General features: G+C 36.0%; 2 protein-coding genes across 2 annotated transcripts; both read right to left on the bottom strand.

The window, feature by feature from the left end:
* Positions 1-3,058: 3,058 nt before the first annotated feature.
* Positions 3,059-38,916, bottom strand: SLC30A9 (solute carrier family 30 member 9). Its single transcript, XM_014871077.2, has 18 exons — positions 38,745-38,916; positions 36,822-36,998; positions 34,268-34,330; positions 31,416-31,515; positions 30,524-30,616; positions 30,218-30,300; positions 29,105-29,163; positions 28,354-28,421; positions 25,802-25,904; positions 23,918-23,973; positions 22,460-22,595; positions 21,993-22,032; positions 21,526-21,597; positions 20,982-21,089; positions 19,906-20,071; positions 14,434-14,563; positions 11,587-11,700; positions 3,059-10,087 (listed from the first exon to the last, which is right to left on the bottom strand). The coding sequence occupies exons 1-18, from the start codon at positions 38,839-38,841 to the stop codon at positions 10,043-10,045; spliced, it is 1,710 nt and encodes a 569-aa protein (XP_014726563.2). The 5' UTR covers positions 38,842-38,916; the 3' UTR covers positions 3,059-10,042.
* A 9,607-nt stretch (positions 38,917-48,523) lies between these two features.
* Positions 48,524-58,211, bottom strand: TMEM33 (transmembrane protein 33). Its single transcript, XM_014871075.2, has 8 exons — positions 57,834-58,211; positions 57,678-57,742; positions 56,290-56,384; positions 55,669-55,856; positions 54,659-54,726; positions 53,738-53,871; positions 51,757-51,840; positions 48,524-50,386 (listed from the first exon to the last, which is right to left on the bottom strand). Exons 2-8 carry the CDS (start codon positions 57,732-57,734, stop codon positions 50,257-50,259), a joined length of 756 nt encoding a protein of 251 aa, XP_014726561.2. The 5' UTR covers positions 57,735-57,742; positions 57,834-58,211; the 3' UTR covers positions 48,524-50,256.
* Between the last annotated feature and the right edge of the window lie 5,516 nt (positions 58,212-63,727).

Here is a 63,727-nt window from a genome sequence, read left to right as displayed (position 1 = left end):
AAACAGGGTAAAGGAGCAGTACAGGCAAGAACCCAGCAGGGAAGAAGAGTTCCTAAATAGGGAACCACAGGCAGCAACTGGGTTTATGATGAAGCTCAAAAAGAGAGATTAGGTCTAACAGCAGGGTGTGTGGAAGGGGATAAGCATGAGAGGTAGTGCCTGGGGCTGGGCAGGCAGAGAAGAGGTACAGGAGAGATACCTGGTGTGGGGAAGAAGCAGGCCTGGGAAGTAACTGCAGTGGAACAAGCAGCACAGATGGGGAGTATAATTCAATAATGTCACATTTTATCATTCTTCCACTAAACAACCATTAAACAGACTGGTAAGGCGATGGCTAAACTGTGCTCCTGCTGTGCAGCAGTGCTGGTGCCCTCAGAAACATGGCCCCTGCTGGCACTGACATCTCTCCTGAGGCACAAGATGTCCCTGAAGAGAACTTTAAAAGGTCCAAGTCAGACACTGAACCTCATGCGTATGAAAGTATTTAGTTTCTACCTCATTAGCTTTGAACAAGCTCATGTGCAAGCTCATATTGTTTAAGTGTTTGCAATCTTACTTTAATAAGATTACTCATGGTGCAAAATCTTGTCCTCAAGAGTTCAGCTAGGCAAAGTGTCTCTGCTGAGGCACTAACTGAAGCCAGTGGACTGCCACTAGCTCAGGCAGCACGGACAACAACACAACGTGTACTGACTTGCAAAGTGAGTTTCTGTTTGGAAACATGCACATTATCACAAAAAGAACTCCGTGTCTCAAAAAGAACTCATGTTCCCTACCTGACTCTTACTTATGCTCATCAGTAATTACAAATGGTACTCCACTGCTTCAGCACAAGGTAAGTGTGAAAACAGCTCCAGGCAAGCCTCACATAAATCTTAGTTATTGACAGAGCAAACACACACCACTGATGTGAACTGACCACTCCTTAAGGCCTATTTAAATCAGAGGCTCTGTCTTGGTTATTTCCTAGCAAGTTCATACATAAACAGCTCTCCAGGGATAAACCTTCCCTGCTGCACCAGCGAGCCCCTTGGAACACTTGGCAGATCTCAGTATATGATCTTGCCCTATGAACATAAAAACCCTCCTCCACAGACCCTTCAACACCTGAAGTATAAAAGCAGCTTCTACTGCAAATGGATCACATGAAGGAAAAAAAAAAAAAAAGCCACACCAGCAGATTAATAAGCTAAGTTAAGAGAGAAAAATCTGACATGAACTTATACAGCAATGTTGGGAAAAAGCTAGAAAACCCTTTTGTCCTTAAAAACGCTTTAAACTTTCCCACTCATCTGACAGATATAATTGCCTCAACTTAGGTTGTCTTTGTAGGAAAATGGAAAGAAACAGATTTGCTAATGACTCAAAGTAGTTTCCCATTAGAAAAGCTGATATTAAATTTAGTTCCTATTTAGGAACAGGGTCAGTAGTACAGCAGAAAAAGTCTAATTAAACCTTTCAAAAATGCCTGGTAGCAATGTGATTGAAAAGTTGAAATTCTTCTTCCAAAATTATGTGAGAACCTCAAAAAGCCAAAACCTGAAGTACTTATTAAAATGATGGCAAGAGATATTTTTTTATTTGCTAAAGAATAATCCAAAGAAGCAGAGTAGCCGGTTCCAACAGAGCCTCTGACAGACTGCCAAGGAAACACCAGGGGTATCTCTCCCTTCCACAGTATCAGGAAGGCTGTTCCAGGTTGACACATTTCCATGAAAAAAGTTGACCTTACCAATGACCACATTCATTAACCCACCAAAGGTTAACCAGAGTACCACTGCACATCCCCCTCAATGATCCAGAAATGTCCAATTATCTACTCAGCAGATGGAGCACCTGGAACACAGATTTTGGAATTAGTCTCCACCTAAAATCCTTGTTTTGAACCACCTGCAAACAGGTTCTAGAGTGAAGGCCACAGCCTTCTTGCATCAAGGTTTCCAAGTTGTCCAAATTCATTCATTAGGATATTCTTCCACAGTATTTAATTTTAATTTTTGCTGAGATGCTGAGAAAGTTGCCTTTCATGAGAAACTTCAGTGAGGTACAAATCCACAGCCAAAGACACCTATGTACAATTACAACACGCAGACACAGAGGTTCATGTATGAATGCATTTTTATGTGCATCAAATTCAAGATTAATTTTCTTTCTGAGTGCCTTAGTGCCTTTATGAATGCCCCACATTTAAACCTAGACCTAATGCTTTGTGTATCCAGAATAGCCTGATTTAATGATAAACTGCTGTTCAATCAGTATTTGGGGTAAAAAAAATACTTCTGTAAAACACTGAATATCAGTTTACACTAGAGTAGTGAATAACATTTAAGTCACCTCAAGTGTCAGAGAACCTAGAGAAGATCTCACTAAGCCCCAATTCAGCATCAGAATTGAAGTCTAAATTTAAAAAAAAATTAAAGTCACAAAGAGCTTGGGTAAATCAATACATGTAATTTACTGGGAGCTGAGCTGGTATAACTTCTGTGAAAGCAGAAGTTATGTCCCTTTTCCTATGGTTTTCAAAAAAAGTTTAATTCAAATGCTAAGAAAGTAAAAGATCATGAAAAGTAAACCTAAGTCCCTCATAAACTATTTGCAAAGGCAGACAAAACTCATTCTTGAACGGGACTTTTAAGTTCACCTTCCACCAGCTGACTGCAAGGTCCCACTTCAACCCATTACCACCATTTAACACAATTATTTTGGAAATGCCACAGACAGCAAATAAATAATGGATTTTGAAGATTCCAGGTTACATTACGTGAAAAGACAGAGCTCTCTCCCTCTTTCGAAATGGCTGAGATCACTTGCTTGGTTATTCCAACAGCCCAAAGACAGCCCAAGATTTGAACTTGATCTCAAATAAACAAGGTGAGGCCCTCAAGTCTGTCACTTCTCTGCTCAGGTGAATCTTGCGCCATTTGATTGATTAGAGAAAAAAATAAACTAACACAACAAAACTACAGGAAACCAATAAACTTCCCTTGAGAAAGGGAGTCTCTTAACTATGAAATTAAACATTTTTAGCAATAAGGACATACAGCGCATAGCCAAAATCTTTCCTGCAATATGTTGCTTGACCATTTTATTTCTGGTATTCAATACCACACAGACAAAAACTCCAGTTTAAGTTTCTCCACTTCATCAGCCAGATTTCTAACATTTTTTAGTCTTCTTTCCAACCACATAAAATTTTTTAGCCCAATTAGAAGCAGTTCCTCCCATAACTGGATAAATAAGCAATTTTATTAGTATTAGTGATAAAAAGTAGCACTTAAGTGTACCAGACAGTACATTAAATCCTTTCTAAGCTGACTAATTTCAGGCTTTTTCTTAAGAGGCTTGGACAGCTTTGCTGGGATTGTGAAACTGTGGTTACTATGCAAGCTTAACACCTAAATCCAACTTCTTCAAGGAATTCTTCATACCATTGACTATACGCAGACATGGAATGCATCTCTAATACTATCTATCATCCTTATAACTGGATCAGGACAGGTAGTCTGAACTGGAGAGAGTGCCAGTGGAGCCTCTGAGCCAGGCAGAAAGAGCTTTCTCAGTTCTGGGGAAGGAACAGCCTTATTTGAAGGCAGGGGGTGAATAGGATAAAAGGCAGAGTTGCCACTGAGATTCAGAGAACAAATACAGAGCTTGGCCAGCCTGGGCAGGTTGCTCCCTCACCAAGCATATGCTATGGAAGAGTGTGTGCCAGCATCACAAAGACAGATTGAAAAACTAGTACAGATAGATGGATAGAACCTTTGTTTTGCATCCATAAAACAGTTATATGCAATTTGAATTCAGAAACATAACAAATCATCAGCTGCCTAAAGCCACTGTTATTGCTAACTTTTCCAATACGTATAAAATTGCTTAAATTAACAGAACACAACCCTTACTGGCTATGTAACATTTTACTGAATAATTACAACTTCCAGACATGATACAGAATGTACTGAATTCAAGTATAATTACAAAACAAAGAACATATGTAGGTAAGTATTCCAATGTCTATACCTCACAAATGAAAATTATTTCCCCGTACTAATATGGAGTAACCAAGACACAGAATGGAAAAGCCAATACACCAAAATGCAAGGCGTGGGGTGGGGAGGGGGCTGGTGAATCTAATGAAAAGGCTGCAGGGAAAAATGGATTTTGTCTTTTGAGATTGACCTTTGTAAATTCTACCACGAGTGAAAAATCCTCACTGTTGACTTTCAAATTCAATACCATCTTGGCAATAGCCCCAATGCTTTCCGAATGCTTCTGGCATTTTTCAAACACTTCTCACACAGCTCTTTTAGAATATTTAATTTGAGGAAAAACTTACAAAATCCCTTTTATATTACATCGTTTATACAGTTTTTTTTTTTCTTCTGACTTGAGATTTGAAGCAGCTGATCACAACCTCTAAAGTTTTAAACATAGTCTAAATTTAGATTACAAAACCCAAATTTATGCTAGATTATGGACCTGTATTCCACTATTTTAACAGGCACCTCCTCCCCAAAACAGAACTATGAATACTGGCTATACAAAAATTTGACTGGGCTTGCTGTTAGTGTAACACTTATAAAAAGTAACCACGACCTTTTCTTTTAATTGAAGACTTTGATTTACACATGAAAAAATGTCCACAAGCGCTCTATGTAATATAGAATATTTTACGCCTATCTATTACAATAGGCTATAGTGTCTGTGGTATTTAAAAAACATACATCCTTTTCACATTACATTTTGAATGTTTTATCTCCCTCTCTGAATGTGGTTTAATTAAAAATCTTGCTTATCCACAGACATCTCAACAAATTGAAAAATACAGACTAATGTATTCATCAATGACTACATTCCACTGCAAGATTTCTGTAGACCTCAGAACAGAGCACTTCTTTTTCCACAGCACATTCAGTATGGTGCTTCAGTCATCTTCTGTATTAGAGAGTCAATTATTTTCTCTTTAATTCACTCTAGCTTCCACTTCCACAAATAATGCTACTCACCCTCCACTTACCAAGCACATACCTCACCAACACTGAGATTACAACATCACCCTTAGCAATTTTCAGTGGACAAATAGGTTTGTACCTGCAAGGCTGAACACCATATCAAGACATAGTTAAATAGAGACTCTCATTTTCAGTTAAGAAAAAAAAAAAAGTTTTTGTTGAGGGCATTACCCTACTATCAGAATATTGGTAAAAGAAAGAAATCATCATCGCACCTAGTTTTGTGCATTCTAATAAAATGTAATTTCTTACTGTTCTTTACTTCTACAATCATTTCTTATTTTGGGACAAGTTTCTTTGATTAATTTCATCCTTTCCTTTTTCCAAACTATTTCAGTGTCTTAGTTGTTTTCCTTCCTTTAGTTTCATTTCTTTTGATTCAGCAAAGCCTGACTGACTGCAGTTTCTATAGACCATACATTCACTTAGAGCTTCTGTTTTATTTTCCTCAAAGGACATACATTTCAAAAATTGAACTACTGTGCTTTAGAGCCTGGATTCCTATTTCTTTTTTTTATGTAATATAGTCTACTTTGATCTTAATGATTCGTATCTCACCAACAAGAAAGGAAAAATTACTTAAGCTACAAAAACAAAATCTTTTTGGTACATCTCAACTTCTCATTTACATTATGCAGGTAAACTGCAAGAGAGATGTTAGTGGTACTCTCTATTCAGAGCCAACAATAAGAATAGAAGCAGCACAATACTTCAGCTAGAAGGAAAAAAGCACAGTCATTTTATATTCACTTCTGTATTTAGGTATGCGCAGAAAGGAAGATTTTGTACATATTCTTCAATTGTTCTACCATACCAAAATGCCTCAAGAACACATGACCAAAAAAAGAAATACTTTGTTTTCAAATCTTAAACAATAGGGTGCTCTGGTTTCTTCTATAAGGAAGACATCTAAGTCAAGTTTAGGAAAAAAAGACTACTTCACTGACAATTTTCAAAAATTGCCACATTTTGAATAAAAACTCTTTGCATGAAGACTGTATTTAACATACTCATCACTATTTAGAGGTATTTCTATATTTATTTTGTTACAGATAAAAAAAAAAAAAAAACAAACAGCAAAGAGGACACAGGACTGCAATCAATGTATAACCTAGACAAAGCATACCTAAAAACATTCCTTTAAAAACTCTCCTTTATCAAAGAGGGGGCAGTAGAAATCTCTTAAAAACTGAGTCTCCAGATACACCTGAAAAAGCTGCAGCTGACAGAATCAGAAAACTTGGTTTTGGCTAACATGGTTTGTAGCTTTCAAAGCAGTAATCACTATTCTCAACTATTAATGAACAAGAAGTACAGCACAAAATTCACAGACCAAGAGTAGAATTTAGCCCTGCCTTTAAAAACATAAGATGTTCATAATGGCTTCTTCCTCTAAAACTAAGAATCTCTTTAAAAAAGCAATAAATTCTCTGTGGTAATTCAAGGAAGGAAAAAAAATAGAGTCTAAAAAGCCTTCAGTTCAAGGATGAGTCACAAGGAATAAAGGATGCAAACTTGTCCTTAAAAAATGTGTTCCTCCCATTACTTCTGGACCAGAACACAAACAACCAAACAGTCCCTGTAATACAGTAATCCACTGGGGTATTTACTACTACCACTACATCCTTAAACAGTGCTTTAAAAGTGGAGGGGAAAAGGGACACCACATCAAAGCTGAATTCCAGGGTATAATGGAGACAATTTAGACTTGAAGTTCATTGCTGGGGGAAAGATAATCACTTCAAAATTTTATCTTTTACAGAAAAAAAATTTCTACAGAAACTCGGACTTAAAATACATTAAGATCATTCAGTATATTGAAACATTAAGACAAGTTTTTCAAACATTGCAAGTTTTACAGAATTATGAGTCACTGCACAGCATGTAAGAAATCTTTCACAAAGCAGAGAGGGCAGCCATACTTTGAACGCAATTTGAAAAAAATAGAACGTGCAAAGCCAGTTGACAGAAATAAATTATTTTAAAACACCACACCTTAATTGAAAAAAATCCTAGAATATAATTTTATTGTTAGGCAAATCCTCACTTCTTTTCCTTAAAATCAGTAAAAAAAAAAATCAATTTTGTAATTGCATCTGTGATAAAGAAAAATTCACTCCTCCACACATGTACAGTTCTTTAAACTGAGGACTCTATCATGCAAAGGTAAATGTATTGGTTAATTATTTTCCCCAAAAACAATAAAACAAAAGTAAACTAAGTAGTGGACCCACATTACCTCAAGATTTTGACTATGAAGATAGTTAAACAAAATAAGCAGTAAAAATGTCATATCTGTGAAAATCAATTTGCAAATTATAACATACAAATTAAAATGTAACAGCTTGGAATTACTATTCCTTTCCAACCTGGCAGGCTCAAAGAGTCAGTAATCCCATCCAAATGCATGACATGTAAACTTACAAGGTACTGCCAAAACCAGTCTTGCCTGCCTTTTTGTAGTACATCACTATCCAAGTCACTTTAAAAAATGGGACTGAGTCCTCAGACTGGTCAACAGTAATGTACCCAAAAACATTCAAATCCTGGCATCTTAAATTTAACATATTGTGATGATGTAATCAGTAAAGTAACTGGGAGACAGGGAACTCAATTCTATCTTGGAATATAAACAAAAGGTGTGAATGGGTATTTTTCTGGCTCAAATAAGGAAAACTAATAAGATCAGAAGTCAGATGAATTACATCTCCAATGAATAAAAGACCATTTTTATAGGCTTTTGGAGCAAGATGTCCTATAAGAATATAAACTCATATCTCCTCTTGAAAACTATATAGGAACACTGCTATTGAGATAACATTTACTAATCCTACAGGGAAAGTTTTGCCCTGCAAAGTGCACACTGACACTATTCATTCATCAATAACTCCAGTAAACCAATTGGATCACATTGGCTTGTCTTCACTAACCTCTGCAGGAGGAACATTTCCCTAGTTTTACTTCTCTTCAGGTTTTTGATTTCTGAAATAACTGGTTTATTAATGTGTTTATTCAAATTCAAAATCCATATAAATATTCTAGGGAGAAGAAAACATTTTATGCATTACCAGATTCCAGTACTCTTCATGAATAAGACTAATACCAGGAGAGTGCATACTGAGATGAGATGAATTTTACATGGAAGGGCAAGGAGAAAGGTAAATTATTTATCATGTGCTAAAATATGCCTTATTTATTTGATATGGGAGACTTCCAAATTACCTCTAAACTATATTTGAAATCAACAGGCTTAAATATACTAACTATTTTTACAACAGGAGAAAACCAGATAAAGTAAGCCTTTTTTAGAATAAGCCATATAATAAGGTAATATGCTATAAAGAAGCCACCAGTGAACAGGGATTATGGAAAAAGGTACTGAGGAGAGCCTTTCACCCACAATTGCTGTATGTGAAGCCCCATCTGTAACTTAACTCTGGAATGTTTTATACTTAAAATGACCAGCATGCAAAGTGCTTTGCAGTTGTCAAAAAGGCATGTTATTTTAAATCCTCATTGCTCACTGGTAAGTGACACCTAATATAAAAAAAATTCTAAAATGCTTTTAGTAAAATCTAGACATATTGGTCTCCACAATGATTTGCTACAATGCTTTTAATATAATCTTAAATTGATTTTTGAAAACTTACGTTTCATATCAACATTTCTTCTTTCAGCAATTCACAGCAACTGAGTTTCTAGGATGGTCTTATTACCACCTGTCAGCCACAAGCAAATCTTATTTTACATTAAAGTGCATAAAGAATTTTCCTCAGTGCTATTTAAATATGGTTATTTCACTTATATTTCAACCTGCATGTTCAGTACTCATGGCCTTATTAATGAAGGCTGGGTCTCAAAGGATCTGGTACAACTTGAGTACCTACTGCAGAAAGCCTTGAGACAATTGTACACAGTTGTAGAATTTCACATTTCAAAGTTATAAACTAATCTAACATATCTCTGGATTGTTGAGGACCACTGATAGAATTACTCTACTTTTCCAAACAAGCAAGGTCAAGTTATAAAAAAATTCAGAGTAAGTGGTTTTGAATTCAGGTAATATCTAAAGGCAAATAAATTAAAAATAAAATGTGTTCATTTGTTTAATTATAAATAGATCCTTTTTACTATTATATATTCCAGCTACATCTCTCGCATCTTCTAGCAAAGACCATATCTGGCAATAGTCTACCAAAATATAAAAAGCCAAAAATGCCAGGTAACTTTTAATAAGCACTACCATAAATATCTCCCAGATTACATCTGAAGATACTTACAAATAAGAAAACAAGTGTCAAAGTAGGGAAAAAAGCAAATGAAATTTAAAGAGAGGAAGTGCACCGAAAGTTGTATGCAGTAATTTTTCACAGTAATTTAATGTACTCTGGCTAAACCCATACAGCTGGCTCCTCTAAGGTGAAAAGCCTTGTTTTCCTGAAGTGCAGTTGTAATTGCAATGGTGGTAAAAAGCAGGTTTCCAGGTCATGGTACTTGAGAAAAGGCCAACGCCCATTTGAAACAATTATCTCATAGAAAAGAAAAACTGTGAAACAATCACACAGTTGAAATATTACAATTTAAGGTTGGCAGGTTCCACTGGAACAAACTCTTCCTATCTAATCTTAATATCTCCCAAGAACCTTTAATGATATCTTGAAAGAAACTAAAGAAGTGCAAACAGACTGCAAAGGGACACAAACTGAAAAACTATGTGTGTTGTATAGTTTCAGGCAGCTGTATTTGCCTAACTAAACCTCAAGTTTTAAGTTCTGAATCGAAGTAAATATACTTGGACAGACTCTCCTGTGGAATTTAACTCAAGTAGCTTTTTGAAGCCGATTTTGCCATGGAAATTTTTGTCTGCGAGTCTAGCGCTCTTCCAGAAACAGAAGCAGTGCTAACAGTCCAGGAAGCCTAGAGCAAAGGAAGCGAGGTTCGGTGCTGAGTCACTGCAATCTCTGAAGCTTTCCAGCCCTTTATGGGACTTCTTTCCACAAGGGTAGCAACCTGAACATTTCTCCTGTTCAAGTCTACAGGATCTCCAAATCCACATGACGAACATCAGGATTTCGTTGCTGAAACAAAATTTAAAAACAATGTATTGAAAATATTCAAATATATTTTTGCACATGGTTATAATTAATGTGCTTCAGCTATGTTGTCAACTGGATAACAAAATCCCCTTTTTGGGTAACATAGGGACTATTTTAAAATAAAGAAGAGTTTCAATAAACATTGTCCATATTATAAGGCATTTTTGGAAGGCTAAGTCATCTTTTTATTTGAAAAATTCTTTTCAATATCATGGATAAATTAGTTCTTATGCTTTATAAAGTATGAAAGAGTTCTCCATACTTTGTACTCTTTTAACAAGGGAGTAGATTTTTATATAAAACTGTTCAGATACACGTATATATACATATTTCACTTTCTTAAAGTTCTAACAGATACTTTCCTGAATAACAGGTAAGATTGCCAAAATAATTTGTTCTACGCCACCAAAGCTATTTATAAAGATTCAGAACACTGTTTCTATTAAGAAATATGCATTTTCTGGTATTACAGAAATGTGTTATCACCATTACATGAATTATACAATCCATGAGAAAGTCATGATTTCAAAGACATCCAGCATGTGAACCTGACTAGTATATTTAGTAAAGCATATTCAATTCCAACACAATCACTATATATATATGCCTATATCAAAAAGCAGTATCCATGTGTATAAAAAATTTAGGCATGATCCTGCTCCTCAAAAACCATGCATGAAGAACTGATTCAGACAGTGTAATTAAAATTAAAAAATCCGTTTTGATTCTTAAACAGGACAACCCTAGGCATAGAAACTTAAACTAGAATATTTATGAAATATAACAAGCAAGGAAACACATGCTCTTGAGCAGTGCCTCATGGACAGAAGAGACAGTCATGGCAGGACTGCATTTATCTGGGGGTCAGTGTAGTCAGAGTTCTGACTTCATGCCAGGAAGGTAAGACTGAGCCTCAAAATACTTGCAAAATTAAAAATGGGAGCGACCCTTTCTTGCATCAGCCAGAGGATATTTAAATCGCACAATGAAAAAAAAAAAAGGTAAGACAGCTGAGAGGCTTTTGTGAAGTAGAATAAACACTGTACAGCTTCAACAAGAGTGAAAGATATTGAGTAGCACTCCCATCACCTAGAATTATTTGATGCAATTCTAAGAACCAGTTTAAAAATAAAAAAAAGAAAATTTACTTTTATACAGCCAAAACAGAATTCCATAGCCTATAAATAGTCTGACATTCTGAGACTAGATGAAAAAGACACTTTCAGGTCTATTAAATGAAAATTTGTTCTATGTTGGTATAAAATGGCACAAAAGGTGTAATAAATGGATCAATGGCCAAGTAAGGATTTGGTGGTGGTCAAAAGTTACATAATAATACCATAGTAAGAAAATCTGCATTTGTAATATCAACTCCTTTCCCTCTCTCATATTTACAAATGAAATCCCAGAAATTAGATGCAGTGATATTGTTTAAAATATATCACAGAATAAGCATTCACTAATAAACAGTTAAAATTTACCTTCAGGTCCTTCTCAAGTCTGTCTACTTCAGCTCCCAGCATGTCAACGATATTCTCACCATGCTTAAGCATAAAGGCTTCTAATTCTTCAAGGGTTTTCACTTGCTGAATTTCCTAGGAAGAAATTAAATTTAAGAGATTGAGATGAGGAAAAGAAAATAAAGGAATAACACTCCAGAGGGTCTTGACATATTTCAAGAGGGAGGAAAAAAACCTAAACAAAACACTTCAGCTTTTGCCATTTACTCTCAAAACATCATCTGTTCTTGTCTCTCAAAGACACAGAAGAGTTGCATCTATTTGATGAAAACAGCTGGCTCTCTCATTACATCTGCATTTGATACAAAACCTTCTTCTGTCTTAAATTGATTTCCTCCTTAACTTTCCAAATAAGTTTAGAGAATTTCATTCATTTTTTAGAAGTTTCTGAGGTATTCCTCACAGCAAGGCAGAGCAGGGTACCCCTGTGTATACTTTCTCCATTTTCTACATGCTTGCTATTCCATTACACTGCCTACTCTGGGCATCACATAACCAACTCATCTGAAAGTCCACAAGGATTACAACAAATGCTGCTGTAAATATGACTCTTCCATAATATCAGAAATTTGAAGACAGTTGACTCAGACTAAGAGACCAACAGCATATGAAACTGAAAGAATGAGATTAAGGAAGACAAGATGTTAAATTCCACCCTCCAAAAATCCACAGACATCAGCAGCACCAAAGCAGGAACTACAGTATTGCCATACAATCATACAATGGTTTGGGTCAGAAAGGGCCTCAAAGATCATCTAGCTGTTTCCCCACTGCCATGGGCAGGGACACTTTCTGCCACACCAGATTACTCAAGGCCCTATCCAACCTGGCCTTGAACACCTCAAGGGATGGGGCATCCACAACTTCTCCAGGCAACCTGTTCCACTGTCTCACCACCCTTACCAATATGGTAAAGAATTTTTTTCTTATATCTACTTTATGTCTATCACCTTTCAGTTTAAAGCCATGAGCTTTCCTTAGAGGTCTCACACCAAGCTGTCTGGAAGTCATTTGTCCTGTAGTTTTTCTCAGCTGCAGTATGTTTAGGATAAATAGGCTACTACAAACAAACTATGAAACACTAATTCTTCTCGTGCATACAAGTACATGACAGCAACTTCTTTCCCCTTCTCAGTACTCTAAAACTGAAGAGGAATAATGTAATTGAGCAAGTTTAAAATATATCTCAAGCACAATAACCCATTACTACAATCACAGCAAGTCTAACAAGAAAAAACTAAGGTAATCTAAATGACAGCATTTCAACAAATATTTCACCACTGTAAAAAGAATAAAGTTGACAGCAGTGCTGTTTGAATGAGCTGTTTATTTGAAAAAGTATAGGTCAAAAGGCAAGCACACTGTCTGCCTTTGACTGTAGATGGCTGAAGCCTACTGAAAGGAGCTATCCTTCAAGGACGGTTTTATAGTTGATATGAGGTTACTACATGAAACAACGACCTATGTAAGAAACAGTTGCCAACCCAGAATCAAACAGAAGATCTTTCCCAACAATACTCAAAGTATTGGAAGAACTGGTGAAGGTAGTATGCAATTGCCAAAGGGAATAGCAGGTAAAGAATACAAGTTAACAAAGCTTTTAAAAGAAGACTAGTATACTAAAAACTGCAACAGCAAAGCAATATAAAACCAGGCAAACTTGCAGTGTCTCAGTGGTACAAAGCCGATAGCACTCTTCCTCTCAAAAATGCATGAAACTGAAATCCAGTAGATGAACAGATCAGATATTGCACTATACATACACATACATAATTCTTATTTTGACATTAACATGTTTTTAAAACTGGGATACTGACTAACAATTTTTTAAATTGCAATATAAAATTTAAAAGTAAGCATAACTTCTAAGTCATGTTTAATGGACAGACAAAATGCAGACATCTGTACTTCATTTTGAAAGGGCAGAAAATAAAGAAATTTTATACAAAAACAAATGTACCTAAGCAAGGTACCAGAGAAAACAAAAACTCTGTCTTGTCAAAACATTTTGCTCAATTAAAACTCTTAATTTAGATAAATAATTATTTTCTTTCTATTTCATAGTTCTTCCATACAGAATACAACAGAGAACAGTTCTACATTTCTATATTGAATAGCAGGCTTAAGAAAAGCCACTCTGAACTATACTGAAATCAGAGACATTTACTAAAGGATGGTTAATTTTCAAACATCATTAGAATGCTAAATCATGTGATGCAAGCAATCCATATTCACACCGAGTCTGAACAACTGGACCTGTAAACACAACACCCAGGGCAAATGGCTCTGCCAAAACAGATGCCTATTTGCAGGTGACAGCTTCTAGTTTTAACTGCAGATCTTGTAATTCAATAAATGTATTGGATTAAATTATGTTCTCATCCATTTTTTTAAATCTGTATTTTTTAACAAAACAATCACCGAATTATAGAATATTTGGAGTTGGAAGGGACACACAAGGGTTATTGACTCCAATATTTATATGAATGGGCCATGCAGGGAGCAAACCCACAACCTCGGCATTATTAACACGTGGCTCTGACCACCCGAGCCAATCTCAAGGATAATGAGTTAAAAAAAAAAAACAACCTTCCTCCTTCTCAGGCCAAAAGCAAGTCTTTTTCAGCTGCACATAATACAGTTATGGCTAAGTACATTTAAAACCCTACCACAAAGTAAGGCTGCAATCCTTCAAATGAAGAAGTGAAATGTATCTCATCTATTTGCAAGTCTTGGGTTTAGAGATACTTGAGATTGAAAAGTAAATATCAAATATTGGGGGTTACAAAAGCAATTTTTTACACATACTTGTAGCAGCTGTTCAATGTCTTGTTTTTCCAGGTAAGACCGAGTCACAACACGTCCATCAAAGTCTACTTCTGCCTTGAATCTCACTTTGCTCATTCCCATGTCTGTGGCTTTAACATCATGAATGGCTCTGAAACACACACATTTTTAAAGAAAATGTAAAACAACATAGAACAAACCACTAGCTAGTTTGACTTCTCATGTTAACAATACTGTCACCACAAAACGATCCTGTAATTTTAAAAGGTCAGTCTTTGACAAAATATCCTCATTTTGTCCACCCACACTTCCATTGAATACTAATTTAAGTTCAACTGGTTACATCATTTCCACAGGTGCCTGCAACACCAACACATCTATAAATCACTGCAATAAAAGACAGTTAATTAGATGCATCAAAGATTTAGAACTAGACTAACAGTATATTAGAAAAAAAAATCCACAATTAAAAATGTGAGAACTTCCCCATTTTGTGTTAAAAATTTAAGTCCAACTTATTTTCCTCTGCAGAGAAGTTTTTGTGGATATATATGACACAAGGACACACTGCAATTATAAAAGTGTCCCTTCCTAAAGTTGGTAAAGGCATGATCTTTTGGAAAATTTTCAAGAATACATTTGACATAAGATAAAGTTATGGATATTGTGTTTAGAACTCATTTTTGATCCTTCAGAACTATTAATCACAGCTTATCAAGATACACATATTCAGCATTTACAAACAGATGTATTTATTAAAGGCTCCTAATAAATACTAGAACATGAAAGCTCTAATGTTTATATTTTGGTCCTCTGAAAAATTCTGGATTTCTGTAGCAGAGTTTTGTTCCAGCTTATTGGATAAATTCTAATATATGAATATAGGTAGTAAACAACAAGCTCTTAATTTTTCTGGGATAAGAAGCAAACTCAAGACCAACAAATACTGTGATGAATTTCAAAAGTGAAATAAACACAAAACAAAATACTTCATTTTTTTGGTAATTATATTAACAAAAACTCAGTTTATGTTCAAAGCCAAGAAAATTTAAAATTGCCACTGCAGAGTAAGTTTCCACATTTTTTTCATCAAGGTCAGAAAAAATAAGTTGAGTCTAAAACATGGGACACAAATCACAAAAGGTTCACATTTTTTAAATTCTTGCTTCTGACATTTTCAAAGTAAAACAAGTATAAAAGATTTCAAAAACTTTTATTAACAGAAAAATGCATTCATGACTATTTGGTAAATTCTTAGACAACATTTAGATTCAGGAATGCAACTCATTTGCTGGAAAGTACCAAACTTTACTTGCATTTATTTTGCTAAATTGTGCAATTTCACAGAATCTGTAAATTTAGCATGCCCTTTGTCTTAAGCAAATTTACTCTTCCCAGCTAGAAATGCTTCTTTGCATCAGAGTGTTTATAAATCATAAAAAACTTCACAGACAGTGCAGGAAGAAAGCAGAAGGCATGTATATTGGAAGGAGTCTGTTAGAATGAACAGCCAAAGAAGAACAGGAGACAGGAACTTTAAGATGAAACAATCACAGGAAATTTTTACAGAATATTTCTTGTAATACTCAGGGTGGAAGAGAGGTAAGCATATTAAAAAAGAAATAGAACACAAACTAAATATAGAGACACCAAAAAATACGTCTTAGTAAATATATAAGCAGATTAAAAGAACTATCAGCTTAGTGGTAGCCATAAAGACTTTCCAGCTCCATTCCAATTCACACAACTATTCTGTGGGAAGTTATCAAATCAAAACAATATTAACTGGAGTAAGCTAGATAGCATCAAAATACCTCATCCCAAAGAGGATATTTAAGATAACAGATGTGGTTAATAAAGAGAATTTGGAGCCATGTGATTCAAAAATATTGAAGACATATCAAGTGCCTATCAGAACTAAACAAGAAGATAACAAGTGATATTTGAGATTCTCATTATGCAGTAGCCTGATAAAATTCAGTTGAATTATGCATATTCTATAAATGTGAAGGATAACAGTCTACCTTAGTGCATATAATCTGCCAGGAAAGATAAGACACTGAGTCAGGAGGAGAAAAATCACTAATCATTCAAAAATACAAATGTGTATGCTAAAGCTTAAAATACAAAGTTTGCTTATGGAAGCTTCTGGATGGTTAAGTAGACACAATCAATTCTAATTAGGGAAAAGAGCAAGTTTCAAATTAATGAAAAATTTGTTAGAAAACATCAAGTTACTGGTTTTGAGCAATTGGTTGTTGCAATATTTTTGTTTTGCATTCAAACCAGAATGACAGATTTTCCAGCACAACAGAATCACAACTACACAACAGCTGTTACAATGAAGTAAAATTAAAGATGAAACTGTCACTAAGAATAGCTTATGCCTAGGAATCTGTGATTAAATTCCATAAGAACAGAATCAGGACAGAGTCTGTACCACATCATATATTTTATTTCACAGTTATGAAAGGCTAATCTCCCACAGTTCAGTTAAGCTCAACACAAGAATGATCTATGCACCAAAAGCGTCAATGACAGTTATGAACTGAGTGTTTGTATAGCAAAAATAAAATCAAATCATTTTCCAGCTGAGAACAACTCTGAAAGCCTATTCAGGATCATGAGTTAAATATGAAATATAAATTACTAAGAAAAATTAAAAGAAAGGGGAAATAAAGATCCATGAGCCTAAAAGAGAAATTATAAAGTCCAACAAGCTGAAAGGAGAAGCAGAAGAAAACATCATAGAATGTGATACGAACCAACTTTTAAGCATATCAAAGTCAAAGGATAACATGGAAACAAGTCTGCTTCTAGACAGAAATGGAAAATTGTTACTGATGAAACAGAATAGGAAAAAATATGCAGCAATTGTCTTCTCGAGCTAAAAAAGTAAGATTTTATTAGTACAACAAAGCAATTCCCTACTAATAGCAAAGAAGCATATTTAAATGGAAAAAAATGCTTCTAATCCAACAGGTTCCATAACTTATATTCAAGAGTTAGAAGAACTATGAATTACTGTGAAGGCAAATTAATTTTTCAGCTTGCAATACTGATGAGAAATAAAATAAAAACAAACCAGATTAACAACACTGTGCCAAAATTTAAGAAGAGTAAACAAGTCCATCTATTTAAGGAAGGACAACTTCAACTGACAATTGAAGGAAAAGTAGTTAGAAAGGTGGGAAGAAGAATTACATATTAAGATTTTAGGGACTGTAAGTCTTGTCAAACAATCTTGTTATTAAAAAATATTAATGTATCAAGATTTAGTTGAAAAAAATATCATCACCACCATCACAGAGACTTACTTTTGTAGGACAGCAGTTAGCATTGTCTGATAATCAAATACGTCATAATTAGTAGTGAATCACGATGTTCAGGCAAGCTACTGCTGGAATAGCAACTTAAGTGGTGGTGCTACAAGGGGCTGAGGGAATAGATATCAGAGCCCCTGGATCCTTTTGTCAATTTGGATCTAAACCACTTTCTGATGAATACTAAATGATTCCCTAATATATCTCCTCCTGATCTAGCAAAACACATCTGAAAATAATCATTGCAGACCATGCCTGAAAGAACAAGGGAGGAATATTCTGGGAGCAGCAACTGCAAAAAGCATTGCATTGAGAACTGAAAACCCTCAAAGGTTGAAATAAAAAAGGTAAATATTAGCTGCAGCTTTAGAAGCAGGCCAGTAATCAGGAGCTTTTTTTTTTTTACATTTAACATCAGAAGAACATGTAAGAGTACAACACACTACTACACATCTCCATTTAAGAAAATGTGAGAGTTTGAATGTTCAAGAAGATGCTGACATTCCTAGAAGTCCAAAGTCCAAAGCTTATGTTGATGAAAACATACAGGTAGCCCTTTGAAGAAATACTTAATGCTAAAAGGCTTCCTCATTTCAGCTGCTATAATTTTGTTTCCTTATTTCAGCCTTTGTTTTGTTTGTTTTCAGCTTTTTTCCCAAATTATACTTAGTGACAAGGAAGGGTAATATAAGCTTACATTGTGGAGAACTGAGATTAAGACCAGCTGTCTTATTAGAAGATGTACATTAACCAAGACAGAGATAGTAGGCTTGTTATAAGAACTTGGTCAAAGACAAACTGGGCACTGAAAGAAATCAAACTGGTAATGCAATGGATCTAAGAAAGAGATAACTGAAGACAAAGTGCATAGAGAGGGTATGATAAGCACCTAAACATTTTTCAGCTTCTAACCTCAAAAAAAGAAAAACATGCAGTTTCTCACAAGTCTTTATTTCTTTTATTATTCACGCTTTTTTAAAATTAAGGTACTTCTTGTTTTTTAAAAAAAAGTCTACAGCAATAAGAACATCAACTAAGTCTGCTCTGTTGAGAAGTTAGACCCACCTACAAAATGGAATACAATATCCAATAGTACTTGGCCTAGAAGAAATTTTATTATTTCAGCCTGAGGCAAGCAAAAGCTACCTGTGCACTTCAGGAAAAAGAACTACAGAAGTCATGTACAGAAGTCATGTGAACTCACCTACTCTAACACAGCACTGTTGACACATCCTTCACCATTCAGACTAATCCAGGGCCACCACAAATACTTAATTTACTGACATGTGAAAATTCTAACAGAATTCTATTCCAAATAGGATTCTTGTTTTGTTTCTGGAATGAAGGGCATGTTATCCAGACCTCTTGCTTGGAACTGTGATGATGTCAGCACTTAATTTCTTTCAAGTACTCTGGTATTAACTAATAGGCTTGGCGTTTTCCCCTTTCTCCCCCCACAGCTCAAAATTCAGTACAAATAAAAAAAACCACTACAATATTTCAGCTGATTTACACAAAATATATTCCTAAATAAAGATTTTAAAGAAAACAAAAAGTTTTCTTCTAAATCAAGGTTAACAGGATAAAGTTAAAATAGCTCATTGAAAAGCATTTAAGCAAGATTTTTAGAATTACAATGAGCTATAAGTTTACCACAAATTGCAGACTTGCTAAGGAAAAATTAGAAATGAGTTAATTTTATAAGCAGGCAACATGAAGAATCCATTACATCACAATGCTGCTGCAGCACATCCTTCCAACTGATACAGAATTCCATACACTGAATCTAACAGTAACAATTTAAACATTTAAGTGCCAATAAACTATTCAAGCAACATAACAGTATCATTTAGGTGCTTGTATTTCATGAATTTGAAAATAGTTTTAAGTTTGTGATGGCTTTCTCATTAGGCCATTACTAATTCCTGTAATTAATGTGACTGTTAGAATGCACCTGCAATGCTATTTTAGCTGTTGAACACCCAAGACGTACAAGTATTCTTTTACTGAAAGTTTTAGCACAGAAATAGAAGTTAGCAATAATAAAAATTTTAGACTCCCAATACAGAAGATTCCACACTAAAAAGAATCTTACCAGCTTTCTCTGATTAAATGTTATTTTCTTGCTCTTTGCTGTTTATAGGAGAGACTGAGCAGTGAAGATTCTTACCTTACTACAGGATCACTTTCCAGTAACTCGGTGAGCCGCTGCAGCTGTTCAGGTTCAATGGATCGTCCCAGCAGGGCTTCAGTGTTAGTGTAGATTAGAAATGCTGACACAGTTCCTAGCAAAGTTCCAACACCTAGAGACCCCACACTGTCATAATATGGGTTTCCTAAACAAAATATATCAAATTAGTTTCACAGAGTATTTCTGAAACATAGCAGAGAATTCCAATTTTACACTGAAAACAGTACATAGTTTTGAGTTTTCTACGTTTTGTTTTTATTGAGATTTTTTGGTTGGTGTGTTTTTTTAAAGTTGGTCATTTATTTGACTTTTTTTTCTTAATTCAGTGAAATTTTTTTCCTAGTGATGAACATGATGAAACTGGAACAAAACAATTTATCATAAAACAAAACTTTAAGTTCCTCCTGTCCCTTAAACACTTCTGTCTCCTGTAGGACTAATAAATGAGTAAACTCTTGTCTATATGTGTTTCTCTATTAGTAAATAAATTTATACATGAATTTATATACACTGAAACATACACAGAAGCACAAAATCGAGTGTTCTTTTATCAGTAACTCAAAAATTTGCAAGTATTAACCATTTCTGGAATACAGTACTCTATAAGTTTCACTTATGTTCAGAACTATAGAAATAGTACTGTATTTTTAAGCTGATGAAGGAAACTAGAAATGAAATTTAAAAATTCCTTCTATATAAAAAATAAAACTTGCAATTAAATCATTAGAAGCCACAAGAAACAAATTCCAATATTTATTCTCTTAAAAAAATCAATACTTAAAAAGGGATGAATAAGTAATGTCTCCTCTTTAGAAAACTTAACTATGCAGCAAAGATGTACTTTGAACCACTTGGCATACAGATCATCTTACCTTTAGTAAAAATTAACTTAGTTTATATGACAAAATAGCTCAGAAATCTGCTTACAGAGTACAAGTATCAGAAATGAAGAGCAGAGACATATGTAAGTCAACCAATATAAACTAAATGCTCTGTATTCATATCATGCACAGGAAAAAAATCCACATTCTGCCTGCCTCTGTGCAGAATTTTACCTGTTAGAGAGGTCAGACCCATACAGGTAGCAGCTACAGCCACGCTCAGAACTGCTGCAGCATCCTCCAGCAACACCACATTGGTACTAGGATCACGACTCTGCACAACTACACACACAACAACAAAAAAAAAATCACGTGTCTCTGAAAGCTTAGCTTTACTATGTTATGCACATGACTTAAACTATACTAACAACAGCAATTTAAAAGAACAATTTATGCAATTATATAAGTGTAAACTGAATTTTTGCATATGTTCACACTTTCAAAGGCAGTTATACACAGAACAAGTCAAATTATGGAAGCTTCTCAAAAACGTTAGAAACACTAAAAGGGGCATTTATCCTGAAAAATACATGCACTTAGCCAAGTATTTAAGTGGCGCTCTTAAATCAAGTTTTCACCTAATTTGTAAAATGTTATTTGTTAGTGGAATAGAAAACAATAAAGGGAAAAGAGAAAATCGTTACTATCATTATGCAAACACTAGTGAACAGATTGTGTTTTAAATAGCCATATACCTTACTGCTATAGTGATACATACCATATTGATAAAATGAAAGACCCTTGGCTCGAGCACTCCTCCGGATTTCATTAATAGCAACAAGCAGGGTGGCTGAAACAACAAAGTTGTTGCTGAAATTTGCTAGAGGCAAAAGGACTTGTTTTCATTTTGAAAAGAGGGAACTTTTCCTTATAATATCATAGCAACAGATCATCAAGAAAGCTCTGATTATTGGTACAAATACAAATCAGAACAGTTGTACTCATTACTAGTTTAATACCAAAAAGGCATTCCATGTCTACTTTCCAAATTATGTGTTCTTTAACTTCTTTTTATATAGACCATATATAAAAAAGTTTTCACATATTTCTTTTTGTTTGTTTGCAAGTATTTGCAACAGAGCTCAAAACTTCACTGTGTAAGCAAAGATCGATTATTACTGTAATTACTGACATTGCCATCTTAAGAGATTACAAATATTTAAATAGAAACTTGAAACTGCATACCTCCTTCAGATACCAATGACCCTGCTAAAATGCAGTATGCCTGTATGGAAAAAAAAAAGAATCAGATATGATACTATATTATATGCATATTTCTACAGATCTCTTCACCATGGGCTATCCCAATGTAGCATTCCACAACCACATTACCCACTGTGCCATGTAATTGTCCCTAAACAGAAGGAAACCAATAACAATTGAATCATGCAATATATTCTACATAGGAAAGGAGGACCTCTTGGAGGGGGGAGATATGAAAATGAAGATGCAGGGTTTAGAGAATAGCCCATTTTGCTGCAAGATCAATTACAGTTTAAAGGCTTTTTTTCCTTAAAACACATTTTCATTAAGAATGGTTTGAGTTAATTATATTGGGATTCAAATCAACTCAGGAAGTGAATTTCAGACTATGTCACTATTTTTTATTAAGTTACTGGTGTTAAATACAATACCAAACAAGATTAGCTTACCCAGAGAAGAGATTCTACAGGATGAGGGTGGAGTAAACCTATGATCCCATGATACCAAGAAAGTCCTGCACCCATCATGAAAATGCCTACTCCACTAATCAGGGAGGCAATATAGCGCATATTTGAGAAACCATACCTAGAAGAAAGGAAAGAAAATTATTTTAGGAATATTAGATTCTACATCTCTACAAACATATCTCAAAGTTTGCCATTAATTTTTACTTATCCTAAATTATCATCATATGACTTGGCATCTATTTAAGACAAAGCTGCTAAATCCAATCTAATTCAAGGGGGAAAAAGAACCTACTTGAAAAAGGATACCTAATACATGCAAAGACATCAAGCATAAATATTTTTCTAACTTGTTTTTAAACAGCTGTATTAGCTCTTGTACCATGACTGAGGATTTTATTTTACAAGTGAAACAAAACCAAAATAAACAACATTTGTGTCACTTTTAGATTTCAGTGAAATGCTCCTTCTAAATAAGGACTCTAGTTTTGTGAGCAACCAGTCTACATAATTCATAAAGCTAATTAAAAGTGAATAAAATGTATACATCTCTCAGTAGTTCAGCTAACTGTAGACATTGAACACTTGCACTTTTTAGTGGAGGAATTAAAGCAATATTAAAATTTGGTTTTATATTTCTTTTTGTTGTTTATTTCTTTTTTTGGTTTTAACTCCATCTACAAACAGTGCACTTCTTTTGTCTATATTGAGGAAGAAGGGAAAGAAGTGAGAGAAAAAAGTATGACGAATATTTGAAAAATTTAAATCTTAAATTTGTGCAAATTTAAATTATAATGTTGATGAAAAAAAGCATAATTAATTCCATAAATTAGATGTATTTTTGAACTAGCGTTTAAAGAATTAATGACTTGTCCTAACATATGAGAAATAAAACAGGTTGACACTGAGAAAATATCAGAGAGAGTACAGCTTGTAACTTTCACAAACTTGTAAGAACTTCAAGTAATATCCTTGTTACTAGATACAAACAAAGAGCAGTTTATGTCAAACATAACTCCTTGTGGTAGAAGTAACTAGCTTTCATAAAAGCACTTTGTTGAAAAAAGGAAGAAGATAGTAATCTTTATTTTTAAAAAAATCCTGTGATTCACATAAATAGTGTTTAAAAAGTAGATCTATTAGCTGGAAGAGGCAGAAGAGGCCAGAACAACTTAGAGAAATAACGTCAATTAAAATAAAACATAGCAAAAGTGTACCACAAAAAACCCAAAAAACTCAACATATGCACCAAGCCACTGAAACTACAATTCCTGAAGCTTGAAAGGAAAGCCTTTTCTTATTTTATCTGTTGTAAAAACAGAAACAATACATTTCAGAAATTATATAAACCAGCAAATTAAAAAGAACAAGGTGATGCACAAACTAGAACTGATCTTACTCCTGTATATAGTTACAAAATTTTTATTTACTCAAAAAGCTTACGGATGACTAGGGTCAGGTGTCCTTGCAGACTGACTGATGCCCAAAGCTAGCAATGCCTATTTAAGACAAGAGGTTAAAAAAAAATATTAGAAACATTCTGCATCAAGGGAACATGAAAGGTAAAGGCAGATAGCATTTGTTGAACTGCATACATGCTTTGCTACTGGTATCTTATTAGAGCTGAAATATAATCTTCAAAATTTATCATCTAAATCTACCACTCCCAAAAATTTGTTAGTTATACCTACATATATAATATGTATGCAATTATATGGTGTGTATATATAATTACTGTTAATTATAATTTTAGAATCACAACTGAAAATGAACATTACATGCAATCACAAGTGTTGTTGCTGTGCTTCAGTGTGAAGGAATGAAGTTGCTCAGGGAACAAAGCTATTTAAATAAATCCCTCTCTGAAGAGAAATTATACTGAGACTGGTGTAATATGGTGATGACAACATTTAAAGCAGTAACTTTACACTGCATATTTTAAATCATAACTTTTCAGCACATTTTGAAGGAAGAAATAACCTCTTGCTATCTAAATTGCCTATCTGGGATATATTTAATTAGGCATGTATTTAAGTTGTTGATGCAGTAAATTATAAATCTAGACCTGAATTTTGCACGCCATGTTTTTTGTTTAAGACTATGGATAGTGAAATATAGTAACAAGTATTAAAATGGAGATACTTTTGTCATAGCACCAGCAACGTGCTTTGAGGCAGCAAGGTTTCTCCTGTGTTTTTCCCAAAACCACACACTCGATCATTTGAAAAAACAAAACAAACCCTCCACATTTCAGTGGAACGTTCAACTTTGATATTTAAGAAACAGAATAGCTCTTCAATGTATGTAATACCACTATCAAACTTGGTTCACCTATACATTGACACACTTGGCCAAGTGAAAAATCACACTTTGAGTCTGGCCTCCCTGTAAATTTATTATCAGTTGAATTAGGAGCACCCCTGTCTTCACTTTACATCTAGAATAGCTGAAAGGTTGTGTGAAACCATAAAACAAAATGTGAGTCGTCAGCTCAGTCTTTCTGGATGTAGAATCATAATGGGTCCAATTCAAGCAAAAAGTTTGCCAAAATTATGTTAATAAAATTTTCAAGATATTTTCAAGATATTCAGCAAGATACGCTCTAGGGTTTCACAGATTCCTCAGATTCCTTTGAATGAGCACAAGACTGTTGCATTTTACAAGTTACAAGCTACCCAAGGACTCCTCTTGCTTGAGCTGCAGAAGCCTTTCCTTCAACCCTTTCTTTAAGGGTTGATTTTTCTCCCCACCAAAGCCTTGCAATGCTATTTCAAGGTCTCATAACATATGCTTCAGGCACACTATAGAAAACAGTGGAAAAAATAACATTAATGTTATCCCTGCACATTAATATTACATGTCCAATTCTGAGCCTGCCACTTCACTTCTCAAAGTAAACGTGCCACGTATGTGGCTACTTGTGCTGTGAGAGGCTGATAGGTAATCTAGGAATAGAAAAAGAAAACAAGATGCTCAAATTCTCTTCATTATTCTACCTAAAGATGAATAAGCAACAAAGTCTCTCAATTACAATAACTGACAGGAGAAGCATTTCAAGTTAACATTTAACCAAAATCATTTTAGTTTCAAGTATCACTGATGATCCATGAAGTAGCTGAGTACAATTCTTACTGCAACTCCCACTCTTTCAACTTATTTCTAAAAAACTTCAAAATCTGCATTCTGACTTCTCATTTTTAAATTAATGCAAATTAAGAAGCATACTATTTTTTTATTCAAGTGCACTACAACTACTGTAATTATCTGTCTTTATTCCCAAGTTTTACTACAAGTACTAACTTTAGCAGAATAGAAAAAAATACTCACTTGATTACATGTGTCTGCTAAAGAGTGTATGGCTTCTGAAAACATACTTGCAGAACCCGTGTAAACCCAAGCAAGTAGCTTAAAGAAAAAATTCAATCCATTTCTGAAAACAGAAGAAATGATAGAATATTTGATGTTCAATATTTTCAGCAAAACCAGAAGTGCTGTACAATCATACATTATCTGCCAGAAAGGAGTAAACTCAAATATCAGTTTAACAATTAGAAAGCTGTACAGACAGATAATTCATAGAGATTTTCTCCATGGTTACTGTGAAAAAAGTTCTTTCAGCTAAACTTGATAAAGATACGCATTTTTCAGAAATCATTAACTTCTAAGCAGTCCTAAATAAGTTACACTTCCTGAAAACTACCATCACACTCACTATTCAGAACAAGTTTTCTACCAGCAGGAGAATATAAGTCTTAACAACTTCCTTTTCTATTTTTTCAGTCTTTTGCCTCCTAAGCATCCTCTCCCAATATTACAGTGCAAGGTTCCCTACTTCATCCTCAGTCTGAGCCATTCTCAGTAGGGTACAAAAGTGAGACAACAGACAGGAAGACAAGGCTGTCACTGGATTACACTGCAAAATTATCTATGGAACTTCTCCATTAAGATCTTCAGTGTGAATTGTGAAGACATTTTTACAGCTACAGGTTTACTGGAGTAAACATTGTCTTATATTGCACAAAGGTAACTATTAATACCAAAGTCCAAGTCCCACTTCAAACATTATCAGAATAAGTAGGTTAATTGCTACAAACATATTGCACAGAAAATCAGACAGCAAATTAGAATATCCTCCTCTATCTTTTTTAACATGAGTTTCATTTATTGTCAACTTTTAAAGTATCTAAATAAATTAAGTGTTATAAGAAACTATTAACAACATCTTGTAGTGGCATATTTTAACATGTTCCAGAAATTACATTCAAGTTAGAAGAAACAAACCCAGTAGATCCTGAGAAGGCAGCTAAAATGCTCTGATTTGGTTGGAAACAAAGTCACATTTTACATCAGTGACCACCACTTCAGAATGCATTTCCTCTATTGTACTGGACTGAATTGACTAATTTAGCTACCTTATTTCCACCTGCATGGACCTGAAAGCAGGAAATCTTACCAGAACACAAACCAAAGCTATTAACAGTGGTCCAGTGCAGCTGGTCTATACCCTCACACACAGATCCACAGAACAACTCTGCTTCTGACTGAACCACATTTCATCCTCACCAGGGAAGCCTGAAGTTTGTTAAAAGTCAACTTTTCCAGTTAGAATTATTTGGTAAAGACAAATTGATCCCTCTTGAGACAAAGCCAAAAGCCATTAAAAAGACCACAAACAAAGCAGCACTGATGGTGGCCTTGACTTTAATCTCTGAAAAGTCATCAGATATTTGAGTTCCAAGAGTAGCTTGAACTGCTGAAACAGCTCCACAAAAAGATGACTGAGCACCATAACTGTCTCTACAAATTTCTCTTGGCCTGGCTGGCAGACATTCATGTATAAAAATATCCAATAATCAAAAGGTATTTATGAAAAGAATGCAACATTAACAGCAATGTTCTAGGTACAAAGCAGGAGAAAAGGTCTGCTTTCTCTGCAGGAGTGTAAGAAACAGAAGGAACTGGCCACAGTCTTTTTTTTTTCCATTAGAAACATCCATGCTAAAAATTCTTACATGTTTTAAACTTAAAAGGCTCTGAACCGTTAGTAGTAGAATACTCAGTGAAGAGGAAGGTTTTCAGTCAAATGAGCTTTGTATTTTTCTTCCCCAAATAAAAGAATGTAGTTTTGCAGAAGTTCAAAGACTTACTTCCCGCTCCAAATGTTTTTGTTTCCTGGGCCAAAAAAAGTATTGTCCCCTTTCTGTGATGCTCAATTATATCAATAGAGTCTTAAAAAATAAATAGCTTTTATAAAAGAAAATGTATTTAAAAACTGCAAGGTTTCATGGCAACTAAGTTTTAGCCTTCTATTTCCTCAGAGAAACTTAACACACTTCCTATTTCACGCCAGATACTCTGTGATCATTTGCTTTACATCAGGATCATTAACTTGCTTCATTCAAACTTGTAAAACATGTGAAAGGTAAAAAACTCCAAAAACATCCCCTCTTCAATTAGAAAAGAAATAATAGTAAAAAGAGAAAAGTGAATTCTTTTCTGTTGGTTATATGAAAGATTCTTTAAAATGTATGAAAAGCATCCTCTCAAGAACAAGCAAGAATAAAGGACAACTTTAAATACCTGCTTCTTCAGGTCCTTCAAAATTTTAGTTTTTACTTTAAGAAACTGTATAGTCTGATCAACTCCAAAAAATTGTTCTTCTCTCAGAGATATATCCAATACCTGAGCTCTAAGTATTGACCAATGTATTCACATAAATTCTCTCCCATCAACAATAAACAGATAAATCTATTAACTTTAGTTACAGACACAGTATCTTTATATTAAATACACACACTGATCCTACTTCCAGAATAATATAAATAAACTACATATTACTTGCATAAACAAAACTTCTTTTTTTTTTTTTTTTTACTTACATGCAAATAGCTACCATTACCACCTTCCCTGGTCCCTTGAAAAACATAGCTGCTGTACTGGAGCGTGGCTACATAAAGAAATAAAAGATTATTTAATGACTCAGTCTTGATTTCACAAGACACCTACCATACAAATTATTAAATAAAAAAACTTTGCACTGCCCTGTATTGCAAAAGTTCTTGAAGGCAACTACTACTGAATGTTCAGCCAAACTGCAGTTGGGCTTTTTTTCTACAAATGGTTGGCTATTAAAAAGATAAACATCTAATGAAGTCTCCAGCAGAGGCCACTGCAGCCATAAGGCCCAAAGCCTGCTAAGGAATCATTCTATACACCCAAGCACCTGGATCTAGGGTGTGTGTCTACTTAAGCAAAGAAGAAAGGCCAGCAGTGTATAGACAAAAGCATTCCTCTAATGGGGTCTTTTTTCTTAATTTTAAAAGTCTAAGTAAGTTTCTTTAACACTATATTCACTAGACACAGTAATAGGTTATACTTGAAATTATGACTACAGCTGCAATTTTGATAAGAAAACAACTTAAAAAACTCTTTTACTGGTGGATTACGCTGTCACTGTAGGAACCCATCCAAGCTGTCATCATAACATTGACTACAATCAGATACAGATCTGGTACATTGCAGCACAAAAAAAATCTTCTAGTAATATACAGTTACACAAATTTTCCTTCAAAAGCTGTCATAACACATTTCACAATACTTTTCTAGCCAAACACTTGAAAATATCCTTACCTTAGTATTTCCAAAGAACTCCTTGTATTCCCACAACAGCCTTTGGTTTCTAAACAGATCTGCAGTACAAAATTTGCATCATGAATAGTAGTAACCAGTAGTTTCAGGAATTGAAGTCTTTTTTTTATGCAGCAGCCAGCTCCTAATAAGAGCTAGATGATCTATCTGTGAAAGAATTCCTCTCTTGATGTTGTTAATCAGAAACATATGTTGTTATACACTTATGCAAAATGCCAAATACAATCTGTTATGATCCTATACATTGTCACCATTTCTACCAACAAATGATAATACACAGAGGGAAAAGCTCAAAATACACTTTTGCAAATTCAGGCATTTTATTTATATCCAAAAATTATTCTTCAAGTCAATAAAAATTTTGAGGCTCCTGACTGCACTTTCAGTACACTTACAGATACCTTAACAGATGTCTGCAGTTCTAGCATTTTTTGACAGAAGGGTGTTCTAGTGGCACAACTGTTTCAAAAAAAAAAAAAAGACCTCTCATTTTAAGGTACACAACTGGACTAAGTATCTTGAAGCAGTATTGAGTCTTGTGTGATTTTAACTGACTAGACAGATCCAAACACATTACAAACTACTGATTTGGCTGTACATGTTATTGATAATACCAGAAAAGATAACAAAAATAATATTACACAAAAATAAATATGATTTGGGGGTACTTCTCCCCTTCTGAAACACAAAGGCAAGCTGAATTATTTTCAGAGGAAAAAAATTAATGAGTAGGAGTATGGTATAACGATTTGGATTAGTTTTAACTCTTTTCAAAATTCTCCATTAAAAAAAAATGCAAAAGCATTGAAAAGGTAAATTATCATCTAAAAATTGAAAACCATCCCCAAGACTACGACTACAGATCTCTACTGAACGTACATTCTTGCCGTACCACAAAGATGATAAATTGCAAGATAGTAACAGACTGTATCTGCATAGATAGCAACATTTTACTCTAAGACCATGACATAAAACCTAGTCAGCAATTGCTAGTTCCAAATTTACATGCTTTAAATAATGTAACACTATCTTGTAGATTTCTAACAATCCTACTTTCTTGCTATATTGCAAGGTATTTGAAAACTCTGTACTCACTTTCTCTGTACTTGATCTCTTCCTCTTTGCGTCGCTTTCTTTCTCTGGCAAGAGCCTCTGGACTACCCCAAACTTCAAGAGACCTGCATGAAGTAAAAGTAACTTTAAAATGTTTCTACTCATGCACCTTTTTTTTCAAGCATAAAACCATACTGTCCAATTTTATATACACAATGTAATTATAATAATCAGGACATAAAATGTGTTCAAATAGAAAATGGGAAACATTATTGCCCTTTCACATTGCAAACCTGACTTTTAAAACACTTTGCCCTCTCTCATATCATCCTTTTAAAATGTTCTTACTTTGCCTCGACATCCGATCTCAGGTACACCGTGAAAGTCTCAGTGTCATCATGGGGACTTCGTCGTTTAATTTTTCTCAGCTGGTCTAAATCACTAAGGAAAGTGGACAAAGAGTTTAGTTGTAACAAAAGGATCATATTGTTCTCATTTGACTCTCATGTCTGGGTGATGATCCACAATGATATTACTAATTTGTTGTACAAAAAAGTGAAGTTTTCTGCTTCAAACAGACCAGACAGACAACATGGAGTGATCTCTAGCAGGCTACTGAAAACTACTGTTTTTCACATCCAGAAGTCCAAATCATGTCTTCATACTATGAAATACTACACAGTGAAGACAAAGTATTAAAACACTGAATAATACAAGATCCAATGAATAATCTGTATGTAACTGATAATGTGCACAGATGCTACACAAGAGGCTTTATGAATTACCCTCCCTAAATAGAAATCAGAAGTCATGTGACAAGAAAATTTTAAAAATTTAATCCCAAAAATTAGATGCCCAGCACAAGTTGCAAAAGACTGAAGACAACAAAGCTACTTGGGGGGAAACAGATAAAGTTTCCTGTGCCGAGCTACACATTAGGGCATCGATACCATTATGTAAAAATGGGAGAAATGAAGGTATCTCCCCCTCAACCAGATTTATGGTCTCATAAATAAAAATAAACTATTTTAAGAAGCAAGTACTGAAACATGAAAATTAAGTGCAAGCTCCTAGTCCACTGAAAACTAACCAAGAACCAACTTCAGTCACTTACAATTAGGTACACCACAAAAGCACTTAGAAAAAGTTCTTGTGCAAAATCACTCTACAATCACAATTACTTCTCATGCACATATAAACAAATATTCAGAATTTAAATCTCAACTCAAACCCATCATACCTGGATTTAAGACAAAACTCATTTATTGCTCTGACTCCAGTGATGAAGTTATTCTGGGTGTATTTTGGTCCGTACTCTCTTTTTTTAAGGACTGCTTTCACTTAAAAAAAAATAGATACACAAGTTAAGTTATTCATAGAGACTACAGCAGAAACTTCAAAAAGTAGTTCAATCTAGTGTCATGCTGTAATATCTCTTAGTGGAAATCTGAAAAGCAATGCTTGTCAATGATACAGAAAATGGACAATGAAGAGAAAGTTATCTTCCTCACTGTGGAAATGAGTAAGGGTAGAATGATTTACCTCCAAAAATGCTACTTACTAAGCTGTAGTTCAGAGTTCTCAAACCTAACTGCCACAGTCAGCTACTTCTCAAACTTTGATGTCAGAGATGGTGCTTGGCTACATAAATAGCATTCAAATATAGCCACTCGGAAAACCTTGGTCTAACAACTGAGATAGCAACAGACTGCTACATTTCTATTTTTTCCAATAATCAAGTCCACTTTCTGCAGATAAGGCTTTTGACCTTTGCAGAGCATACAGAGAAATGAGACAGACTGTATACATCATTTTTCTCAACTATTACATTCAAAATTAGCACTCTTCACATTGAGCATTTATAACAAAAACATACATTCTTTATTTATAATGCTTTTTATGTCTGGAAGATGTACTCGTATCACATCAGATTTTCATGCACAAGGAAAAGAATACCACACATTTGGAAAAATTATAAAGGGACTTTTAAATTTATGCTACTATTTCTTACCTGTCTGTATGTACATAACTTCATTGAATTCTCAAATGTAAATCACTGTACACTAACATGCATTAAGAACATGCTTATTGGAAGACTAGCTACATTCAGAAGGATATAACACATCTAACTAACATTGTAATGTAACTAACATTACAGAATGCAACAAAACAAAAAGCTCAGATTTTATAGGTGAGAAGACTTCAGAGTACACATCAACTTCTTGTGAATCACAGGATTGATATGATTTCCATAACTGGTCCAGAACTACTTCTTAAGTCATAGAATACTTACAGAAAGATAATGCTTTTAAAGACTTTGAGAAATTTTTTTCCCAGAGCTTTACATTGACTTATTGCTGTGTTTTGAAGCTTAATAGCAAAATATATTGTTTGACTCTCCATGATGCACTAACAGTACAAGCATCAATATTTATCAAAATAATCTGATTTTTCTCATTCACTTCGAACTTGAAAAATTGTTTAAATCCCTGAATAATCACATTCATCCCACAAAGCTCCTGAGTGAAGATGATGAAAAAAACTTTAGATATTGCCTAAAAACAGTACACCATTTACTAATGTCAGAACAGGCTGAAATTCTTTAATCAAGAACACTTCCCATCTTTTGTTTAAAACAAATATACACCCAAATAATATTAATCTTACTAAAAACAACTTATGGATTTATCAAACACTTAATAATTCACCTTTCCAAAATACAGGTAAATTTCACTAAAATAAATCATATATTGTACATTGTATATATTGTACTGTAATTGCATATTGCACATTATCTCAACAATCCTACTCCTAGCTCAAGTTACTGCATAAAACTGTAGTAAATGTGGAGAAAAAAAAACTTTTTGGTGTTTCCAAGAGAAAGACCAGCTCAACAAAAGATGACGTAAATAAAACACTTTAAAAGGCATATTTTTTTAACATTAGTAAGCCTTTAAAAATGTTACTGTCTTTGTAATACTTAGCAATACTTGGATTGGTAAATTTCTAAGTCAGAGCAGCATTTTAAGATGAAAATTCCACTTCCTAGACACAAACAAAATCCTTAACATAAACATTTCTCCTTGCACATTTTTAATTAAGAGAGGGAAAACTCTTGCTGAAACATATATCTATTTTCACAATTATTTCACAGAAATTTCTCCTATCTACCTTGCATTTTTTCCCTGCATGCATACGCTAAGAGACAATAAATCTAAAAAAATTTACATCCCCCCTGCACCACTGGAGATGAGAAGGTAGAGAAAAACAGGAGAAGATTAAGCCTGGGAAGAAGTGAAGGGTTAGAGGAAGGTGTTTTAAGATTTAGTTTTTATTTCACAGTACTGTGAAACTGGGATTGTACATTTATTGTATTGACTGGCAATAAAACAACTGATTTTCCCCAAGTCCAATCTGTTTTGCTGACGACAGTAATCAGTGAGTGATCTCTCCCTGTCCTTATCTCAACTCAGAAGCCTTTCATTACATTTCCTCTACCCTATGCAACTAAGGAGGGCAGTGACAGACCAGCTTGGGTGGGCACTTGGTGTCCAGCCAGCGTCAAGCCCACCACATGACTACACACAAATGGCAATTTTACAGAACTCAGATTAGGCAGTTCATGTGGTCAAAATATATTTAGAAGCAACACTGATTAGATTAACTCAGTAATAAGAAAGAATAAGAGGAAGACTTAGAACAAGGAACGGGGAAGATCAAGTATTGAGCTTAGCAACAGTAAGTCTGAGAGGAGGAATGAACATGCCTAAAAACACACAAGGAGGACAGACTGCAACAACACATGAAAAAACAAATCAGTCTTTTCCTGATGAACTCTGCAGCTTAAATGAAAATTACAAACAAACACAGAAGAGCAAGTAATTAGCAGGAATACTGCCATGTTTGATTTTTTTAGGAGTCATTTTCAAGCAAACAGTACCAAACAAAGCTGGCAGATAAGTGTGTTTTAAAATGCTATTCACATAACTTGCTCACACAATTGAAGAGGAGCCACAGTTTCCTTACACTTTTTTTTTTTTTTGACCACTAGCATACAGCATTAAAGCTCCAATACACTAAGTAATTCTTTACCTTTTACTTGGATTGGCTGTTTAGGAGAAGACTGCTTTTGGCCTGCATTAGTTGTATCTTTTCCTGTAAAATAAAATTAAGGTCACCGTAAATACGGAAGCACCTACTTTTCCTTTTAGTAAAGAGTTTGACTGACATAACAATAGAATATATCTTAATATTGCATTCCACCCTGACAATTAGAAGATATATTTGCCAGATTTCCAACATTTAAAACTCTCAAAAGACTGAAAAAAAACCCCAAACATAAATACTTAATATAGCATTGATCAATAAACTCCTAGCACCTTGCAGAAGAACACCAATTTGCAACATATTTCAGAAAGCACCCCAAATTTTAAAAAATATATTTTAACAATGTACTTGCACTTGGGACAAGTTTTATACAAAATTTTAGGTTAGTAAATGCAATTCATTTTATATGGCTAATGGCTGCTATATATCAGTGTTTCAGAGCTTCCAAACTGGGATTCAATCTTAAGGTATGGAAGCTTCTTAATTTACAAAATGTTAGTTCCTTAAAACAGAATATTTAAACTAAAATCCACAACTCATATGTAACAAGCTGGAGCTGGAATGAAAAAGTCTTTCAGCTGGTTTTGAAACTTGAGGATATGATTCTATTTAAAAAACTAACAAAATACAATTTACAATAGTGAAATGAATCTTAATATTTGGAAAATGATAAATTCCAGTAATTTTAGTGAGATTTCTACTTAGAAACCAGAGTACTACTTGAAAATTCAAACAAATATCGCATCCTTGCCTCATACATTTCAGAACAAAAATCTTATGGTTCTAACATGTCAAACCAACACATCCCCTCTTTTGTGCCCTACCACTCTGTAACATTGGAGCTTTGCCACACATTCATATTCTTTCACAAAATTAAAAATTACATTATTGAAAGCAATAGATGTTTTTAAATTAGGATTTTTTTAGCAGGTTAGTGTTCAGTAATGAGGTACTCCTAGCCTAACATGGTACTTAAATTATTTAAAGATCAGATTCTCTTGAAGCTTGGACTACATAACTAGGTTTCAACCAGGCAATTAGTTAATGCCCTAAAAGCAACTGAGAACTACAGCTAATAACAATTCAAGCATACTCTCTTGGAAAAATTACCCCTATAAATTTAAGAAGTTGATCTTACTACACTGCAAATTAAGTTGCACCATAACTAACAAGCATTCCTTAGAAAGTCATCCCTTTCACTTAAAAACAAAAGAAACAAAATTCCTTTGCTGTTCCTTTCTTTCCTTGCCCGGTTTAAAATACCATGCAACTGACCTCTTACATTCATGAGTGCTTTGCAAAAACTGAGTAGCACCTTCTTTTCAAAAAACATGTACAATCATTTATATCATCAAAATAAATACCACAAACACTATTTAACAAAAGATTGGGTAACAAGACATCGGGGGGAGACACAAAAATACAAAGATTATATCCATGCACAGAGATCTATGTACATCAAGTACCGTTTCAAAGTTTACTACCTCAGCTTAGAGTCAGAACAAAATCACAGTGCATCACTGAGGAAAAAGGATACAGAATACTTCCATTCACAATCACTGTTTTTCAGCCTAAGTAGACGTTGATATGGTAACTTTCAAGACTGAACAACGTTTAAGAGTCACTTTTGTACTTCCAAACATCAGAATGTAATCCTCTTAGCTGGCTACAGTTACTAGGTTTTAAAGACTGTTGGAAGTCCGGGAAATTACTTGTTAGTAAAGCAGGAACAAATATCTGCTACCCTGACATGGAAAAGCAAATTTTCTTCAGAAAAGAAGATGATTGTAGACAAAAGCACAAAGAAAGAGAGCTTTCATTTTGAAAAGCCTCTGTTATCTCTTAAGCACAGTCTTCCAAACTTGTATCTGTGCAGTCCCACAGCTACTAAGCATCAAAACCAGAGGACGTTACACTGGAGCAAGGACAAGACAGTTGTGAATTTCACAAGCACCTAACAAGCACAAGATGGGCACTCGAACAGCAGGGAGGGTCAGGTTATGCACACTGTATCAAATGTTTAATGTGAATGCTGCGGTTCTAACGAATGTCAGATTAAAAAGCTCCAGCAGATGAAACAGCTCAACCTTCTTTACTGGTCATTTATAGCCTTGCCTTGAGATGCCACAATGCTCAATAGTGGCACTCATTCAATCATTAATTCCTTTGACACAATACACCAGAAATTCTACCAAAAATTCAAATAAACGAGAAAAGTGGCAAAAGATGAGTAATACATTCAATTTCTTATCCCTTAAATTACTTAATCCCTTTCAACATCCACATTTTTTCCATCACCACTTTAAATTTGATTACTCTAAATTTAAACCCTTAAAATATCAGAATGACTGAAAGAAATAAATTTCAGCATTCCTTCCTCCCTGCTTATGCATTGAATTTCCTACGTAGATGCCCACAACCAAAAATACTAAGAATTCTGTAATATTATACAATAGAAAAAAAAAAAAAACACCGTTATCAGTAAATATATTAAACTTTTACATTTTTTTAAATACTCCTTATTGTAGCTTAGTACTACCTGTTTCAACTTTATGCAGGGTTTCTCCCCGGGCTGATCCATTTGCATCTTCTGATCCAAGATCTTTCTTCTGACCATTGGAGGTATAAACTCTCACTTGACTCATCAGCTGCACAGGCAGGCGATTACATGGTAGAATATAAGACAGACTCCCACTTTTCATTGAAACTTGCCATCCTAATAAGAGGAAGAAAAAAAGCTGTTTCAGGCAGCCTTTTTGGAAGGAAAAAGAAGGGAAAGCGGTCCTGGTCTGGCAGCATAAATTATGGAAAGTCAGCTTAGAAGTACTGACCCGTGCTTTCACTACCTCCCTTCAAACATCCGCTTATAAACTTCATTCTAACATTAGGGGTTTTTTTCCCCACATTCCAGTATGCATTTTTCCCAGACCTCTGGATAATCTCAAGGCTTAAAAAAAAAAACAAAACCAAAGCTATTTGACAAGATCAGCTTTCTGATATACTAAGTCTCATCATTCTAGTCATACTGCATCAAAGTCTTTAAAAACCATATATCGATACAAGAACAAATACAGACCACTACAAAACTACTAGCCAGTGTTGCCATTTCACTCTGTGCACACTGTACAAATCACAGCTTATCAATGATGAAAAACTGAACTGGGTGCAAATTATGCAGTTACTAGAGAAATCATGTAGAAAAGAACACCACACTGTACAAAACATTTTATAGGGAAGTGTCAAATTTTGCAGCATTCACAACAGACAAATTACAAGATAAATATGCAAAAAGTCCTCTGAGAAACCACTCTAGGCAGGCAATCTTCCATTTTAAAAGATTAGCCAAAAGCAGAGTTACAGTACAGACCAAACTGTATTAGCAATCAGTTTCTTTTAGGGAGCACAGCACTTTTGTAGAGAGGGTAAATAACACCTCCAACCAGAAATGCAGCAGGGAAACTGGCTGCTTTGGAAAGCACTCGCTAAAAAATAAATACATTTTTAAAAATAATTGAGAGGTGCCAGTAAATAAAGTCATATAAAGCATGACCACTTAACTATGAGTAACACAGCTCTCACCAAAAAAAAAAAAAAAAAAAAAAAAAAAAAAGAGATAATATTTTACAGAACTGTCCATTCTGTAAAAGTCTCAACAGCTTCCTTTTTTTAAGTCTTCTGCACACCTGCATGTCTACATGCACCGACCTGAACCTCACTGAAGGAAAAATTTCCCCCAAAAAAGGACAGCTCTTACTAATAGCTGTCGCAAAAAAGCGCTTAATGCTGAACTCAACGCAGTTCGCTAAACTTACTGAATACAAATTTATAAAACACTACAATAAATACGTGGCACAAGATGAGCAGTGCTGTTTCCTAACCTTTGGTGACACTGGAGCAGGGAAAACTTAATCAGTACATTTAGAGGGCATTTTTTTCTACCAATTCATGCACACACAAGAAAAAAGAAAAAGAGCATTTGCTGCAACTTAACCGTGTCTACAGGAAAAGGGGCAAAACTGCTAAGAATTCAAATTCCATGAGATCTGTGTCCTAAAAGAAAAGCCAGGGCTCGCTCCTCGGAGCAACTCAAACCCTGTAAGACCGCGTTGCATTTTATGTAATTACTGCAAACTTCGGCCCGGCCTGGGCATGACGCGCCTGCTTTACGTCAGACGGGGCAGGCACAGCCCGCCCGAGGACTCCCCGGCCCCGCACTGCGCTCACAAAACACTTGCACGTTTTCCTTCTTTTCACAGCCGCCCCTCAGAAAACAGCCGGCGCTCCCCGGCCCGCGGGTGCCCGTAGCCGCGAGCGGTGCTACCGCCTCGGGAGGGACCCCGGCTGCCGCCGCCGCCTGCGAGCGCCAGCACTCGTTGCGCCCCAGGCAAACGCGGAGCTCCGTCGCAGCTCCCTGCGAGCCCCGGTCGGCGCGGTGCAGCGGCCCGGGCCCCGCAGGACTCACCGTGGCAGGCGCGGGGCCGCGGCGCCGCCTGGCACCGCAGGTACAGGCGGTAGAGGCCGCGGCAGCCCCGCCGCGGGGCGGCCAGGGCCGGCATCATGGCGGCGGCCGCTCGGCAGCGGCCGGCAGGCGGGCGGCGATTCGCATCGGCGGAGGCCGGCGCGGCTGCGGCGGAGCCCCCTGGCCCCGGGCGGCGGCGGCGGTGGCCGGAGGCCGGCGGTGGGCGGCGCCGCGGCTCCCGGATGTGCGGGGGCACCGCGGGGCCGCCGCTGACTCAGCCGCCCCGCCCGCCGCGCCTGCGCCGGCCGGGAGCAGCCCCCGCTCTGTTACTGGGGCTGGTGGAGTGATAGTACGTACGGGTACGTGTAACAAACGTACGCGCATTAAATGTCTTAGCACAGGTGAGAACATATTAGAGAATTTTTTAATAGGGTCACGGAAATAATTATCTTGAAAAGACCTCCCAGATCATCGAGTTCTACCTATGACCGAACACCACCTTGACGAGTGGACAGACCGTGGCACTAAGAGCCACAGCCAGTCTTGAACACCTCCAGGGACATTGGCTACACCACCTCTCTGGCCAGCCCATTCCCATAGCTAATGACGCTTTCTATGAATAAAGTCTTCCTGGTGTCCAATTTAAACTTCCCCTGGTGCAGCTTCAGACTGTCTTGTCCTGTCGCTGGTTATCTAGGAGAAGAGGTCGATCCCCATTCGGCTACAATCTCCTTTCAGGCAGTTGTAGAGAATTATGAGCTTCCTTTCCTTTAGGATAAATACCCCCAGCTCCCTCAAAAACTCCCCATAAGATTCTAGTCCACACCCTCACCTGCTTCTATGCTCTTTCTGTGGACATAGATAACATTAAAGCATGTACACTAAATCTGTTTGCATGATTTCTGTATGAAAATGTGCTTCCCTAGCCTAAGCCAACCCCTAAAATGCACTTTCCAGATCAGTGCTGATTTAAAATTATGTTTTCCTCCAGGAAGAGTGCCATGTGACTGATCGTGTGCTCCAGGGTTGCAAGGACTGCCTGTGCCCAGCTGTAACACCTCCTGCCTTGCTCAGGACCATGCCTGTAGTCAGTGACACTGGGACTGTATTACACTCTTTTTTATAAAAGTTTGTTTGTTTGTTTGTTTTTCAGTATAGCTTTGATACTGGTTTACATGACTGAGAAAATGTCTCAGGCTTCCTTGTCTTCATTTGCACATTGGGAGGAACATGGGAGCTCACCAGAGGTTAGCTTGACAGGGAATTTGGATAATTAATGTACCTGATAATCTACAAAGCATTTGATCACTGGGGAGAGTTATTACAGTGCCTGTCTTTAACATACACAATTAGATTTTAAAACAAAGTTTGCTGACACATCTTCACCAGCTGCCTAGTGAGCAGCATTGCCAAAACAAGTTTTCCTAGAAGCCCAGGGGAGGTAAATTGAAGTAAAATACTTCCACAGAATAATTAACACTCATCTTCCCAGTAGTACAACTGCAGCTATACCAAATGAATCAGGAGTATTGCAACAGATGCTGTATCATTAAGTACCAGATGTACAGCACTGGAGTTAAATACTAAATTGACTGCAAGTTGTAAAGTAGCACAGTGAGGTCAATTTCAGTTGGAGTCTAACATGCAGCTGATACATGTTTTGCTGGCTGCGTGTTATTTTGGCAAGAGCCTACAGTAAACAAAAAGGAAAAGGAAGTTGAGTTCCCTATTTTTATCCCCTACAAAAAGATATTTGAAAGCATATAGAAATTCTTGAGACATCTGTACCTGAAGTCTCACTGCTATACTCTAGAAGAGATGCTAAGTTTAGGTTTATTGTTTCCATTCTAAAAGCAAATGGAACTACTAACTATTTCATATTCTTTTATCCATCTGAATAACTGAATTTGTTTTGTCTAGTTTTGTCACTGTAAATATGAAGCAGGAAGGAAAACAATAAAACTGGAATATCACAGACAGATTAATAGATACTAACAGTGTGGATTTCCACAATCAGCTGTTGTGCATGACCCTTTATATTGGCAAACACTGAAAACTGATGGAGACAAAAGAGCAAGCAAAAGAGCATCAATAACAGCCTATTCTGCGTGGTACAGCCAAGTACATAAAGCAACTGATAATGAATTACCAAGACTCCTGGCATGTAGCTGCAGCTTCCTAAGAAAAAAGTATTAACCTTATTTATAAGCATCTCAACCATTAGTTATCAATCACTAGCAATGAACAGAGAAACATCCTAAATTATATGGTATTTCAGGACATCCATACTCACTACTTTAAGCCTGTATTTCATAAAATCAAGCTAGTAAAAGAAAAAAAAAGGAAAGTCTCATTCACATTCAAGTTGCTAAATGCTAAACTGATATAAAAAATATTGTTTCTATGTACCATGGGCTTTTGTGCCATCTGAAACTCTGTCTATGGAGCCAATTGTGTGAAAATCTTGCCATGTTGCTTATAAGAGGGGGGAGACTTGCTACCATATCAGTCATTTCCTCAGGCCTCCTTTTACAAAAACTCTATTACCTTGCCTCCAAAAAATTATAAGGTTAAGTTGCCTTACCAGGTCTTCAGGAAGAACAGGGACCTTTTAAGACTTAGAACCTGTTTCATGGAGACATTTGAAAAGTTTACATAGAGCTGCTTGCAGACCAAGAAAGACAGGTGACTGGATTGAAATATAGGCCCTTGAAAACTTTCGTCATTCCTATTTATTTAAAATAACTCACTGACTGTATTACTCGAGCTACAACAGTCTATCATGATGAAATTCTCCAGTATTACTGTCTACCAAGAAATATGTGATATGCAAAGGCTAATAAGAAATGAAGGATTTTAGTGTTCCTTGTATGAAAAATGAAGTAATATAAAGCCAATTTGAATATTTTAAAATCTGGAATTCATTAAGTATTTCAATTTCAAACAGTGGAGAGAGACTTGCAATGTCCCCAGATCCACCAGAAGAGCTGATGGTATTGACTTAATACAGTTTAAATTACTCCTCAGGATTCCCAGCATATCCTGCCTTGTGGGTCTCTCATACAGCATAGCAAGGGGAAAAATGGGAAAAGGGAAAGACTTTTGATTGATCCTACAGTTAACACAAAGCAGCTACATACCAATAGTACAAAAAAAAGTGTGAATACATAAAGTGTCCAGTGATCCCAAACAGCCTTTAAGTTTTTCAGGCAAAGCATTTAAATTCACAGAAAGTGAGACAATATTTATTTTGTGGCAGGCAGGTGCAAGAGGGGAATGACTCTTCTGAAGCACAGAATGGTGAATCTTCAGAAGCTTGCATAACACCACTCTGAGTCATGCAGGTCTGTAAAGCTGTCTCATGGTCACTACGTCAAAGATCTACATAAACTAAAAGTAAATATTTTCATTTCTAGCACATGGATAAGTGTTTTCAGTTATTTACATGCAGTTCATTCACCTGAACATCAGCAGTTTTCTGCAGTTTCTTAAACTGGGGGCAGCAGTCTTCAACAAGTCCTGGTTCAACCCCAGCAACAGCCAGTGACTGCCAAAGGACAATAAATTGTGAAGAGGCATTATTCTCCTGAGAAATTTAAATGGAAAATTACTTTTCTGTAGCCAATAGACTCAGGAGAAGCACATTACATTACTAAAATTTTTAGCTTCATAGTTGCAAACCAGCCACTAGAGGTCAGTGGTTTGGAATAAAATTAGCACATGGAGGAAGAATTCAATTTATTTTCAAATGGACAAATCATATAATCAAATAAAATTTCCAGCCTCTGAGTAAAGAAAAAGAACTCTTAAGGTTAGCAGCACTTACCTTCATCCAAAAGCAAGAAAGCTAGCTTAAAATTCTTAAAAACCATACTAGGTATATAATACATAAAATATTGAAACAACTACCCATTCTCTGCAGTAATATGCAGACATGCTTAAGAACACAGGACTGGAGGAAGCTTCTTGCATCATCAGCTCAGTCTCTTGCTACTCCACTTGTCCTAAAATTTCTTACATGAACCAAGCACAAACCAGCTTAAAAGCAGTTTGATTTTTTTACTTGTAATGAAAAAAAAAATTACAAGAATGTGAAATAAGCTCAATTAGTACTTTTGAAGTGCATAAAGACATAATATTAGAACCACCTGTGCAGTGCAAGAATCTTCTTTAACAAATATTTCCCTTACAAATGTGTAGTACTCTGCAAAAGGAGAAGGCCGTCAGAGGACAGGAAGTGGCTGTTTCATCATGAAGTGCAAAGTGTATCACCATTTCCAAAAACGGGAAAAAACCTCAAATTATTATATTTTATTTAGTCATTTATCTACTGCTGTAAGTATACATTCACATCATCCCTTCACAGTACATACATATTAATGCAACTGAACGTCTTACCTCTGCCCCAGAGTGATGTTAAAAAAATTGAGATAATTAGAAATGTGAATAGAGCCATTGAATACTCAAACACATGCTGAACTTGATGCTTGTTGCTGTACCTGTAGACTTCTAAGGCTTCAGTATTTCTCCGTATTATACAGTTACACAACTGAAAATGCCACATACGAAAATTCAGAAAGTCAACCTCAGATTTCCATCTACCATTACAAAAAACTTTTCATTCATGTCTTTGATTTAAACTTTGTCACTGAAAGGATTCACAATTATATTTGTTGTGCTTTAGTCAGAACCTAACTGAAGTTGTTACAGCAGAAAGTATGTTGAAAGGGATCGTAGTATGGAGACATCTGTTTGGTCAGATTTTCTAGATTAAAAAAATAAATCCAAAAATATTAAAATACTAAGTTACAAATATAATATTCTATGCAAACATACATCAGGACAAAACCTCATGAGTTGCACATACAAGGTCTTCCCCCAGATGGCCAAGAAAAAAAACGGAACAAAGCAACATGAAAAGAGAAGAGCCAAATAAAAAAAAAAAAGCAAACGAAGAAGCCCAGATTATTTCTTCCTTTACTTTTTCACTGCAGAACTTTTACACATAATAGAGAAGAACACACAATTCCACTGCAGCTGTTTTCCAATTTAATGAAACCAAGACTAGACCCCAGCTCCTGTACAGTGTGGTTATTTCTATAGTATTTTAATGGAGAATAAATTATACATAATTTACAGCTTGAAAATTTAAGTACTATCTAGAGGATACTGATGGCATGAAACCATGAATGGTGAAATGGGGTTTGTGAAAGTAACAGAGCACCCAGCAGGATTTCCAGACATCTTTGTATCACAGAACTGGTGTGATTCTTGGAGTGTCCTGCATAGGGGCAGGACATGGACTTGATGATCCTGATTGGTCCTGATTCCAATTCAGTAAATATTCTGTGATTCTGTGATTTTCTGCGTTTTCTTAATTTTTCTCCCCATTCTACCTTTTTCTATTGCATTTCTACCTTCATGAAAACTATAGTTGATACTATAGTATGCTTTAACTCCTACAGATAATCTAGGCCTGCACCTTTTACAGTTTCTGATTTTCAGCTTCATTTTCCTGTGAAATATCTGAACTGATGCATCATCTTCATCTAACATACTTTTAACACTGGCAAAGGAACATGAGTGAATATTCATAGGGACACATATAGCAAATGAAAATACCATAATCTGCACTTGTTCCAGGAAAGCAGTTTCCTCATGCCAGGCAGGAGTCTGGACTGTTACAACAACACTCACGTCACAAGGAAGTTTTTGGGGTCAGACGCATGGAAGACGTGATAGAGATGAACTCAAAGTGAAAACAGTTTTTCGTGGCTTCTCAAAATACAATCCATACTACTGGTTTTACAAAACCCCAGTTGTATGGTGGTAGCCTAGTGTGGTAGAATAAAGCCCATCTGGTTGGCACTTGGGTTGAACAGAAGGCAGCTACTAACTGTGCCTTCACCAATGAGCTAAGCCTAGCCCACAAGACGAAGGTAACATAGGATCACGTTATTAAAAATACTGGTTCACAATTTGGCTTAGTAGTTGCAAAACAAATTATTATTATCCTGACAAAAATTCCAAGTAATTCAGCAGTAACCATGACTCATTCTCAGTTCAGCAGTGGCACCTACTTAGGCAGCAGGATGTAATAATCACAGTCACAAAGTAACCTATTTTAAAATTAAAAGGACAGGATTTTTGCCAAAACACAGGTGTACAACTTTCTCTGCTAAAACCTGCACTGAAAATATGGCAGTGAACTGGGCACATAGATAGATCTTTTCCACAGGACTTGATTTTACCTATGCCAGATATAAGGCAGAATAGTTCCAATAAATTAAAGGCAGGTATTAGCTCTTTTTTTTGTTTTGATATACACCTTAATCTTCCTGTTTCTCTCGAAAATGTAAATGAGGTGCTGCAGTAGCTCACTGCATTCTGCACTGTTCTAAACACATACACAAAAAACCAACACCCAACATGCACCTGGAACACTTAACACAAGGCTGTTGGTCAATAACTCAAACTTACTCAAAGATTTGAACTTAAATAATTGCTGTTTTGCAACACACACAGATAATATTTAAAATCCAGAAAATATACACAATTTGATTTCAAGAACATCAACAAAACAATAGGTATCAATACAGAAAACTATTTAATTTGTTTCAAAATAAATACTTGACATACAAAACACATACAGTGAAAAAGGATCACAATAAATTACAAATGGAGATACTTGCTCATTCACTGACAGAAGCCCTTGGTATTTCCAATTTCATACCATCAAATTTATCATTCTTGCTGATTTAAGCACAGCACTGAACAAATATGGATCCCAGTGCTTTCTTTCACAGGTACTGGTATGGATAATTTACTGCAGTGATCCAATTTGAAAATCAGTAGGGACCAGTAAATCGCTGCATAAAAGAAAGAGCGAATGAGGTGCTTTTTCCTTAGTGTCAGCAGCCTGCGATTATTATGTTTATTAGATTTTTCTTGAAAGGGCTTCACATTTTCTCAAATATGCAGGAGAACTATATTTCCCCTCTGAGCCCTTACATTAGCATTTTGTGCCTCAGTCCTTGAATACAAGTAAAAGATGAATTTTTCAATTAATTTTAAAAGTTTATACCATCTGGATGGCACAGAACTAAGCAATGAAACTCCCTTACCTGCACAACATCTGCCATTATCAGACAGAGCTAGCTTCTGCAGAGAAGTTGAAAAGTAATGCTGAGATTTTATGAAAAAGATTTCTGAATCCACATTCAAGATTAAATTCTATTACATCCATATGGATTTCTTTCCGTCTTTGAAATAAAGAATTGTTTAAGGTTCTGTCCTCTACCTTCAAAAGGTGATTTGAAACAGCAAGGCCTGACTGTTCCTGTGACTTTAAGAAAACTATAGCACAATAGAAGTTACAGTACAAAGACACACTACCCAATTTCAGTGGATATATAGTTTAACCACAAATAGGTGTACCACAACAATTAAAAATTGTGGACAATTAAAACAGATAAGCACACCCACCATCTAGCATTTTAAGTGCTTGGGTTCTTATCCTGTTGCATTATTTTTTGTCAGAGATGATGATATAAGGGCCACACCTAGCATTGCAAATGAAAATCAATTTTTGATACCACTTTAAAAGAATATTTTTTTCAAGCACAATGTCTTCTTTACCCTTAATCTGAGCACTGTAAGGTACAGCACTTTTTATCTGAGCAATGTTAAGGTACAGTACTTTTTAAAGTACTACAGTTACAATAATTTTAGGAGCAGGACTAACAAGTCATACATAGAGTAGAAATAAATCAGTTTCATCTGGGCACTGTCCAACTCTTTTCTTCTATTTCCTGCTCTGCCAGAACTCTTACATCCACTCAGGCAAGTGCTCTTTCCCTCCATGTCTCCATTCCTGGCTTTAAAATGGGTAAGAACTTCCTGAATGAACACAGCATCTGTACAGCAAATGTTGCAGTACAGGTACCCAATGATAAAAGGGTCTAACACAGACTGTACAAAATAATTGGTTATGCTATTTGTTTGGACAGTACTATCACATACATAGCTAGCAGCTCCAAAACTGTTGGAAGAAATAGAGGCTCATAATTATAATAATTTTTATTTAAATCCTTAAAACATTAACAGACATTGCTCCACTTAAACACCCATCAAAGAAGAGAGCAAAACATAAAACTGACAGCACAGAAATGACAATATATGTATAAAATTAAATTAAAGGCAAGGAAGGAGAGGATGAATGTATTGGCGAGTTACTTTGTATGTAAGAAACCCTAACTGGCATTAGCTACTCCAGCAGACCCAATGGCTCCTGATACTTCATCTACAGATGAAAACAGACAAGTGTTAAACTGGAACATTACTTCTACAGAAAGCTTGTAGAGAGCAAGGGGTTTGTCTACCCACAGAATCTACGCAATAGCAGTTAACTTATGAAAGCTAAGACAAAAAAAACAATCAGCAGTATGATTTATACCAGTGGAAACAGTTATCACACTAGGGAGGAAACCTTTCACTAACACAAAAACTCTTCTGCTTCATTTTGGGATTGGCAGGCACTTCATGGTCAGTTGCAAAATTTCTCTACAATCACAGTCTTCTGTCACAGCCTCTGCATCACAACTAGCTGTTGACAGCATAGCAGCATGAATATACAGCTCTCTTCACCAAAAAAAACCCCTCAAGCTATCAGGATACAACCAGCATTTTAGATTTAACTTAATCATTAGAAGAGAAACAGTCACAAACTGTGGTCCGGAAGCAGGCTCAAGGATAGAATGTTTTTCCATTGAGGAAAATGTTATCAATGTTATCACTTAGGCAGCTGAAAGGCTACAGTAAAAATCAAAGATGGTGCAGAGCACAGGTCAGGTGCCCTATTTATCTGGCTTGAACATTATTCCTACATCATTGTTCCATGTTTTCTCGACATGTCAGAGAAGTAAGTTTTACCATGCCACAAGCTGCTCATTGGTCAAGCAAAGCCAAGAATATGCTACTGGCCAAACCAAATCAAATCCATTTTATGAAATTTCCTCCTCTTGGTCCATTTTCAAGACTTAATAGAAAGAGATAAATTCAGTATCCACATCTAAGTTCTAGTTCATACCACTGTCTTCCAACTCTTTACTCACAGCACTGTCATTCACTTACTCCTTTTAATCCTTCTCGTGCATTCATTGAGTGGGATCTCTACTTAGCATCCTTCAGTTACAGACTCACCTCTAATTTAGTAACTAATTTAGTCTTTAATCATACAATTAAGGAACAGTAGAATGCACCTGTAACAGCAGCCAGACCACAAAAATTTGCTCAGATGTAACATGTTATTTTGCTTACAGTAATTACAGATTTATTTGCTTTCCACTCCCAGTAGGGGGGATCAACTTAGGTGACCAAATTAATTTTTAAATTGCAGTGGTGCAAACAGCTGAAGAGAATCTGATGACACCATTCAAAAAACACATCATGCAACATGACAGAGGGTCTAGAACCATGCTGAGGAACTGAAACAGTAATAAGTAGGTCTGGATTCTTTTCTCTGATTAGATACCATTGTTGCAGTGCTTATTCTTGGGTTAGATTTTGAAGGAAAGGTTCATAAATTTTTGCACTTTGGAAGGCAAAAATTCTCTACAAAATAATTTAGAAATGCACAAGACATTATATCCCAATTCAGAAGCAGAAGTGGGAATATAAGAACATGCACACAGACGCACAGGACAGCATTCTGCCCAACTTCCAGGTTCAAGCATCAGTAAGTTGTGTTAAAGAGATAAAATGAGCCTGAAGAGCCTAGCAAGTTACATTTAACACTCCTTTTATTGCAATAGAAATTTTAGTTTTTATAAAATCCTCAAATGATAGGATACACACATAATCAATCTCATTGCAAGTCTTTAGCAGCTGTAGAGCATTAACTGCATGCAGTTGCTTCTGCAGGGTGCGAGTATTCTATAAATAATCACGTTCAGAGAGCAAGACAAGTAGTCAAAAAGTATCATATTCAATTACCAAGTGATTCATCAGTACTAAGAGGTTGAGCAAAAAAATGAAGTTAAGTTTATAAATACATCGCTCTGATCTAAAAACTAACACAACTGGAAAGTCAGAATGATATCCATATCACAAGCAAGATAACTCAACAGTCACAGAAAAATACTTTGCTTCAAGACTATTTATGAAAGATTTTCTCATGAGGTTTCTCTGACCATGATAGAATAGTTAAGTTCAGTGCTACAGAAGTTTCCAAAAGGCCAATGAAAGTCCTTTAAATTTATGCAATTAGAATACTAACTACAGAAAATTTAGCAAATATTTTGCCTTGAATTTCTGGAAAGAAGTTGTGATCAGACAGATAGTATTATTTTTCCTTGACCTATCCTTCAGCTGCTGGGTGAATGCATTATCAGTGTAATTAATTTATGCACTTAATTTAATATTCACTTCTGTAGTCATGACACTGGCTTCAGATCAGTCATCAGATAGATTTATGCCAAGAAATCCTACACCCATTTGTTTCAGAAGCTGCCTAAAAAGCTGCAATTCTTTATGCAAATTTCCCATCAGAATGAGGGTCTCAGAAACTGAATAACAATTTATACAGAGCTACCTAGAGATTATTTTTTTAGAAAGCTAACATGCTTGAATTACTGCAGTCTCACATTTGTGTGGACACAAGAACAAATCTGCAATGACTCTGCAAAAGTTACTTCATTAACATTGATTAGTTCATTTCAGTCACAGTTAAAAGTTTAAGCATTGCATCTTAGTCTGAAAATCCTACAGGTCAGCAGTTTGGCTTGGTAAAACAACTTGTTATGACAAGAAAACTGCACAGTTTTCTGTGATCAGAAAAAAACTGTGATCTTGTTATTTCTTCGAACAGCATAATGTAAGATTATGTCACAAGGTAGAAACATGGGAGAGTTCTTTTTATGTATTATTAATAAAAATAGCCTCTCCTTCAGAAAGAAGTGTTATCTCTGTCAGCTTGATAGACTTTAAACCCTTGTGTTAACTTCAAAGTGGGTCATACTTATACACAAAGTATAGTATATTGGACAAAAAAGTTCTACAGATATATTTAGTAAGCAGAAGAATACTGTCCAAAGTGTACTGCATAGGTATGTGTATCAACTGCTATCCACTGGAGACATCCTAAAGTAGTTATAGTTCCAACTAACATAAACCTAGTGAGCACAGATCTCTTATTGTAAGTTTTAATCAATCAATCTCAAAAAATTCTTGATTCAAAAAAACAAAACAAAACAAAACAAAACAACAAACCTGCATGATAGGGCATGTTTTTGGTAGGATGCATCTACTTTTTCCATCAATTAACAATACAGCACGGTTAATTTAAGTTTCTATTATTTGTTTTTGATATGCTAAATTTCATATTATCTCCAAAAAAAAGCATATATGTATTTTTATACAGCCTGGAGTGAGATCAGTGTAAAACCAGGAATTTCCAATCATCAGCAGAAGTGCCAGCTGTTCATAATGTTCACAAAACACGAGTGCCTGAATTTGGCTATGCAACAGTTGGTGCCAATCTGCTTATAAAGGAAATGCCGCTGAGGCATAGTCTTCTTACAAAAACAGGGCACGAGGGCTTCGTTATTAAGTGTTCAACAACAATCCTGAGCTCGGTGAAGAGAGTCCTGAAAAATCAGATTTAAAGACACTTTTAAAATCTTACAGCATCTATCAGAAGTATTATCGACATATATATTTTTCATGCACTTCTTTTCTCAATATCACACTCACATACACATTTTAAGTTAAATTCTTTAGACCAACTCAGTGCGGCTTCCAAGAGCTTCAGAATTCTTGACTTTTAAATATTAACATTTTAACTAACTCTATATCCATCCTGAGCTGGAAGTTACTCAACTAGAGAGCAGAAAAACTCAAACTTCAAGCAAAAAAAAAAAAAAAAGAAAAAATAAAAGACTATAGAGGCTACAGAAGCGCTATAAAAAAGAGAAAAAAGAATTATCACAAACAGTGTAAGGAACTGGGGGGCTATTATGTTTGTGCTACTTCTTGGCAATATGCTAGAACCCTGCACTGCAGAAGCAACTATTAGAAGACAGACATGAGAAACAAAACCCTCATCACAAATTTCCCTTAAAACTACAAAAATGCCAGCAGAACATTTTGGATAAACTGAATGTCCATTTTAGTACTGCACAGCTTAAATTATTTTTAGATACCAAAGTAATAAAGCAACTTCGTAGATGTTGTTGGTGTTGTTAAAAATAAATAAATATCTGTACTAGGATAAAACAATTGATTTTTTAGACAAATAGGAAATAGAAGACAATTAAGCTCATGATTCTCACATCTGTCTTTGCATATCATGGCAGCCAAAGCCACTTTCTTGGCACTCTAGCAAGGCATTTTTTGATCGAATAGACTGGAAAGTCTGTTCACAAAATCTTATGCTATGCAATGGTCATGAAAAAACTTCTAAAAAGCACTCACCTGAGAAAACACTCATAGGAATATTTATGATTTTAAAGTCTAAAGCAATAATATTGGCTTGACCAACTTTCAAAATCAGTAAGATTCTATTTCAAATACAATTAGCCTTATTTACTAATTTAACCGAAGAAGGTAACGAACTTGTTTAAGATCATACATAGGATTTTTTTCTCTCAATATTATACAAGTTTTTAAGTGCCTATTCATATTTGGGCTCACCCTCAGATGTACCTAGAATCTAAAAATATGGATATCCTTCTGATAAGAAAGAGTTTCTTCTCCTAAAGTATAGTTTTAATTACACAAGCATGTTCTGCAAGCTCCCATTCAAGAATTGTGGTACATTTCTGATCACTTACCTGAAATAAATCTAATCTTTAACCAGCCAGGGTTTTATTTACCATCCAGGTGTATTTCACATTCTACAACTGCCATTTACAGATGTAGTATTATGAGTTCTGGATTCATTTTAGAGTGAAAAGTTTCTGAATGACTAAGCACGATGCAGTTAAACACTAACCTCCAAAATCAATGCAGTACTTACCGACAGTACGGATTTCGCCGGGAAGAGTAGCGTAATGTGAGAAACCTATAGTATATGAACGGCTGGAGCAGACTCCCTTGTCCACTGAAAGAGAATAGTTAAGTAGAGCTTACTAGTGACAAAAACAAAACAAAACACCAAAACCAGGAATTTTTCTAAGAAAAGCAAGCAAAGTACTTGGGCTCAAAAAAAAAAACGCTAGATTTGGGTCACATTGGTGATCTAGATCTGACAAGAAAAAGTCTATACACTTACAAATGCAGAAACACTATAGAATAAAACTGCTCAATGAAGTAGTTAAAGAAGTGCTGTTCTTGTATTGATTTTATATTTATGAAGTGTTTTTATATGCCTAATTTCTGGTGGTGTGCAAAGAATCACAGGAATGATGTTGGATACATGTTCAATAGCAAGGAAACACTTGTTGGTCAAGCCCAGAAACTGGCTGACATAAGTAGTCCAGTTACAGTGACCTTGTTCAATCTAATTGCAGCACTTTGAATATCTGGACCACATTTCTAGCATCTTTTGCAAAACTTCTCAGAACACACGGCAGACAATTACATATGTACAATGAGACTTTAGTGCCAAGCTAATACCCATTTATTTCAGTTACAGTGAAATTAGGCTTTGGTATTTCACAAAACTGCTGTTTGACATGGCTGTGCTGTGAAATAGTGGAAACCTTGCACACAAACCATACACAGCAAAGCACAGAAACGCTCTGAGTTTTAGTGAATGAAGCCACTTTAAATAACACATTATTTTAGAATTCTGTTTGAATTTAAACACGATGGTAAATAAGTTCCAGTAAGTAGAACTCCATCAGGTATTAGCAGCATCTTTACCCAGAAGAAAAATATAAAGTGGAAGTGAGCTACAGTAGGGAAGAAAGAAGAAATCTTGAAACCTGTACAGTACTGACAAACAATTTAATATGCTACAACGTTTAAAGAACAAAATTTTGCAATAGCTGCATTTAGCAATTAAAGTTCGGCAGTTTACAATCTTCAGTATCTACCAGATGAAATACCACGTAGCAACATTTCACATACTACATTCTCCACAGAGAGACAAAAGGAAAAAAAAAGCTATACTAAGTTCAAAGCACTTGAAAGTTTCAGATACTGGATAGTGTATCTGCCAGCTGGTAAGTAGTCTCAGATAGAATGCAATCCCTGAGGGCTGAAGCACTGAGATGTTCAGCTGATATATCAAAAGATAAAGACAAACTATCCATTCTATCCAAGGTAAAGCCTCCCTTCTACTGCTTATGAGACCACTCAAGACAAAATTCCCACTATGCTATAACTTGCATAGATCAAAGACCGCATTCCCCCTCTATATATTAAAAGGCAATGACCCAAACTTCTGTGACCGGCAGGTCATTATGCCTATACATCTTCAGTAGGATTCCAACATGTTCAAGATCCCTAAAATGATTTCAACAGGCTGCACAACAGGCAAAATCAAATGGAACAAAAAAAACCCAGAAGAGTCACTGCTCAGAAGCAGCACAGGAGAGAATGAAACCTACTCCTGCTTGCACATTTTTTGCATAATGAATCTTTGCCGTTTAAATTTCAGGAATCTGTTTGTCAAAAATAAGAGTTCACTTTCAGTGAAGCTGAAGATCTTAATATTCTGCTAAACTACCCAAAATTAAACTTACTTATCAATGTACTGATAGAAATGTGGGCGAATTCAAGTTTCAAGCCTGCAAATCCCCAATGTGACTCATCACCCACACTATGAAAGGAAAGGTTTTTTTGGTGCTCAGTTACATCATAGTGAATGCCTTTTGATGTCAGGACGTACCAACTTAAGAAGCCTAAGAGTCACTTAGATTTTATTTGAAGTTCAAGCCTCGGTCAGCCAGAACCATACAAATGTAGTACTATCATCCATAGAGAACTCATTTGCAAAAAAGCAGTCTTGTGTAGCAGTTTCTAATTATTTAAATATTTATCATATCTCTTACCTGAAGAGCATAAAAACTGTAGCTGGCATCAGGAAAATTTCATTGCAAGCAATGAATTTTAGAATATTCTGTTGATTAGCACTCAGTTTCTCTAAGAGATTTCTCAAAAAGGGCACACTGTTTGAACTTCGTGCCTTTAAAGAAGAAAAAAATATTTACAGAAAACATAAAAGTTGCACCTATCTTCATTAGCATAGAGAAAACAAAATGCAAACAATTTCTATTTACCACCCATTTCAACATTTTAAGACTTCATCAGTTTTGAGACTAATATCCTAAGGAAAACTACTGCAAGCTTGGAACTCCATAATTTACAGAGTTCAATTAATGCCATCAGATGTTGCAATTCCCTCATCCACCAATTTTAAGTTCAACTGCAGAGAGACGGCCAAGCCTTGTTCAGTCCACTAGGAGGAAGTGCCCATGGCAGCAAGACAGCCCAGTTAGGAACACCAAAGCCTGGAGTTATGCTAAGATGCACAAGGCAGTGCACTGAGCAGCAAGTCCAACTGGCAAGTATTTTGCTTGCTAGTCTCACCCTGTAGTTTGTTATTTTACTTCTGAAATACAACAATAAAATAAAATTAAATATGGTTTAGCTTGAAAAATACACATCTTAAATTTCAACTTAACCATTCCACAAATTTTGTTTCCTTCAAAGAAAAGCATCTGAAGAAAAATAATTAGTGTCAACTCTAACATATCATCCCACAGAAGGGGAAAAAATAAAAAAACAAACCACCAAACCCAGCCAACCCAAAAAAGTTTTCTCAAGTTCTCTGTGCTGAGATTCCACACTAGTTTCACTCTAATTCCTCTAGTGCAGCCAAAGAAAACCAAACCAGAGGTGCAACTTAAACCTGTTTATAAAGCCCAAGAATACCAACTGTATTAATTGTAACATGTACATATCACACTTACATCAAGAACCTTCTTCGTGTATGTGGCAGCATGAAGCAAAGAGAATAGCAGAACTGGAAAAATACTCACTGAAGCAAGCCATAAGGAAAATTACAGGCTATGCAAGTAGCTTCATTTCTCCACGATATTATACTACACCAGTCATAGCTTGATGGCACTTCACAAAAGTTTGGCTGGAATGACCAATACTGGATGAAGATATGTATAAGTCTAAGACCTATATTTATAGCTCTTCCTTTTGCTTCTTACACATCTTTGCTATGCATTTTTATTAACTTCAAAATATGGGTGTCTGCAAATATGCAGAAGTGTAACACACACCATTAGACACTAGTGCACATCTACTGAAATGCATTTTCTCTACACAGAAAGCACACGTGAGTTAACTACTCAAAACCTCTTAAATACACGTTGTCAAATTTTTTGTTAAAAGATGCTGCAAAATTAATTTCTTTACCAAAGAACATGCAGTTGCCAGCCATTCTGATTTTACAGAGCAGGAATGTAGACATTTCTCTGACAGAATGATTTTAAGAGTAGGACATTGTGTACATAGTGTGACATAAAGAAATGTCAGCCCTGACATGTCACCTTTGGCAATCCACAGTAGCAAATTTTGCAGACTTTATCAGTTTAATAACTTATCTGAGAAAGCTACTACTGAATAATTCTCTCTACATGATGAATGTTTACTACAGTGAGGACTGTATAAACCCTGCACTGGCAATAAATGAAAATTACCAGCTTCTCCAAATATCACATAAAATCCACCAAACTTAGGCCTCAAAAAAAGAAAACATAAGCAGCCAGAGAATGCAGTGCACTAATTACAGAGCTGATTAAACTGAATATGGATCAATCAACCTAAGCCTCTCATATTTTATACAGAGTATGTTCTATAAATAGCAAACATATCAAACTAGTTTTTCAAATCATGGCAAAGATGATGAAAAGAATCATGTTTTTAATATATTTAAAAACATTAGCAGGATGACACGAGAAAAGGATACTTGTAACAGGGTAAGAATTCACAAAGATAAGGGAGTACAACAGGTAATGGCAGCTGTCCTCCAGCAAAGCCTGGGCCAGAAACGCCCTGCTAAGCTGGAAGTGCGGTAGCCTTTGGTGTAGTCGGAGGGCACTGGTAAGAGCATTTGCCAGCAAGGCACGCTGATAAAAGCTTGCTGCTTCATGCAACCTGCAAATCATCAGAGGAGATGTTACCATGTGAACCAGAAGTCTTCTACCCTTGAGAATTGCATCACAACCGAACAATACCTGAAGTATTTATATTTATGTCTATTATTGTACATAAGCACTATTCCCAAAAAATAACTCAGAAACATGTTTAACACTACCTTTACTGCAGGTGCTTAAGACAACTCAATATAATACTCCATTTACACACAAAAACAGGCATTTACCACTACTTTACATTTGTTCAATACATTTTCCAAACACATCTGCAAGTGTTTTAAACCAATCTAAAATATGTAAGCTATTCTGACAAAAAGCATCCAAGAAAGCTGAATAACAGCAATTTACCTTACATGAAAAAAACAATTGTATGCAAAGGGAATCTAGCTTGTTTGTAAATTTGTAATGTTATTTTACAATAATATGGTACATACCCTAGAAGAGGCAGGACAAATAAAGCTGAGCAGTAAACCGTAAACAATCGGGAAATCCACATTGCTGTATCCAACTTGTTAGCCATCAGAAATTGCTACATTGAGGAAAAAAAAAAAAAGACCAGCCCAAACAAAAGTTGGTATCTTAATACTCGCATACAATGAACATTCTTCCTAATTCTATTAAATTGCAAGTATTTCCTCAATATAAGCAAATTATAGCTTGAAACAGAAAGCTTGTTTTTTTTGTTCTGTGATACTTGGCTCATAAGATGTTACTGGCCAGATCAAAAATAGCTCAGCTTCCTCAGAACCAAGAGGATCCTTTGTACATTACAGTCAAATACAGTGGTAAGAACTTCTAGAAAAATAATTTTTTCTATCCGAACACATCTCACTAAATAGTCAGCTTCACAAATGTTATCATGTAGGGTCGCTAGACTTGACTGACTTTTGCTTCAAGGTCTCTTGTAGAATACACTGCACAGACCTGGGGCTAAATCTCCACAATTCTTTGCAAGGGAGGAAAAATATAGGGTGAGGTAAAGTTGACATAACTACATTACAAGGAAAGTGGCATCGTTTTGGCTCACATATTCCTGGCCTTGAAAAAGCAGAAAACTTTTCACAGTAATCCTGCACCTCTCCTGTTGTTGGGCTCTTCCTGCTCAGTCCTGATATAGCCAAAGTGCCAGAAGGCCCTAATGAAACACAGAATGCTTTTGGCTATATGTGTATCAGAGTCAAAACAACAGCTTCCTTCCATCTGAAAGAGTTCATCTTTTTTTTCCAGATTTGGACCAGCTTTTGAAGATTCCTCTTTTCCTCTATATTCCTAGTGCATCTCCAGGGAAATTACCAGAAACCTATAAACATCTTCATAATATGATTTTATATCTTACTTGCATAATATAACTACAGAAATGGCATGAAACTGTGTCAAGGCAGGTTAGATTATCAGGAAAAGGTTTTTCACCCAGAGGGTGGTTGAGCACTGGAACTGGCTCCCCAGGGAAGGGCTCACAGCACCAGCCTGACAAAGTTCAAGCATTTGGACAATGCTCTGAGGCACACAGTGTGCCTGGGGAGTCTCGTGCAGGGCGACAAGTGGACTCGAGGATTCTTGTGGGCCCCTTTCAACTCAGCATATTCTATGTTTCTGTGATATAGAGATTTACTGAATTACTGACACACTGAATTACTTCCAATTCAGCCATTTTCAAGAGCGGCGGCACATCAGGAACACGCCTTCAATCGGAAAGCGAAAGCTGCTCTCCCCTGCCCGCACCGCGGCGAGCAGTGCCCCGCTGCCCTTCCAGCAGGACCCCCCCGCCGCCGCCGGAGAGCAGCGCGCCCGGCCCGGGTCTCCAGGCCCGGTAGCTCCTTACCACGGCCCCGCCGCCGGCCCCGCCTGGCATGGGCCCGTTCTGCGTGGAGTCCGCCATGGCCGCACCTGCGGGGAGAGAAGCGCCTCAGTTTGTGGGACACGGGAGACCGCAAACCCCTCCTCCCGAGCTCCCGCTCCCGGCCCGGCCGCGACCCACCGTAAGCGCCACACCGGGCACGGAACACACGCTCCGGCGGATCCCCACTGCCGGATACGGCCGGACGCCACTTCCCGCGGGCCGCGGGGCTGCCGGGCAATGTAGGCGGTGACTGGGATGCTCCCGACGGCGCCGGGCGGCGTCACGGGACGGCGCCAGGAGGCAGCGCCGGGATGGGCGGTGGGACCGCGGCTGGCCCGCTGGGCAGGACGCTGGTCCGTTCCTTGCCCGCCGTCCACAGTAGCCCGACATCCGGTGCTCAGCTCCGTCTGTAGGGGCTGTTCAGGAGCACTTGGGTGTGGTGACAGCAACAGCGACGATATGAATGCTCGCTTCGGCCCCGGCTGGGGAGTGTTTGCTCACTGAGGGCTGACTGGATTTCCAGGGCTCCGCGTTTCCACAACAACCTGCTCAGTGCTGTGCATCAGCAATATAAATGGGAATCATAGCGCCACAAGTTATGTCCCTGCGTTTTAGTGTCTTTGGTTCCCTAGAAAAAACAAAAAAAAAGGGCGGAAAGAAAGCACAAAAACACGCCTCTTAAAAGCCAGGTGGGCCTAAAGACTCAGCGGTATTACGCTAAAAAGCTGGATTTTTGAAACAAGTTTCTAAAATCTTTGGTCAATAATCATCAAATCAGAAAGTTAGGGAGCTTTACTCAAGTACAGGTATATCAGCAACCTCTGACAGGAGGGTAGCACAAAGCAGAACCAGCTTCACTCTCCATCATGTAGTATATATAATTTGCCGTCTTGGGAAGCTTTAAAATCCTCCATTAATCTTCCCTTTGCCTTTTTTTTTTTTTTTTTTTTTTTTTTTTTTCCGGATAGCTATATGAACATGTTTCTGTTCTCAGCTGGAAGTCTGTAACTCGTCTGAAATGACATCAAAGCAAATGAAAACAAAACGCGGGCCTCATGACCGACAGCTTTGACTTTTGGCTGTTATGGCTGCATGTAGTTGCGCTTCTGGCTCTCTCTCAAGGATGTGCAGCAGGTTCCCCCTCCTGGCAGCACGGCTTTCAGGACAGCAAGCCGTCTGCTCCAGCTTCTAATCGTTCTCAGAGGCTTTCGATTCAATTACTTTCTAACAGCAAGAAAGACGTATTCCTGTGACCAAGGATATTGGAATCAACATCCGCAATCAGCCTCATTTCTGGCTTATGGTGATTAAACTTGAAGATTGATTAGAAGACACTCAGGAAGAATGTGTGATGAAGTATGTTGACAAGAAAGAAGCAAAAGAGTCAGCTGATAAGGATTCTACTACCATAACAATTACAAATAATCTAAGCAATCTTAGGCTAGTTAACACTTTTAAATTGAAGATGCAGAACCTGATTTCCCACTTCTCTCTCAACCATTCATCTCTCATTTAGGTGACTGAGAAGTGGGCACAAGAACTACCTCCTACTTAGAGATGATTTTCGGCAGGGGGAGGAGACTCTACTAAACAGCAATGGAGAATTAGGACTCTTAGTGTGTCTGCTGGGTGTTCTCAGGTGTGTAATAAAAAGACTGACAAACATTTATTATGCTAAACCAAAATTAAGGCTTCAAATACAGCCTAGTAAATTCAAGTTGAACCATTACCAGAATACTATATTTCCAAATGAAATATTGATCTATCCAGGAGATTTGTTTAGATGCAATTGAAACGTAGAAACCATGGAATGTTTAACTGAAATGTCAGGGAAAAAAACCTGGCCAATGTTCAAGATTATTTGTATTTCTTAAATGAACCTAGGATGACAATTCCATGTCTTTAGCAAGAATGCTTTTTCATTTCTTAGCACTTGTTATTTAGGAAGTATTCAATGCACATTTATGCAAAGCATTCATTTCTAGATTCTGGTTTAGTCTCTTGGTCATAACAGCAACAGTTGTCTTTCACAATTTTGCCTTAATTTCATTTAAATAGAATGTTAAGCCATTATTTATTTCCAAAGGTAATGGATTTAAAAAATGTTATACTTTGGAAGATTTAATAAGAAGTGTCCCTCTTTGCCCTGTGCAACTAGTCCCCTTTTTTTTTCATACCAATCCTTGTTTTCCTGACTTTCCCCTTTTGTTCTGCACCTGTTGTTCAATGTAGTCTCCTGTTGAGCACTTCAGACCATGCTACTGTTTAGTTTAACTTGAAAGAAGACATTAAATTATATTTTTAGAAATCAAGTGTCAGCTATCAGCTTCTCCTTTTCACAATTCTCCTCTGCTATGACATTACTGAACCAAGAGGAGGAGCAGAAATTGATCTGTTACTGATGATTTTGTTTCCAACAATTGGAAGAGGATTCTTCCATGCCATCAAGGCACCTGTTTGCTTTAATTGGTTATTGATATTTCAGATATTTAGAAGAGTATCATTGCAGTTGCTGAAGACTTATCTACCTCATTAGCAGTACAGTCCCATTTCTCCACTGTGGCAGTCCAACACAATCGGCACAGATCTGGCTGAAATTGTAACTAACACTTCCATGTTTTCCTCCCAAAAATTTACACACCTATCAGAGAACTACTGACAGTAACGATATCTGGGATGAGCTTGCTCTTAATTAAAAAAGTTATAGATGCAAAGGGGTATAATTTGACCTTTTATGCCCAGATATATATACCAACTTCCACTAATCCCTTTGATGTCTCTTGGGAAAAACATAAAGCACTTTAGTATGTCTGCAAAATAAGTCACACATTTTAAAATTATATGGAAGAAAATATTAATGCAGTACTTTACATTTGTTTAGCAAGGCTGAGACTGAAGGGCTGAGACTCTCCAGAGGCAGAGCAAGTTTACTAAGGCTCACAACATCACCATTTATTAGATGAAGTTCAGTGAAGACTTTAGGTCTAAAAGATTAGTAATTTACTTGTAGGCACACAAACAGCAGCATATGGGTAGAAATGGAATATATAACTCTAAAGCCAGCATTTCCAGTTTTCTTCGTAGTTACTATGTGTTTTCAGATGAAATCGTATGCAAAACTCCATAGACAATTCAAAGCCAGTTTGCATATCCAAAGAAGGCTGTGATGGTGTTTCAAATTACTGAGAACCTCATTACAGACACTATGGAAATACTTTATAAACAATAATTCTTTGTCAATGCATTCTGACAGCCATTATAAATACTTCATAGAATCGGTATTTTGTATTACAGTTTGTTTAAAATTTTATTTTTTTCGTTGTCTTTTTAATAACATCACCATCACAAGCATGCAGTCTTTTGTGGTCTCCAGTGGCATCAGTTCTCAATCATTTTAACAGACAATGGTGTAGCATTGTTTAGGCGGTGTTCATCACCTTGCAGCAAGGGGCATTTGAGGTTCAGATAATGACTTATCTCTTTTGTCCTTCTTGATTTGAAAGAAGGTACTGTTGCTAACATCTGTATGCAGTTTTCATTTATTTCAAATAAAAGAGAGAACATTCCTCCAAGACTGATAGGATTACAGTTCCTCATAGCCAAACTAGTTCCATTATTTGTATCAGTAATGTAAAACGCAAAGATAAAATAAGTTTTTATGCAAAATTCTAATGAACAATTTGGTTCTTGTTTGTGGTTATCTCAAGCTGGCTATCCAAATCTCAAGAAACAATAGAGGACATTGGGTAAATGCCTGTTTCATTTTTCAGAAAAAGAAACAGAAGTCTTCTGTCTCTACCAGATTGCGTTGTGATTTTTTGCTGGATGGTCTGTAGCAATATCAAATATGTTCTTCTTTCTTTTCCTTCGCAGCTGGAGTTTCACCCTTCCTGGAAGAATTACCCTTTTAATCACTGACTGTGTGCCAAAGCAGTGAAAAAGAGAAACCACAAAATTTTTGAAGATGTGTGAAATAGATGTGCAAAATTTCTTCCAGTTGCTTTCTGTGTCAGCGTTTTCATAGCTCTCGGCATTTTGTTATAATCCTATGTTATTAAAATAAATGACACAGAAGCTGCAAGTGTAAGCTTAAGACTGTACAAAGAAATATGAAAACTTTATATATGTCTTTTGTAGGATTCAAGGTATAGAACAAGGATTGTCATGTGATTGAATCAGAGAGCAGCCTTGCCAGTGTATTTTATTTGCAATGTCCTACCCATTAAGGACATGGAAAAAATATTGAAAACTTAAGGATGGAAAGAAACATGGGCAAGTGTTCTTTTAAAAATTAATAAAAGGAAGATAAGGAAGACTTTAGAAATCTGCAGCAAGAGACCATATCAACAAATGGAAGAACATAGTGAATTATAGATGTAAACTTTCGACTACCTGTAGTGCTTGATTATAAATACCACAGCAGAAGAGATTGATAAGCATCATCTTGCAAGCTTAGAGAAGGATGTGAAGGTATATTGATCAGTGCTGGATTCAGTACTGGGTTGCTGGTAAATGGCTTCCTTATCTCATACTGATCACAGGCATAATGAGGGAACCGAAAGAAGACAAAGGACAAAACCCAAACCTGTGAACTTTCCCAAGAAGTTCTGTTAAGATGCAAAGAGTATTAGCTCTAGGTATGCAGAAAAATGTGAAAGGAAATATTCACTTTTAAAAATACTGCCTGTTATATGATCTGAGCAAAACCTCATAAAGATTGATGACAGTATCATTTAACATGGTTCTTCACTAATAACACTATAATCTGTGGTCCTGTTTTCTTCAGCAGAGATATTATTATTATATTCTGCCACTCATTTTGTGAAAGCAGAAGTTTGCAGATAAATAATTAGGGTTGCAAGATGTATAAACTGAATAAAAATGAACCACTGAGAAATTTTTTGCTTTTATCTGAAGGTGACACAAGCCAAAGACTTCTCTTGACGTAAGTGTACCAGCCAGTATGTTGGGAATCCCATCCCATTCACATACAAAACTTTTCTTACACAACTACAACAAATGCAGGGGCTGCACATTTTTTGTTCTCTGCACCCACAAAGCTGCCTCTGGTTTCATTTACAAGAATCTTTAGACCTTTGATCATGTCTGTCTCATCATCTGCACTCTTACCATCATTACAAATGTTGTACGCAGTAAAGGTATACAGGAATTTATAGAATACCTTATTAAAATAGAGGAGGAGTCAAAGAAAAGCTTTAGATTTTGGACAGGTTTTTTTAAACAATCTGGTATGTTTTCCCGACCAGGGTAGGTTTGAATGATCTCATTTATTATATTGCATTAATTGTTCTTGATCTTTTAATACATACTCCAAGTGCTGAATTTTCAAAAATTCACTTTGCAGTACAGATAAACTCATAAATCAGTAACTTTCTGCATTCTTCATGAGATCCCATTCAGAAATTCAGTCATAGAAAACTGACTGGGTGATTACATGATAGGAATATATAGAAGTATTTTTAACGTTTGATATTGGATATTAAATTTTAAGTTCAGTCGACCGACATGTCCACTGACATGTTCCACAGATATTTTATTGCTTATTTTAGATGTGGGAATATTTTTATTCATTGGTGTTTATTCATTCACAGCATATCCAATTCAATTCCAGACATAGCAGGCAAGTGTTCCACTTTATAAAATTATTCTCTCTATTTTTTATTTTATTCTATATGATTTAGTTAGATTAATTTAAGTTGATAATCATTGCCAAAAAAAAAGTATGTGCCTATTTTATCCACCTGTTTTTTGTAGCCTCTGATAATCAGTAACAGCCTAAAACTTAAAAAAAGATAAAAAAATACATAGAAAGACAATCAGGTTAATTAGATTTGTCCTTCCAAACACTCATAGGTAAAGTCCATCCATTTAAATCTGATTTAATCATGTGCTGAAGTGGCACGAAATTGAATGAAATCAAGCTGTCCATAGCCCAGAAAATGTTCTTACTGAGATATAAAAATCGTAGGATACCAATTAGTCAGATAGTCTACTTGATAAGTCAAGGATAA

The sequence above is a fragment of the Sturnus vulgaris genome, chromosome 4, assembly GCF_052056855.1.
Source record: "Sturnus vulgaris isolate bStuVul1 chromosome 4, bStuVul1.hap1, whole genome shotgun sequence".
NCBI classification, from domain to species: domain Eukaryota; kingdom Metazoa; phylum Chordata; class Aves; order Passeriformes; family Sturnidae; genus Sturnus; species Sturnus vulgaris.
Note: the sequence above shows the minus strand (reverse complement) of the source record. Positions and strands in the feature narration are given on the sequence as shown.

Excerpts from the sequence above, each read along its gene's own strand:
- TMEM33 (XM_014871075.2), bottom strand. The coding sequence starts at position 57,734 with ATGGCGGACTCCACGCAGAACGGGCCCATGCCAGGCGGGGCCGGCGGC. Across the intron at positions 56,385-57,677 it reads GGGCCGGCGGCGGGGCCGTG|CAATTTCTGATGGCTAACAA; the intron begins GTAAGGAGCTAC and ends TCCTCAATGTAG. Across the intron at positions 55,857-56,289 it reads TTTGTCCTGCCTCTTCTAGG|GTTGCATGAAGCAGCAAGCT; the intron begins GTATGTACCATA and ends GATGATTTGCAG.
- SLC30A9 (XM_014871077.2), bottom strand. The coding sequence starts at position 38,841 with ATGATGCCGGCCCTGGCCGCCCCGCGGCGGGGCTGCCGCGGCCTCTAC. Across the intron at positions 31,516-34,267 it reads ACAGCCAATCCAAGTAAAAG|TGAAAGCAGTCCTTAAAAAA; the intron begins GTAAAGAATTAC and ends TTTTTTTTTAAG. Across the intron at positions 29,164-30,217 it reads AGAGATCAAGTACAGAGAAA|ATCTGTTTAGAAACCAAAGG; the intron begins GTGAGTACAGAG and ends TTTGTACTGCAG.